The 72,089-nt window shown below is 39.6% G+C and overlaps 1 pseudogene; it reads right to left on the reverse strand.

The window, feature by feature from the left end:
* Positions 1–7,597: 7,597 nt before the first annotated feature.
* Positions 7,598–8,427, reverse strand: LOC110591190 (annotated as a pseudogene).
* Positions 8,428–72,089: the final 63,662 nt, after the last annotated feature.

The raw sequence follows: 72,089 nt of genomic DNA on the forward strand, positions 1-72,089 counted from the left end.
TTTGTGTTAATGGATAAGAACCACTAACTCAATGACATCATGGAACATGGAAATGTACCAGGTAAATTTCAACAAAACCTTTCTATTATTAGATATGAAAAAAATTATAATTTCACAAGTGGAGTCAAGTTTGCACTTCATCCATATGAATCTACTTATCTTTATTAGATATCTTTTTCAGCTTTGTTTTCATTAAAACCAAGTGTGAAATTAAACTGGACTTACGAGCCAACATTGCATCACGATAAAAGAAATATTTTCAAAACAAAAGCACACTCACTCAATTTTCTAAATAGTAATTATAAATAACAATATGACAAAGATGTATTCCATTAATATTAAAACTTAAATACTTAAAAAATAATTGTTGCAGAAGTCTCTGTATTTCTATTTTTGTATATTCTATAATAAATATATTAACAGAACACCACATGCACAGGTTTTTTTTTAGAGATTACTTTTTTAATCTATGTAAGACCATTTGAACACAAGTCCGTTTCTGGAAGAATGGAAGTAATTGACTGAGTTTAGGATTATTGCCACCCTCGTGTGAGGGGGCTCTGGGTCAGATTTAATCGGATTTAGAGAGTTTTGGAGGAAATTCACATACTTTAATCTGTTACCTCTGCTCCGAATAGTTTTCCTTTAACTGTTGGAACCGAAATCCACAAATCAAATCCATTCATATTTTAATAACAGAAAGTCCTGTCTTCCACAAACCCAGATTAAACCCAGCATATTTTTAATACTATTCTCCCCAACTCCTCATTTAAAACACCCGAACTGGCCATCTTGCTGAACATGGGGAAGAAGGACTCTCAAAAACGGTTCGACGCCTCTAAGATGGAATAAATACAATCTGTATCTTAAAGAGATGTTTTCATTTAAAATAAACTTATGAAGAAATTAAAACTCAACAGTCAAAGGAATGGACTTCTCAAAGAGGAGGACAAACATTGTGAAGTCAGCCTCCTCTGCAGTATCTCCAAGGGGTCCTTTTGCTCTGAGTAAAGTTTCCGATCACTCCATCACTTGCCTAGTTCACTGCCCACGGCCACCAACATGTGATAATATCAAAGAAGAGCTTCCCCACCCATCCACCACCGAACGTTAGCCAAATGCGTCACACAGTTACTCACCCACAGTGTCGTTAACAGAGAAAATTGGGGAAAGAAGAATTTCCTCCCTCTCATCTGCAGATAATCATCTTCTGTCCTAAAGCATAAATTTTGATTACCCAGATTATTTTAGCTTTCAGAGTCACACGGGTTATTAGTGGTAATAAAATCATTCAGCCTTATAAAAAATTTTTTAAAAATTTCCAACCACAGTGTTTAAGAATCTGACCTCACAGCACATTATCCACCCACTATGGTAAAGTAATTTTCTCTTTGCTGTCAGTGTGATCCTTTTTTCATTTCTCTAGCTACAATTCAAAAAGAAAACAAAGTGATGTGACTGAACTCATGAGGGCACACATGTTTGCAGCCAAGGAATGGGGTTTTTTTGTTTGGGTTTGTTTCATTTGTTTTTCCATAGAAATCTAACTAGCCTACATGGATGCCAAAATCAAGAGCTTATGCACACTGTCCTTAAACCCAATGGAGGTGATCACCTAGTGGAGAGGTGAAATCCTTCCAGCTCAGCTAACTTTGTCCTTACCACCCCGATGACTATGGCTTTGAGACATAGCTCAAGGACTCTGCCCTGACTGTCCTAACGAAACTTCTAGAAACTTTCCTTCCCTCAACTATCCCTGCTAAAATGTGCATTAAAGTTTATGTTTATTTTTAATACTTGTTCATTTTTAATACCTAAGCCTTCACAAACCAGTAGGCAAAAATTACTATTTTCAACAAGTGTCTCACATTTCAAGGAAAATGCATGTTGGCAAAGCTATGAAACAGCAGTATTCTTTGTGGATCCATGTCTATCTCTGGAGCGAGGAATCAAGTTTTCAAAGAGCCCAGTGAGGCATGCAGGAATCCAAGCAGGCACTTGGAAAAGCACTGTGTTCTAAAAAGCTACAGAAGTGTATATATAATATGATTCTGGTTTTTTTTTTTTTAATTCCACATACTGAGACTGGGAAGCAGGAAACAAAATACTTCTAAATGTTACGAGTAGTAGAATCACATTTTTTTCTTTTTTTCCTATACGTCCCTATGTTTTCCAAAATATCTGCCATAAACTTCTATTTTTATAACCACATTTTTTTAAAGCATATGAAGTAGAGGAGAAGAATTTTCTTTCCATTACTGCTGGTCTGAAGCATATATTATCTGAATTTTAGAGCATTTGGTTATGAGAAAGATTCCTCCCAAATATATTTGTGCTATATCCAAGAGACAAATTATGTCTGCTTTATATAAAGATTTCTTTTAATAAACCATATTGCAAATTGTTTGCTTTTACAGTCACTAAATCACCACTCTGTTTGAATTCCTCTTGGTCATACCTAGTCGAGTATTTAACAAAACGGGAATGCTTAACAAAGAATTACCATATAGCAATTGCTTTGGAGATCTTGTTCAATAGTTTTTAGGGATCGTGACTCTATTTTTCATAATTAAATAACTCTCTACTTACTACACACTTTCACCGGATAATACATCCTTCTGCTGCTGAGAACAAGTAGGTAATGCTAATATGTTTTCTTCAAGTAAATATGTTAGGAATTTTGCAGCGTTGAGTAGAGTGGGAACCAAAAGAAGACAGAGAGAGCTAATCATTGGTTATATATAGCACATACATCAAGGACGAAGGTATGAAAAATGTTGGCTTGGATAAGAAAACCAAGAAGAAGAAATTTTCAGAAGTATTTTGTTTTAAAAAAAAATAGTCTATTCAACAGCTGAATTTGAAACGGAGTTTACCAGTTGTTACAGTAAATATATTCAAAGTGAATCATATAACCACTAATTAGGTTTGAATCACTCAAGTGTACATTTGCTGTGACAACAGTTTTCCCTTTACAGATCATCCCTCTATTTATAAAAGAGCTGAAAATTAACATTTCCTGCTTTTGTCAAACTGAAGCATCTTTCAATGTTCCCAGCAAACATCTGAAGGATTCTTGCATCCTGAGATCATCTGGCCATTATGTTTTCAAGTGTTGTCTCTTTTCAAGAACTGGGTGAGACACACAGAATAAGCGATTGCAGATTCTCTGTAAAATAGCAACAAGAAGACAACAAAAATACCTGGTGTAGGAAAGATCATGGGTTACCATTCATGGCAGATGGGAAGCAACATAAATTGACAGTGGACGTTTTCCTTCTGTTTTGCACATGACTGACCACATGTGAAGCCTGAACCCCAGAGAAATAAAAAAAAAAACAAGATTGTGTAGCTGTGTTTTTAATACTGTGATTAGTAGTATATCCGGATTTAAACAGATTTTTTTTTCCTCCTAATTGAAATCGTTTCTTAAATAACATCGTTTCAAGAGCATGTGCTGGTTCCAATACCAAATACAGCCTAATGCCCACTCATTTTCACAAGTATTCATCTCAAAGGGGGACAGTTTTCTAGGTAATTTTAATATAGCATCCCCTAATCAAATCAGCCACACTGAGACACTGCTGTCAGGAAGGAAGCAGTGTTTTTCTCCAGGCCTGACAGCTGCAAGTGCTAAATAGAGGAAGAATATTCTCATTCTACTGTGGACTGGGTGCTCTCTAATCTCTGAAAAATAAAAGTGCTGTTCAGGCCCTGAAATTCACTGCACATTAGGGGACATCTTAAGATCTGTAGCATAGTCTCAGGTCTTAAAGGAGTGAATAAAGTCATGCTTTGTCATGGGATTTACCCAATTCCCCAAGTGGCACACCCACAGTCAATTGCATAAAGGTCAATTATCTAGAAGATGTTTCCAACTTATTTTTCTGAGCACATTCTTATCTTCAACATCTTTCTCATATCTTACTCTTTTAAGTTTTCTTTCCATTTCTTTTTTTTCTTAAAATCTCTACACTTCCTCATGCTCCCTATAAGCTTTTTGTGATTAAGTAATTCCCCAAGTTGAATTCTTGGCAACACATTATTCTGAAATCCACTCAAAACGGATATACTGAGGTCACTTTTTAAGAGATGAATGATCCCACTCTTTTGAATCTACTGCTATAGTCATGCCCTGTCATTCCCTAATAATTTTGCCTTCTGCAATACCCTTTGTATTTTACCATCAAGCCCATGCTGTTTCTCATCTATGAAATGCCTTTCACATACCCATGTTCATCCTTCACTGTCAAAATGGCACTCATCTTTCAAGGACTCATACGAAGAACACCTTTTCCCTGTAGCTTTCCCCTGAGTGTTTTATTTATAATTACACTATGCTTTGGCTAATAAATAGCCCTTTCTCACCTGGAAAGTTTTCCTCTTTGACAAGATCCTACAGACACATGGACAGAGAGGTAAAGAAGAAAGAGATATGCACCTAGCTAGCCAAGTCAACTAAACCAAACTTACTAATCAATAAGATGGTCGGTGTCAGAGCTAAAGAACCCTCACAATCAATACCTCTCCCCAGGCACCCATTAATCAGCATTATACTTCTGTAGTTCCGGGGCTGCTCTCTTATCACCAGAAACATCTTGAAGGCTTATTTATATTTGTAACTCAGCATCTGGTCACTATCTACTGCTACTCAAGGCTTAACAAATGTATGTTGAAACTGGCTGAATTTTTCAACTCTAGTTTTTCTTGTTTGTTTCTTTCGGGGTTTTTCGTTTGCTTGTTTTTGGTTCTGGTTTTGGTTTTTTTGGTACACATAGGAACATTTCACTGCAAGAATGATTACAAACAGTAAAACAGGCTTTCAAGAGGGTAGACGAACCCCCTCAATGGAAATTATTTTCAGTGGCATTGACCATCAATCATTCCTACAGAATTTAAGTAACAGCACTGCTGATAAAGGAATTTAATTATGGAAGATTCCTTTTTGACTTCCAAAGCAACAGAAGAATAAGAATGAAGTTTAAGATGCTATACAGACAAAAATGGTGAGTTTACAAAGGCAAAAGTAATTTGGTCTAAAAATTAAAGAACAAGCTCTCACAGACTGTGATTCTAAACATCTCCCCCCGCCAAGACTTAACATTTCATTTAAGAGATGAGTGTCATGACATTCAGCTTTCCTGGACTGAGGTTCAGAGTTGTACTCAATTGAAAAGCAGTCTGTTTAGGAAATGGTCCTCATTCTGATGTTGCTCTTGGAATGATCAGTTTGATCTCATGTTTCACACAGTAGCAACATGAACACAACCAATATTTCTGAGTTTTTTAACCACATGAATTTGAGAAAAGAATCTTTCAAATGACAACTTCTTGATATGTCTTTAATTAAGCAATCAAACAGACCACCCAAGAAAACGTAGTTTTGTGTAATAAAACCTGCCCTTCAGAGTTATATTTTTGAATCAAAGCAACTCGAGCACATGGGGAAAAAAAGAATTATTTTTCTACAGAAACTATGCATATGATTTTCCTATTCAATTACCCCTCTGTCTAGTACAGTTGCATAAACAATACCATTCATTCATTCGAAAACTAGTTATTGCCCTTATGGGCACTGTGAGTACATACAACTCAAGATAGTCAACCACACAAAATAACCAAGTTTTGCTCTGGCCTCATGTAAAGAGTTAAGTGTTACTGTTTTATGATTAAAAAAAGAGGCAGATGAGGAATAGGAGAGAAGGAAGAGGAAGAGGAAAAATTAGGAGGAAAAGAAGTAAGGAAGAGAAGGAAGGGGACACCGGGTTAGCTCAGTCAGAGGAACATGAGACTCTTGATCTCGAGGTCATGAGTTCAAGCCCCACATAGGAGGTAGAGTAAAATAAAAAACAGGGGCACCTGGGTGGCTCAGTTGTTAAGTGTCTGCCTTCAGCTCGGGTCATGATCCTGGGGTCCTGGGATCGAGCCCCGCGTTGGGCTCCCTGCTCAGCGGGAGGCCTGCTTCTCCCTCTCCTGCTGCTTGTCTTCCCTCTCTCACTGTGTCTCTCTCTGTCAAATAAATAAATAAAATCTTTAAAAAAAATAAATAAAAATAAAAACAAAAAACAACAAAACAAAAAGTAAAAAAAGATACTTAAAAAAAGGGAGGAGAAGAAATAATAATATTTCAAAGAAGTTATCCATAAAAAAGAAGTTATCTGTCTTGCTGTTGAGCATCACTGATAATTTGTTTTAGAATTGATTAAAGCAATACACACACACACACAGACACACACACACACATCTTTTCCCGCAGCTTTGTTAAAAGTTACATAAAACTACAGAAAATCAAAAATAAAGGAAAAAAACCTCAAAGAAGCCAAAGGGAAAAAAAAATACCACACCTATAGAAGAACAAAGATAAGAATTACATCCGACATGTCCTCAAAAACCATGCAAGCAAGGAGAGTAGAGTGAAATAGCGAAAGTGTTGACAGAAAAAACCACCAACCTAGAATTCTATACCCTACAAAAAAATCCTTCAAAAATAAAAAAGAAATAGAGACTTTCTTAGACAAACAAAAACTGAAGGAATTCGTTGCCTGCCTTGTAAGAAATGTTAAAAGAAGTTATTTAGAGTGAAGGGAAGTGATATAGGTCTGGGAAACTCAGATCTACATAAAACGAGCAAGAGCATCAAAGGAGGAATAAGTGAAGATAAAATGAAATATTGAAGATGTTGGTTTTTGCCAGTATGGATGATCTGAGACAATACTCTTCTAGACATATGGCATAAAGTACAAATGAAAAAGAAATACATGCATATATGAAAGTAAAATCATGCTATAGAAATAAAGGGATGGGTTTTTTTTATTTTTTATTTTTATTTTTATTTTTTTAAAGATTTTATTTATTTGAGAGAGAATGAGAGAGAGCACATGAGAGGGGGGAGGGTCAGAGGGAGAAGCAGACTCCCTGCCGAGCAGGGAGCCCGATGCAGGACTCGATCCAGGGACTCCAGGATCATGACCTGAGCCGAAGGCAGTCACTTAACCAACTGAGCCACCCAGGCGCCCGGGATGGGTTTTTTTTAATAGGATGTTTACCTATGGCTTTCCATTAGACTGAATATAGAAGTGGAAAGAAGTTTTAAATGTCTCTCAAGAGTTAAATTTCCATTAATATGTGAATAATCAGAAAGCATTATGATTACTTGAAAGAGACAGAAAAAGACATCAGGGACCTACTTCCCCAACATGCATCTTGGATTTTTTATTTTGTTTTGTTGTTGTTGTTATTGTTTGGCTGGGTACAGTATACTTTACTGATGGTACATGACAAGGTAGGGCTCCCCAAAATCTTCCCTTTTTCATGGGGTCTGGGATGGAAACTGTGTTGAGGTTGGGAGATTCTCAGTGTGTTGGGGGATGGATCGGGGTGAGGTCTCCCCAGCAGCTGAGGGCCTCTCTCTTCATCTTGCTCTCACTGGACCCGGTGGTCCAGAGGGCTCTTACTCCTTGGAGGCCATCTGGACCATAAGGCCAAATTCATTGTCATACCAGGAAATGAGCTTGACAAAGCAGCCATTGAGGGCACTGCCAGGCCCATCATCAAAGGTGGAAGAATGGGTGTCACTGCTAAAGTCACAGGAGATGACCTAGTCCTCAGTGTGCCCCAGGATGCCCTTGAGGGGGACCTCTGATGCCTGTTTCACAACACTCTTGATGTCATGTATTTGGCAGCTTTCTCTAGGCAGCAGGTCAGATCCATGACTGACATGCTGAGGGTGGGGACACAGAAGGCTATACCAGTGAGCTTCCCACTCAGCTCAGGGATTACCTTGCCTACAGCCTTGGTGACACCAGAAGAAGCAGGAATGATGTTCTGGGCAGCCTCTTGGCCATCACACCATAGCTTCCCAGAAGGGCTATCCATGGTCTTCTGGGCGACAATGATGGTGTGGACTGTTGTGATGAGTCCCTTCATGATGCCAGTTGTCATGGATGACCTTGGCCAGAGGGGCCAAGCAATTGGTGGTGCAGGAGGCATTGCTGACAATCTTGAGGGAGTTGTCATACTTCTCATGATCCACACCCATCACAAACATGGGGGCATTAGCAGAAGGGGGAGAGATGATGACCCTCTTGGCCCCACCCTTCAAGTAAGCCCCAGCCTTCTCCATGGTGGCGAAGACCCTAGTGGACTCTACAACATACTCAGCACCAGCATTACGCCATTTGATGTTGGTGGGATGTCACTCCTAGAAGATGGAAATGGCTATCAATTGATAACAAGTTTCCCATTCTCAGCCTTGACTATGCTGTTGAATTTATCATAGGTGGAATCACACTGGAACATGTTGACCATGTAGCTGAGGTCAATGAAGGGGTCATTGATGGTGACAATATCCACTTTGCCAGAGTTAAAAGCAGCCCTGGTGACCAGGCGCCCAGTATGGCCAAATCCATTTACTCTGACCTTCACCATCATGTCTTGGGGACACCAGCTGAGACTGCACCAGAAGATGCATCTGTCTGTCAAATGGGGAGGAGCAGAGACCCCAATTTTGTTGCTTATGGTTATACTCAGTGGTGCGCAGTTTAGTATTTAACAACCCCTTCTGTGGGCCAATATGAGCTGTTCCCACACACTTTCCCCCACTTTAAGACAAAGGTATTCAACTTTCATTGTTATCATTTTGCCTATTGTTACCGACAAAGCCGAAGTTTTTCCAACAACATTTTCACCAAGAAAATTTCCAGCTTTGATGAACCCCCTTACCAAGTGTAATTTAATTAGAAATTAGAAAGTAAGTCAATGATGTTACTCTACTAAAACAACGGGTAAGTCCTTGGCATTTTAGACACTCAGACTGAAATCTGATCAACTCTTAGAAGACATGATTTTGAGCTTGCCAAGTAACCTCTGTAAACCTTTTTTCCACATCTCTAAATTGAATATAATACCAAGCCTGCCTTACTGTTGCATAAAAATTAAACTAAATAATCCATGTAACAAATATCCAGTAATGATTATATGTGGGATAACACATAGGCCAAAAATATCACTCAAATTCCATCAGCTACCCTTATTCTTTGAGAAGAACAAGAGTATTTACAGTTATAAACTTCCAAACTAATAGTCTCTCTCGTGTAAAGTTATTTATAGTGGCACTTTAAATTTATTTTCAAAAATGAACAAGTACATTTAATTTAAAATTAATAAGACCATTATTGTGTATTCATTAAAATTTCATGTGATTATTGGAAGCATTTATAAGGTATGCAGTGGACTCATTACATAGAGAGATAGTAATTAAGCCTCAATAAATGGAATTTGAAATAATCATTTATAAAAAGATATTATTGAATTTGAGACTTCTTATTTTAAAATCTATCTATAATATCTATTTTCTAGAGGTAAAGTAAGAAATTATATGTTTTGTGAATATTTAAACAAATAGAATTAATTTATGAACAGATGACAAAGGGTAACTCTTCCAGTCAGAAACAATCTGTTGCCTGCTAGAAAACCATAATGCAATCAGAAGATTCTTCTGACTTGCTTCTCTGCATCTCCTCCTTTTTCAATAATCAAGGTCATTACTTAATGATGTCAACAGAGCCTCCCCTTGCTTCTTGCAAACACAATAAATGGCAGGCTTGTTCATGTGTTGTCACAAAGGTCAGTGTGTAATTGGCATCACTAATAATACCTGTGTGATTTAATTTGATCTGTAGATAATTTCTCTGGTTTTCTTTTTTTTCCCTTGTGGTTTTGCAAGGGAAATGGCAATGTTTAATCCCACTTCTTTAAAACATTTGGTCACTTCCATAGCTAAATCATAAATTTCAAGAAGGCATCATGAGTATTTCATTTACAATTTTTTCCCCAGCTGCTATGTTAGCACAGTGCCCAGAATATAACTAGGGTAGATTTAATAAAGTTTTCTCAAGTGAATGAATGAGTGAGTGAATAAATGAATAAAGGAAATAGTGCAAAAATGTCTTCAGAAATTACTAGAATTGTTCAGAGCTGTGCTTTCTGATCTCACATGTGGGCTCCTTTAATTTTTCTTCATACTACTTCTTATAGTTTGAAAATACATGTACATATGTATTTAATTAATTTGTTTAATTAATTGATGACTGCATCCCCCACTAGATTATTCTACTTACAGTAATACTCCCAACTTCTAGGATAGGACCAAGCACATAGTAGCATTCAGTAAACACTGATCAAGGAATAAATGCTTCCTGTTTTGGTAGCTCTGTGCATTAGTAGACACCAAAGCTCTATTTTAAGATTCTATGTCCCACTTTATATGAGAAAACTCTGCAATAAAAAAGCAGTTTATTTGATAATATTTATTACATGATGGCATATGCCCCAAGATTTTCAGTTGGCCTTTATATATGGGAAATCTTTAGAGATGGAGTTTCATCTCATTTTCTCCAAATAACCATGACGTGCAGACCAGCATTTGCATCCAAAAACACTATTAAAATATGTAATATATATTCTAAAATATACAACATATTTTAAATTATATTTTAAATGCTCTATTTCTCTCCAGCCAAATGAGTTCCAGTTATTGGTCCAACTGTTTTATCTTACTTTTGAAGGTGGGACTAGTAACGTTATAAAAACAAACAAACAAACATGTATCTGGTCAGGTCTCAGTGAGCACCACAAAGTTGTCTGCATTTGTGGTCCATATTAAGCTAAAATATATTCAATATATAGCCCTACATACTGTCAATGTAACCTTTGGGTCTCTTTTTCTGCTCCAAGGGAAAATGCTGTGGAAAACTCCCCATACACGAGTTAATAGGCTTTTTCACCTTTTCCCCTCTCTCTTCTCAAAGGCGAGATGATTTCAATTTCAACATTAAGGAGTCTCTTATAAATATGTAAATTAATACAATACAAAGCAACAGTAGCAATAATAATAGCTACCAATTATTAAGGGTCTATTACATTCCTAGCACTACACTAAACTAAACATAAGGCTCATTTTAATATTTTTCTCAAGATCACATAGGTAACAGGGGACACAGCTAATATTTGAACCCACATCCATAAGAATACAGCAGAGATTCTCAGCCTTGACATTGTTGACATTTTAGGCGAAATAATTCTTTGGTGTGAGTGGGCTGTCCTATGCCCCTACCCAATGAATGCTAGTGAAACCCCCTCCCAGTTGTGACAACCAGAAATTACTCCAGATATTGTCAGATGTCCCATAGGAGGGTAAAATCTCCCCCACTCCTTGCCCTTTAATGCCCCATATGTCTCAACCCATCATCCCCACCCCCATCGAGAAACACTGGAACACAACGCCCAGCTTCTTTACTATCATTCACTTCCTCCATGAAGGAGAAGACTAAGAGTCCAGCATTCAAATTTAACCTATTTTAGTATTATTAAAATTGTAAAAACCAGTTAAACACTCATATGTCAATTTAATCAAGCAGACTTCTACCTTAACAAGATATTCTAGGCAAACCAAACTTCACAAAGGAAGGTATTAAGTTATTGTGAAACTTATTTTCCTGGGCATTGTTTGGAAATACTTCAATTTTAGAAAACCAAAGGAAAAAAAAATGGACAAAAGCCAGAGTAGAGTGAACTTTTCATTTGCAAGCTGCATATCTTTAAGGAATTCAAGTAGTTTCCTAGAATTAAATCTATGAATTAGAATAGGATTCCATTTGTTGTTTATTTTCCAGTGATCTTTTCTGAAGTGGGGTTTACCTGAAATAAGAGTCAGAAATGTTGTTTCTTTTTTTCTTTTTTTTTTTTGAGTTTTAATTTTTTTTTATTCTTATGTTAATCCCCATACATTACATCATTAGTTTTAGATGAAGTGTTCCATGATTCATTGTTTGTGCATAACACCCAGTGCTCCATGCAGAACGTGCCCTCCTCAGTACCCACCACCAGGCTAACCCATCCTCCCACCCCCCTCCCCTCTAGAACCCTGTTTGTTTTTCAGAGTCCATCGTCTCTCATGGTTCGTCTACCCCTCCGATTTCCCCCGCTTCATTCTTCCCCTCCCGCTACCTTCTTCTTCTTCTTCTTTTTTTTTCTTAACATATATTGCATTATTTGTTTCAGAGGTACAGATCTGAGATTCAACAGTCTTGCACAATTCACAGTGCTTACCAGAGCACATACCCTCCCCAGTGTCTATCACCCAGTCACCCCATCCCTCCCACCCCACCCCCCACTCCAGCAACCCTCAGTTTGTTTCCTGCAATTAAGAATTCCTGATATCAGTGAGATCATATGATACATGTCTCAGAAATGTTGTTTCTTTAAGTCACATACTGATGAAAGATAATTAGAAGGCAGTCAGGCAGGGACAAGGGGCCCCCGCCTTAAGAGGAAACCACCCTTGGGGCGCCTGGATGGCTCTGTCAGTTAAGCGTCTGCCGTCAGTTCAGGTCATGATCTCCAGGTCCTGGGATCAAGTCCCACATCAGGCTCCCTGCTCAGCGGGGAGCCTGCTTCTCCCTCTCCCTCTGTTGCTTCCCCTGCTTGTGCTCTCTCACTCTCTCTCTGTCAAATAAATTAATAAAATCTAAAAAAAAAAAAAAAAAAGAGGAAACCACCCTTAAAAAGACTTCACACTACCCTGGAAGGAGCCCACCACCCTTTCCCACGTGATAGATAGATAACAAAAGCCTGATTGGATGACAGGTGCAGGGAGGGTTAATCAGATTAAAAGAGCACCGCCAACAAGCCCATAAAACCGCCTACACTTAGAAACTCTGGTAGCAACTCTCTCGGGTCTCTGCCCTCTTCGGGATCTTTGTACTATCACTCAATAAACCTTGCTTTGCTGCTTACCACTTCTATCTCTTCATTCTTCGAAGTGGCATGACCAAGAACCATGGGCATGGAAGAAAAAAAATCCTTTAACAATATCTTCTATCACTTTTACCTAAAATCAGAGGATCAAAATTCCAAATGATTTTTCTAATTGAAGAAATCAATTAAAATGACATCTTGGAATTTTCAATAGTAATTCCTCCATCTTTAATTAAAAAAATTAACTTTGTTTTTCACACACAGAATTACACTGCTGTGTTTTGTTTTTGCTTTTTTTTTGGCACTCTTCATTCCAAGTTTCACTGTAGGTATAAAGATGGATAGTACTGCATAGTCATTTGCTTTAAACCACAATTCAATCACTCGGTATCAGAGACGAACTAAATTTACCTGCTAACAGTAGTCACTGTAGTCACTTTGTTCCTAAAGACAGTTTATTTATTCTCCTGCTCAATAAAACAAGTTATATGTAAACATCTTCTATCTTCACAACACCAAGACTGATAAAACATTCCTCTAGAGTAAATGAACTTTAAAAATTAAATATCAATAACAGTGAGACTTTTGCTTCCAACCATGATGACGTAACTGGTATCAATTAACCCTTCTGGGAAAACAACTCCAAAACTGGACAGCGTATCTGAGACAACTGTTTTTGAGAATTGAACATGTTGAGAAAAGGAGGACACGTGAAACTGGTTCCATGTTTGTTGTAGCTTTCTGCCTACAGACACTTTTTGGATGATGCACAGAAAAGTAGCCCCCAAGCACAGAGTGGTGAGCAAGACAATCTGAGTGGAGGAGAAAAGGTCAGAGTCTGGGTCTGCAGAAACAGCTGACTTTATAAGGCAGAGGAGCAAAAAAAGAGAAGGAAGCACACATCCAAGGACCCAGATGTCAGTATGATAGTTCACCTCAGGCCCTTGGCCAAGAGCAGGGCTGTGCGTGTAAACAGTGACATGTCACAGGTGGAAGGTGCAGGGAGACACTGGAAGAGGCAGTCTCCAAACCAGAGGCAGGAATGTCACCATGCACATTGGCCATTCTGCAGAGATCCCAAAAGGTCATGCCTTACAACTCAGGACTATGCCCTAGATGGAAGGCCATGACCAAGGTCTAAGGACAAAATGGAAATAAGTCTAAAACCAAGCTCAACAAGTACAAGAGGATTCACTAATAACTGCCTGCCAAGAGAAGAAAAAGAAAGAAAAAAACACCAATGCTCCAAGGAAGACAACATAATCTACTGGCAGGAGGGTAAGGAATTCGGAATGTGTATAAACCTACCAACAAAGCTCAAAAACACAAAAAGAAAAAATGGACAGAATCAAATCCAAAACATTGATGGACATGTTTCAAATAATTAAAGTATAATAAAATACAGAGTTTAGGCATTCATTTGAATTTTGATAATTATGTATACCTACCCCCATTACTGCTACACATATACACACAAAAAACAAGATACAGCACATTTTCATCACCCTAAAAATTTCCTAATACCCTTTTCCAGTCAAACAGCTACCTCAGTCCAAAGCAACCACTCTGATGTCTACCATTGTTTAGTTTTGTCTCTGGAGTTTGTGTAAATAGAATCATGTAGCATGTACTCTTTCCGTGTTCAGTTTTGTTTGCTTAATGTAATGATTAAACATTAAGATTCAAACACCTTGTTGCATATATCCATCGCTTTATTGCTGTATATACTTTTCCATGGGTGAACATATCACAGTTTATCCATATTCCTTTTGAAAGACATTTGGGTTGTATCCAGTTTTTGCCTATCATGAACAAGGTCACTATAAACATTCTTCTACAAGTCTTTTATTTCTCTTAAAAAATACCTAAGAATGAAATTGCTGGGTCATAGATTTATGTTTAACTTTATAAGAAACTGACAAATACTGTTCCAAAGTTGTATTGCTTTAATCTGCCAATAAAAAAATGTAGGAGAATTTCAGGAGCTCCACATGTTCACCAATATTGGGCATTTTTAGATAAAGATACAGTTATAGACATAGATACAGGTTTAAATATACGTTGTTGTTAGATATATAGGTATCTTTTTTTGCTATTCTAATTAATGTGAAACAGTATCTCACTGTGGTTTGAGTTTTTTATTTCCTTGGTGAGAAATGATGATAAACATTATGTGTTTAATGAATGTTCATGTATCATCTTTTGTGAAATGTCTATTCAAGCAATTTGCTCATTTTTAAAATCTGGGACATTCATGTTCCTATTATTGAATGTGAAGTGTTCCTTGTACTTTTTTATGCAAGTCAAATGTATGTGTTCTGTTTTTCCCAGTTTCTGGCTTTTATATTAGATTTTTCTTAATACTAGTTTTACATTTTATAATTATTTATTTCATGAGATCTTTTGATGAAACCCACTTTATCAATAATTTCATTGAAGGTTTGTGCTTTTTATGCATCAAGCAAGAAATCTTTGACTCCACCAAACTCACAAAGATGTTCTCTCTTATTTTCTTTTTCTAGCATAAGCTTTATGATTCAATAAATTTAATTTCAATAAATTTCCATCACAAATTATTTTATTATTTTACTGAAATATAGTTAACATATTACATTAGTTTCGTATACAATATAATGATTCAACAATTCTACACATTGCCCAGTGTTCATCCAGATAAGTAAGTGTATGCTTAATCTCCTTTATCTGTTTCAGTCTTCCCCCCACCCACCTCCTCTCTGGCAACCACCAGTTTGTTCTCTTTATTTCAGAATCTGTTTCTTTGTTTGTCTCTTTTTTTCTTTGTTTGTTCATTTGAAAGTTTCTTAAATTCCATGTGAGTGAAATCATATGGCATTTGTCTTTCTCTGACTGACTTATTTTGCTTACCTTTATACTCTCTAGCTCTGTCCATGTTGTTACAAATGCCAAGATTTCATTCTTTTCTATGGTTGAGCAATATTCCACTGTGTATATATACACATCTTCTTTATCCATTCACCTATGAATGGACACCTAGGTTACTTCCACAGCTTGGCTTTTATAAATATGCTACTATAAACATAGGGGTGCACATATTATTTTGAATTGCTGTTTTTGTTGTCTTTGGGTAAATACCCAATAGTGGAATTACTAGATCATATGGTTATTCTACTTTTAGTTTTTTGAGGAACCTCCATACTGTTTTCCACATTAACTGCACCAATTTACATTCCCAACTGTGCACAGGGTTTTCTCCACATCCTTGCCAACACTTGTTATTTCTTGTTCTTTGATTCAAGCCATTCTGACAAATGTAATGTGATATCTCACTGTGGTTTTGATTTGCCTTTCTCTGATGATTAGAGATGCTGAATATCTTTTCATGTGTGTGTTGGTCATCTGTATGTCTTTTTGGAAAAATGTCTATTCAGATCCTTTGCCCATTTTTTTAAACATTTTTTAAAAATTTTATTTATTTATTTGAGAGAGAGAAAGCACATGCACATGGTGGGGGGAGGGGCAGTGGGAGAGGAAGAGAGAGAATCTCAAGCGGACTCCCCACCGAGGGGGGATCCCCATGTGAGTCTCAATCCCACAACCCATGAGATCACAACCTGAGCCAAGATCATGAGTCAGCACCCAACAAACTGAGCCACCCAAGAGCCCAAGTTGTATAAGTTCTTTATATATTTTGAATACTAACCCCTTATCAGATAAATCATTTTCAAATATCTTCTCCCATTCAGTAGATTGTCTTGTCGTTTTGTTAATGGTTTCCTTTGTTGTGCAAAAGATTTTTCTTTTTGTGTAGTCCTAATAGCTTGTTTTTGCTTTTATTTCCCTTGCCTGCCTGAGGAGACATATCTAGAAAAATGTTGTTAAAGTTGATGTCAAAGAAATTACTGCCTATGTCTTCTAGGAGTTTTATGGTTTCAGGTCTCACATATGGGTCTTTAATCTATTTTGACTTTATTTTTATGTATGGTGTCAGAAAGCGGTCCAATTTTATTCTTTTGCATGTAGCTCTCCCACAGATTATTTTTGTGTAAAAATTTGAGATAGAGGTAAAGGCTTCTTTTTCTCATTGATATCCAGGCGTTCCAGTGATGTTTTTGACAAAGACTTTGCTTTTTCACTGATTTAACTAAACACTTTGATCAAATATCAATTGGCAATGCATGTACTTGCACACACACTCATATTGTTCTATTTCTAGATCTACTCTTCTGTTTCATTGCCTTAATGTATTCTATCCTCATTTATATAGAAATGTGTATTTCTATACTTTATTAAACATATATGTGAATATGTGTATACATCACATACATATATTTTCTGGACTCTCTATTCTCTTCTGTTAATTTATTCATCTGAACACACTAATCACGCATTGTCTTATCTCCTGTAGATTTATAGTAAATCTTGAGGCCAAGTACAGTTAAGTCCTCCAACTTTGTTCTTTTTTGAGATTGTTTGGGCTATTCTAAGTTGTTTGCATTTCCATACATATTTTGGAATCACCTTATTATTTCTTCAAAATAGCCTGTTGGGATTTTGATAGAAATTGGATCTATAAATCAGTTTAAGTACAACAGAGAACTTAGCAATATAACTCCTCCAATTCATGAACATGATATTATATATTTATTTAGGACTTCTGTAATTTCTCTCAGCTGCATATCATAGTTTTCCATCTGGAGATCTAACATATCTTTCATTAGATCTACTCCTTGGCATCTGATGTTTTTAAATACTATTATGATGGTATTGGTTTTTAACTTAATTTTCAAATGGTTTGTTGAATGTATATAGAAATGTAATTGATTTATATGTTAATGTTATATTCTCGATCTTTCAAAATACACTTTTGAATTTAATCATTTTTCTTATAAATATCACAGTTTTCTAAGACCACAATCATGTCATCCACAAATAATGACAGTTTTACTTCTTGTTTTTCAATCCATATTTTGCTTATCTTGTTTTTCTGTACTATTTGAATTGGTGTGGATTTCTAGCAAAAGTTGAATAGAAATAGTGAGAATAGATATTTTTGCTTTTTCCAAAATTTAAGGGAAAAGGGAAAACATTATGTATGATAGTAGCCATAGATTTCTCATAGATGAATGTTTGATATTCAAATGACAAATCAACATCATTGATTCCTGGGATGAACTCATTGGTCATGTTGTATTATCCTTTTTATGTGTCAGTAGATTTGATTTGCTAATTTTTTTTTAAAGATTTTATTTATTTATTTGCGAGAGAGAGAATGAGAGAGAGCACATGAGAGGGGGAGGGTCAGAGGGAGAAGCAGACTCCCTGCCAAGCAGGGAGCCCGATGTGGGACTCGATCCAGGGACTCCAGGATCATGGCCTGAGCCGAAGGCAGTCGCTTAACCAACTGAGCCACCCAGGCGCCCCTGATTTGCTAATTTTTAAAGAGAATTTTGTGTCTATATTCATAACAGATATTTGTCTGAAATTTTATTGTTTTTTTTTTTTGTCTATTAAAAGTTTTAGTATTTAGGTTATGCTGGCCAAAAAAAAAAAAAAAAACCCAAAGAGAATTATGAAGTCTGCCTCTGCTGCTATTTTTCTGAAAGAGCTTACATATATTGTAATTATATATAAATTAAAAATATTTGTTAGAATGCTTGGGGAAAGACATCAAGGATGGAGAGTGACCTATAGCGAAGAGAGGGATTTAGTCTTCAAGAATTCAGCTCCTTGAGTGAGTAAATATAGCACTATTAATATTTTTTATTTCTTTTTATGTTAATTTTGGCAATATCTGTCTTTCAAGAAACTTGCCCATTCATCCAAATTGTGGAATTTATTGGCAGAGAGCTATCCATAATATCTTATTGTTTTCATTTTGGCATCTATAGTCTATATACCTATTGATGCCCTCTTTCTGATTCCTGATGTTGATAATTTGTGTGCCTCCTTTTTTTTCCCCCTTGACGAATCTTGCTAGGGATTTAAAATTTTTTTAATCTTTTTTTAAAACCAACTTTTTATTTTGTTAGAAACACAAGACTAAATTAAACTTGAAATAAGTAGAATGAAGTAAACAGCAAAGACAACAAATGGAAATCATTGACAAAGAAAAGACCATATAGAAAACCCTAATAAAGCCAAATATTAATACTTTGAAAATTTTTTAAAAATTAAAAAGTATCTAGTAAGACTGAAGAAGGAAAAAGGACAAAAATTCAAATCACCAGTATCAGGATTATCACCACGTAGACTACATATGTTAAAAAGTACCTTTATATCAATAAAACGGACAACTAAGGTAAAATGGACAATTCTGCAAAATACACAAATTACCAAAGTGACACAAGAACAAAGAAAATTTTTAAATAGCCATATACCCATTAAAAATTGAGTGTTCACGTACAACCTTTCCAGGTTCAAATGTTTTCATTTGTGAATACTATCAGATATTTAAGGAGAAAAAAAGTTAATTTAAGTGGTTTCTCTAATGAATTCTGTCAAATATTTGAAAAAAAATAATTTTTATACATACTTGAAAAAAATATAGGTGGACATAACATTTCCTAACATTTTTGTGAGGTTGAGATAACCCTGACACCAAACCTAATGGTTATAAGAAAAATAATTACAGATCAACATCTCTCATGAATGCAAAAATCCTCAACAAAATATCAGCAAATCATATCTGGAAATATATAAAAAGAATAACATAACAAGACCAAGTGAGATTTATCCCAGGGATGCAAAATTAATTTACCATTTGTATAAATTGATGTCATTCACCACATTAACTGAATGAAAGGGAATACATGAGTACCTCAATATATACAGACCATTTTTTAGCAAAATTTGGCACCCTGTTATGATAAAACAAAAATCCTTTATCAAACCAGAAAATAAAGGAACTGTCATAATCTCATAGAGGGCACCTTTTTCTTAAAAACATCTACAGCTACCATTATACTTAATGGTGAAACAGTGAATTCTTTCTTCCTTAATATTGTGAATAACGCCAGGATATTAACTTTTAACAAGTCTATGTGGCATTGTACTAGAGGTCTTCGACAACAATTAAGGCAAGAAACATAAATGAAAGTTATAAAGATTGAAAAAGAAGAAGAAAACTATACTTTATCCAAATTTTTGTTGTGGGATGTTGGAGTAATATATTTATACTGGGAAATACTTACTATCCATCAACAGAAAAACCAAACTGATTATACAAACAACATAAATAAATCTCAAAAAACATTATGATGAGCAAAGAGAAGCCAGATACAAGAGTATGTACTATACGATTGCATCTGTGTGAATTTTAAGAAGAAGCAATGTATAGCAAAAGATTTCAGAGAAGTGGTTGCTTTCAGGAAAAGGGTTGCTTTCTCTTTTTGGCTGGAGAAACAATAAGGAAATCTGGGGTGATGGGAATGTTTTCTATTTTGATAGAGTTATTGGTTATGTGGTTGTGTGCATATCCCAGAACTCATTAAACTGTACCATTTAAGATTTATTTCACTGAATGTAAGTTACACCTCCACAAAAAAATATAAAGAAAATGCACAAAAAGTCAATAAATCAGGCAAAATGAATCTGTTGAGATGGAAGTCCAGATAGTGGTTACACAGTGTATGGAACTGGGATGTGAGAGAGAAACGAAGCAGCCTCTCCAGGATTAATAATGTTCTGAGTCTCGATGTGGGTACTGCTCATGCCGATCTGTTTACTTTGTAGAATTTCGAGGACACTGATGATACTGGCATTTTTTAGTAAGTTCAATATAATCAGCATTTCAAATTTTTGCCGCTAGACATCACAAAAGGCCTCTCCATCAATTCCTAGTTAGAAATGCACATACTGTGTCAGTGGTACAATCGCAATGTAAAGAGGTTGCTAGCTGTACCAGCCTATTGTGCATAACAACCTCCTAGTGGAAACACTTTAACCTGTTACTATGACAGCATGCTTTAACTATGGCATTCGCAGAGAATAAATCTTTTCAATTTAATCTGTCCAGTCGCTTTGTTATTAAAGATGACAAGGAGGAAACAGCGAGCATCACTAGAGAAATCACAGCAATATACATCTGTCACATTATAATACAGTGGGATCGGAGAGCATTCAGGAGTGTCATAATTGTAATTTCAGAAAACCAAATACTATTTACGTGATAACATTCACCTGTATCTCTTTAACTTGTATTTTCAATTTGCTGCCTGTTTACATCTATTCAAAACTTGAAGTGCTGCCTGTCATTAAATGCTATGTAAATAAGTTAGGCCTAACTGTGAAGCTAACAGGGAAACTTCAGCATCTGGGGCCAGAAGATTCTATTTTAACAACACGCATATGGTCCTTGAAGCATAGCTCAAGCATTTTGATAGACATGCCAAGATTCAGCGAAGGAGACAGACTTTTGCCGCAGATGAAACTATCTTGCAGTGAAAGAGAACAGATTAATGGAAGTGTCAGGGTTCTTTGGTTGCAATCTACAGAAACTTGTTCTGGCTAACACATACAAAAAAAAAGGGAGAATTCATCATAAGTAGATTTGGGAATTGCTCATCGGATTAAGGTGAGGAAGGACAACAAGGAATCTGTGAGGCCTTGAGAAAGGGCACTGAGGGAAATGTACATTAGACACCGCTTGGTCCCACCTCATATCCTCTTGGGTCAACTTTTAATTCCAGCCATTGCTACAGAATATAGCTACACACATATAATGTAACAGCCCCTTCTGTATGGGGGTTTCTCTGCTCCATAGTATGTGTGTGAGAACTCACTCAGGCACATACACAAAAATAAGGAGATGTGAAGGAGTAGCAACTCATGTGGCAATTAGTGGGACATGAGCTGCTGGAAAAATATTACCCTCCTCCATCCCCCAACTGGGTAATTTTGAGCCACTTTCCACATGGCTCCACATATGGTCCCTGGCAAGATTAAATCTCAATCGCCTAGGGCAGTGATCAGCTAGAAGATGCAGCCCTGACTGAATTCTCCTTCCTTCCCTGTTTTACCCTCTGTCCTCTGCAACTTTTGCTTGGAATCACCTCCCAAGACATACTTCCTGTCCACAAGCCCTGTGCTAGACTCTACTCTTTCAGGGAAATCTCAGCTAAAACAAGTCATATGCAGGGCCCTGTGGCTATCACAGGAGATAAATTTCTAAATCTCTTCAGTCATTTTTGCTTCTCTGCTCATGATTCAAATTCTGAGAGAGAGCACAGCTTGGGCCCCATGTCTACCCCATACCTATGATGGCTAAGGCACAACAGATAGTCCCTCAGGAAAGCAAGAGGTAATTTGTCGAAAGAGAAAGAGAGAGAGAAAGGAAGCGAAACAAAGAAAGAAGAGAAAAAATTGCCCTTCCTGTATCTTTCTGTGTGTCCAAAACATTGCATTAAAAACATGAGAAGCAAAATCAGGAGAGTGAAATTATTTAAATTATTTTCCTAAATTAACAGCACATATAATATCATACTTACAATGAATTTACTTCACTAAGTGTTTGAAATCACAGGTCACGTACACTTATGGTTATTGATTAAACATTCATCAAGAATCTGAAGATCAGGCACCTGGGTGGCTCAGTTGGTTAAGCGACTGCCTTCGGCTCAGGACATGATCCTGGAGTCCCGGGATCGAGTCCCACATCAGGCTCCCTACTTGGCAGGGAGTCTGCTTCTCCCTCTGACCCTCCTCCCTCTCATGCTCTCTGTCTCTCATTCTCTCTCTCTCTCAAATAAATAAATAAAATCTTTAAAAAAAAAAAAAAGAATCTGAAGATGTTTGGTTAGACCTCATATCCTGCTCACTCTTACAAAGTTGCCACCAGAAAGGAACCAAGCTTTCTACACAAGATGGAGTAAGCACATTCCACCATACTGATCTCACTAATTACAACTAAACATTCTAAACCGAATATATAGAGCAACTATTAGAAGACCGTGAGGGGAAGATGAGGCAGACTGGCTAAGGACCTGCACCTTCAAGGAACAATATGGTGGTTAAATGCCCTGGTTTGGTTTGGTTTTGTCTCCTCTATTTCTTGGCCTTGACACTAGAGCAAGCAGTCTACTACCTGAAACACAAAGCAACAAAAGATGCAAAAATTAAATAAGAGACTGCCTTGCTAGCCAAAGCATGGGAAAGAAGGCACCCCCCTCAGGACAGACCCATTGAACTCCACCTCTCCTACTGCAGGCAAACACCTCAAAAGAAACTGCCAGTCCCTCTTCCCATCAGGCATTGCAGAGACTGGGGAGCAGCACCAAGTCAAACACCCCACATTGCACTAATCAAGCAGAGGCTGCAGTGTGCCTCCTCCTCCCTGCCCCTCCCTGGGTGCTGGGGATGCTACGGGGTAGAATCCTGTCAACAAGCCCCACTATGCAGTAACTACAGAAGAGGCGGAGCCTTGTCTCTTACCCTATCCCATAGCCCATCTTACTCTATATGAATATAAACAGGGGCAGCATCCCTCCTTTTTCATCAGGCACTATGAAGACTGTGGAAGGAACCCCATCTACAGTCCCTGCCCTGCACCAAGGAAACATCAGCCAAGACGAGGCACTCCACTTCTACCCGATCAGAATGGGGAGATGGGGAGATCCGATTAAGGAGAGCAGTGGGCTGGGAAAAGAGATTCTTCTAGCTCAGCACAAACTCACAGTCACACCCCTAAGCAGCCCATGTGTGAAACTGATTAGCATCAATCCAGCAAAAGCTTTGAGAAGTGAACTGTGGGGGAGGATGGCACTCAGGGGTCAACCTGGCCTCAGCAGCACACACAAACAGGGTAATCTAAGTAACACTGCAAAAGTTTCAAAACCAAATTGACACTGCAACTACAATCCATCTACAAACTTAGGCCAAGTCATGCTTTCTGAACCTAAACAGGCCTGTTGCCTGGTAAAATAGATTTAAATAGCATCCAGAGTATCACAGCCTAATACTTTAAAAGCCCGGAACGCAATCCAAAATTACGTGTCATACCAAGAACCAATAAATTCTCAATTCAAACAAGAAAAGATTATCAACAGATGCCAACATTGAGATAATCCAAATGCTGGAATTACCTGACAAGAATTTTAAAGCAGTTCATAAAAATGCTCCAACAAGAAATTACAAATACTCTTGAAACAAATGGAAAAATAGAAAGCTCCAGCAAAGAAACAGAAGATAGAACAAAGAACCAAATAAAAATTTCAGAACTAAAAATCAAGTAACTGAAATTGAAAAATTCCCTAGATTGGCTCAGCAGCAGAATGGAGCTAGCAGAGGGGGGAAAAAGGCAGTAAATATAAAGATAGATCAAGAGAAATTATTCCAAAGAGAAAATGGAATAAAAATATAAAGTACAGAGCCTCAGGAATAGTGGGGCAATAATAAAAGATCTATCACTTGTGTCACTGAGGTCCCGGAAGGAAACAAGGAAGAGGTTGGGGCTAAAAAAAGTACTTGAAGAAATAGTAGCTGAAATATTCCCAAATTTGAAAAATGACATAAATCTATATAAAAAAAAAAAAGAACAACCATAAACAGGATAAATGCAAAGAAATACATTCTCTGATATGTCATAATCAAAATTCTGAAAACAAAAAAAAAAGGAGAAAAAAATGTGAAAACAGCAAGAGAAACAGTATGTTACCTATAAGAAAGCAACAATTCAAATCCCCAAATATTTTTAACCAGAAGAAACAGAAGCTAAAAAGGAGGCGCCCAACATTTTTTAAGTGCTGAAGTGAAAGAACTATCAACCTAGAATCCTACATCCAGTGAAAATATACAGGGAGTTTCACAAAGAAGGAGAGGAGGAGAGGAAGGAGGAGGGGGAGGGAGGGGCACGGGGGGGGTGCAGAGAATAAGGAAGGAAGGAAGGATGGAGGGAGGGAGGAGGGAGGGAGGGAGGGAGGGTCATATATTTGGCTTTGCTTGAAAAATCTCAATACCTGGCCATCAGGGCCTGAATTCTCACAGTGCAAAACAATGGTCTTGAGGCAGAGAGAGCTGCTGTCTTTAGATGACACATGCATTCCCTATATTCTCTATTTACCAGAACGGCCCTGGGTACTATTTCCACCATCTATCCTACTTGCCTGGCTGTTGCAGGCTTTAGGTTTATGAAATCCAGATTATTAGCTCTAAAGTTTTCTAGAGACTCTATTAAAAGCTATTTATCCCCAGAAAGGAACTCATACAAGTAATTTTGCATTTACTTTCAAGGTCATCAACCCTCATGTTCCTAAGATTCTCCAGACTCCACTTTCAGAACCGATTTCAAACAGCTAGTGTACTATTCTCTTTGCATGCATATTGAGATTAGTTCTGCATTAGTGTTATTTAGAAATGTCTCTTATATTGTCATATGTGTTTGCTGCATTATGTAGGAATATTCAGTTCTGCCATAGAGAATAAGACAAACAAGGAAGATAAATGAAACTAAATATAAAAGCAAGTACCTTGTAAAACGTATTAGACATAGACAAAATAGGTAGAGCCTACATAGAAAGAGTAGAAGGACCAAGTAGCTACCTAAATATTCATGAGGCACCCAACAGTTTCTGGCACATAATTTATAGAATGAATGAATGAATGAATGCAAGGCTCAGTTTCTCTAGTACATTATATCTCTCCTTCTATCTCTAATATATTACTATTTTTTTCCTTATTCATTAGTGCATCTCTACTCGGTAATAAATTTATTGGAGATAAGAGCCATAAATTACGTGCACATGGCAGAAGTTAATAAGTATCTGAAAGCAGTGTCACACATAAAGCAGTGATTCTCAGAGTCAAGGGCATAAGACTTAGAAACTTGTTTAAAACGCAGATATCGAGGAGCTACTCCCAGAAGTTTTGATTCAGTAATTTACAGATGTGATATAAAAATGTGCATTTTTACCCAAACTCCCACTGCTCTTGATGTAGGGGCTCCATCCACAACATATTGAAAACTACTGAATAGGGAATGTGGGAAGGCTAGGGTAAGTGGTAATCTCTACTTTCTCACTTATTATGAATATTATAAAATAGATTAAAATAAACATCAGAGCAGCCTGAAAGACATTGAGGGAAAGGTGGACCCAGCCCCTTCCCCTTAGGTGCTATGATTTGAGGGGGTAGGGAGGTAGGGATGGAGAATTTACTGCTATCTGTATATGAAAGAGAAAGAGAGCAACCACTACAGAGTACAAGGGTATTTTTCTCCTTCTCCTTATTTTTTTACCAGTTGGCAGAGCTCCTGCCCAGTCAGCTGCCTCCTTGTTATCATTGTCCCTGGCCAGAAGATGAGGAGAAGCAAGACCCATAGCTTAGTTCCTGGGGCAACTGTTCTATTTTGTCACCCCAAGGGTTAAATGGTTCTGCTTCTTGTTTGATTTCATAATACTCATTCTTTCAACAGGCATTTACTGCAGGTTTAATTAAACTTAAGAGCCAATGTAAAATTTTAAATTAGTATTTAGATTTTTTCTTTTAAGAATTACCTTTAGACAGCCACAGACTGAGGACATACATTAAGATCATCAGAGGATGAAGGCTTGAAAAAGTAGGAAGACTTCTCAAGTTGAGCAATTATTTTATGTGTGGGCTTATAGTAGTTGAAACAAGTAGGCTGTTGGATTGTCTTCCCTTCTGTTTTACTTTATGAAAATCTTGCATAGTGCTTTTCAAGCCTGTGACCACCTAACAATGAGTTCAAATTCACTTATATATTCTAGTCCCCAACTTTCTCAAAAGTTGCCAATCTAAATACTCAAGTTTTAATTTCTGGAACACGTAATGGTTAATTTGGAATTCTGGATAATATATGTAATAATGCAATGTATCAGTCCTAGGAAGAACCTTTTACATATCTGGAAAAATGTGTATTTACTGTTCTGTTGAATCTGCATGAAGTTGGATTAGAACTCCAAGCTTTTTGAAATGCAAAGAAATCCACAACAAATCAAAAGTACCACAAACACTTGTATGCTAAGTAAAGGCAACAGTCTTCTTGCCCAAACTCTTGTTTTTCCCAATTTAAAACAGCAGTTTGCAAAGAAACGAATAGCTAACCTTATGATAAAACAGATGGAGCATTTACTGCCTCCTTCCATGACATGATATGACCAAGGAAATAAGAGGTGAGTTCAGGACTAAGGGTCATTAAAATAGCAATAGGAATATATAATAGGTATAATTCTCTATTAACTGGCTGGACCTTACTTACTTGAATAACATAGGTGATGACTCCAATATTTGATTTTCCACCCAATAAGAGAGTATACACGAAGAAAGAGAGGTAAAAATTATAGTATTATTTAATGCTGTACTGAGCCAGACCCAGGCAGCCATACAAAAAACAAACAAATAAACCACTGATCTAATACAATAAATCAGCTCTGGGCTATACTGGGTAATGCAAAGGAAGCTCGCCCCCACCAGGAAATACTAACCTCCTATCTTATAGGAATCATTCAAAGATAATTACACACTGACATAACCCCTTCAAGGTTTAGTCAATGTTTTTACCTTGGCTTCGTACTACTTTTCTTCTTTCATATTTAGATAAAAGCTAGGGAAAAAAAATACCAAGTTTCTTTCAAGTTTGCTACTAAAATATGACATGAGAAGCATTTTCCTGATTTCACTGTTGATTGCTTAATGAATTTACTATCATCCTCATTGTGTGACAGTTTTATCCCATGAGAAGGGGTATTTGTCTTTTCAAATGTCTAAAGGCCACAATTCAGAATCTTTATTAAAGAATTTTTTACTTTGTAAGACATTTTCAGATTATTTTATATTAAAAGAATTTATATATATACCTTCAGTCACGAGGTCTCTCTGACCCTGAGTTGTGTAACATCTGACCAAAACTTTAACAGCTCTTTTTTTAAAATGTTGTTCTTCAGAAGGAAATAAAGAGCCTAATGAGAAGACTGGATATTGTAGGATTCTTATCTAGAGAAAGTTAATCCTGTTAGACAAAAGACCTCCAGAAAAATATATTTTAGTGTCCTCAACAAGACAGCTAGCCACCCCATCATCCTACAGTGAAACAGACCCAACCACACCCATGGGACTTTTAGTCTCTCAAGATTAAGAACTCATGGAAAAGATCACTACACATGTGAAGGAAACTCCCTCATGAAAGTAAGCAAAACAACAAAAAGAACTAAGAGAAAACAGACAAGGTAGGAAGTGATAAGGTTCATTCTGTGTCAAGACTACAATGTGGAGGCAGCCCAGCCCACATCACAAAATCTATACTTAAATCAGGCTGCACTTACGGGAAAACTCTGTCAAGAAAACCTAACATACACCAAGCACAGTCCTCTGACTCAGGTCTTGCTAGCTTTTTTTTTTTTAAGATTTTATTTATTTATTTGAGAGAGAGAGAACGAGCAGTGGGGAGGGGCAGAAGGAGAGAGAGAGAGAGAGAAGCAGACTCCCCGCTGAGCAGGGAGCCCAATGCGGGACTCAATCCCAAGATCCGAAGATCACAACCTGAGCCAAAGGCAGACACTTAACCTACTGAGCCACCCAGGCGCCCAGGTCTTGCTAGCTTACCTTACCCTGGAAAATAAGACCTGCTAGGCTTATCAGGAAATCCTCGATCTCCTAGCCAATCAAGCCATGTTTCTACATTGCTTCTTCCGACATCCTAGAAAACTCACTCTTGCCCCAAATCTCTTGGGAACAGTGTTCCTCTGCTTCCAAGGGACTATAGTCCCCCAATCCATGGACGATTTTCCCTCAAATAAAGGGCATCAAACTCGTTACTAAATAGTTTTAGTTTTGTCATTGGCAGTTTTGGCAGCCCAAATGGGACCAAAGACAGCTGCTGAAGATTCCAGGGATGGGCTCCTAAATGCAGGTAAAGGTGCCCCCAGAGCCTTGTTGGTTGGCTGACTCTTCTGACACTCTCCCAGATATTTGGTAAGCTTCTCTCACATGGAGCTCAGCTTATTTTGCTTTCTTCAAGTTTGCTTGTTCTGATCCTTCCAGGTGGAAAACTGGGGTATAAGAGGGTCAAGATTTTTCTGGGTGAGACTTAGTAGGCTGCAACATGTGGATCTGTGGCCAACCTCATCTATAAAGTAAACACCTTTGGGCAGTCCTGACAGGCCTCAAGAGCTGTGCACAGGCATCTAGAACAGTAAGTCTGGTTGAATTAGGGAGGACTATTTCAACAAGGGAAAATAATGGGTATACTTCAGTCTAAGAAAACAAGATGGCAGCACTTGGGACTTACAAAGCCTCAAGGTAAGTCCATGGCATAAACTGCTAGGGGACTTGGGGAAATAAATTAAGACAAGAAATTTGGACTATTTTGATCAATGGCACATCAAAATCTAAGTAGGCACAATTCAGACTAGTAAAAGCCATTAGAGCGCTGTGAATTGTGTAAGATTGATGAATCACAGACCTGTACCTCTGAAACAAATAATACATTATATGTTAAAAAAAAAAAAAAAAAAAGAAGATAGGAGGAAGGGAAAAATGAAGGAGGGGAAATCGGAGGGGGAGACGAACCATGAGAGACTATGGACTCTGAGAAACAAACTGAGGGTTTTAGAGGGGAGGGGGTGGGGGTTTGGGTTAGCCTGGTGATGGGTATTAAGGAGGGCACGTATTGCATGGAGCACTGGGTGTTATACGCAAACAATGAGTCATGGAACACTGCATCAAAAACTAATGATGTAATGTATGGTGATTAACATAACACAATAAAATAAAATTTTAAAAAAAAACAAATAAAAGCCATTAGGGCATCCACCACAATAAAGAAACCTTCTCACAAAAGGAATAATAGATCTATTGCTTATGAGACTCTCAGAAACCAAAGCCACAAAATTAGTGGGACCAATTGAGCACTTAAAAGCAGTTAAAGTACTGACCACCTAACTCCAAGACACCCATGCTAGGCTAAGTTGGTCATGGAATAGGTTAGATTAATAATAGGTCACCCACCAATCTCAAGAAAATATTTGTGCGATGAGGTACACTGTAAAACACAAAATCCTCAACTTACTGGCACATCCCTCTTAGGTATTAATTTGATTCCAAGAGACCCATGGCTTAGCTAAAGAAATGGAATCCTCAGGTCTCAAAGAATTAAGCGTGCCACCTTCCCAGCATCTTTTTTATGTCTAAGAACTGTGATCCTGGAGGATGTAGATATTTACAAAAACGGCAAAATCTTATGAAGAAAACCTAGAATTACAGTGACCATTATGGGGAATGTTCCAGTTTGATAAGCTTGGTCGCTTAGGAAGTGTACCTGAAAGCAAGTGCTCCCAAATCAAACACACAGAATAGGGTATCTATTTTCATTGGCATGCAGGACCCTCCGAAAGGCCACAAAATGTGAAAACATTTTCATTGAAAGATTCTCCACATCAGGCTAATGAAAAATTAAAGACCTAGAGGTACCTAAAATAAAAGACTCTAAGGCTGATGTGATTCCTTTTACTGCCGTCTGTTCCCCTCTACTCCTACTAAGAGTACTTAGTCTACTGATCTTCTGTTCGAACTTTCCACTCTGAAGAGATCACAAGACCATAAACAAAAGGCCACCAAGTTAGTGGACTTATACACCCTTATATGAGCCCCTCCCAGGATTGCCAAGACTCTGAAGGACTCTCCAGTAAACTGCTACCATTATTCCCTTAAACAGCCAAGGTGAAATTAAAATTAATGGAAACCCTAGGCAAATTCTGGGAGCTACACTCTACTTGAAAGCTCACTTGCTCAGGGCCCTGCGGATGGGATCCTGGAAAAATGGGCAGAAGCCAGCAAAGGGTGAGGATTCTTAACAGAGTCAGCTCTCCCAGATCACTGTCTGTAGTGCCCAACTGAGAGAGGAAGATAAAATGCCACATGGTCCTTTCCTTTCCAAACCCAGGGCCATAGGTTTTTTTCCCATTCTTTTTCTTCCAGGGATAGCAACTGCCTTCTTTTTTGTCTCATTTTGTGTCCTGAGAACTTGGCTTGGCAATTGTCGGTTTGGAGACCCCCAAAATATGACTGGACAGAAATGTGGATTGAACCCCATTTGTGGCTACTACATGTGGCCAGACTATGTGAGTTCACATCATAAAAATGGAGCAGTTGGATTAATTAATTTTAAGTGTCCCTTTCATCTTTAAAATTATTTAATCAGATGAATTGAGTGATTTCCCATAGTCCAATTATTAAGATCAATCCAGAAGCAGCCTAAACTGTTGAATTGGACAGAAACTCTAGTTCAAACAAGCTTAAGAAGAAAAAAAAATTATTGATTCACTTAATTGAGAAGGCCAGAAATAATGCTGGCTCCATACATGATTGGATTCAGAGGTCCAGTGATGTCATTAGAACTTGGTTTCTCTCCAGCTCTTGACATTATCTTCCACTGAGTTGGCTTCTTTCTCTGGCTTTACATAATGATCCCTGATAGCTCCAGGATCATAATCTCCTAGGATTATCTCCAACTGGGCTATTTTGGCTGCCACATATAACCCTGAATCACTGAAGCCTGAGGCTGATGCTCAGCCCTGATGAATTGTGGCTTGCACGCCCACTGCAAAATTTCTGTATTTTCAGCTGAGAGCATTTTAACTAACATAGATCTTGATACTAGGAAATGAGGCACTACAGAAAACATACTAGTTTAATAGACGATGAAGGGTAAAGAACAGAGAATACCCTACTATTTACTCTACGATTACTTTCTGGCAATTTTATCATACCATTTTGAACGTGTCAGTTAAACTATGGTCTCTATTGTGTTGAAACTCAGACAATGCACCTATCAAATCTATAGCAATGAGGGACTCGGTAAGAAATGTGTTTAGAGTATTTTTAACATTTCTTGAGGAAATCAATGAAGTCTTACAGGAAAGGGACCAACAGGCTGAATGTGGCCCACTATAAACACAGAAGGAAGAAAAAGAAATAGCTTCATTAAGAAGGGCATGTTGTGTATTCCAAAATCATGGAATTTTGTAGGTTGGAAAAACTGAATTAACTACCTTAAATATAAATGCTGGTAAAGACTGGGAGGTAGGTGATTTGGAAGAATGTAAGATTGAAGCACAAGAAAAATATGAGATTCCAACAACTCCTATTGAGTAACTGTGCCTGAAAAAGAATGCAACATATTGGTGTCCATTGATCTAAGGCTATGGCCTCAAATCTCTTCCAAGGACAAGCCAAACGTAGACTGGAGGCATTAAAATAAGATTCTAGGAAACAGAGACTTGTTGCTAGGAGTCCAAAGTCCCACACTCAAAAACCACGACCATGGGGTGCCTCGGGGGCTCAGATGGTTAAGTGTCTGCCTTTGGCTCAGGTCACGATCTCCAGGTCCTGGGATCAAGTCCTGCATCAGGCTCCTGGCTGGCTCAGCAGGGAGTCTGCTTCTCTCTCTCCCTCTGCCTCTCCACCTGCTTGTGCGCTCTCTCTCTCTCTCTCTCTCTCTCTCAAATGAATAAATAAAATCTTAAAAAAAAAAACAAACACACTCACACTAAAATCTCCTGATATGGCGTCGCAGAGTGAGAATTACTGAGTTTGCCCATCAAGAGCTACGACTTAAATCTTATACAGGGCATCACCTAAAGTTGTGCAGCCCCACAAAGAGCATCATACCCAATGTTTACCTCATATGAAAGACAATGAAAAGAGTGATCTTCCTGGGGCACAACAAGGAGTGATAGAAGAGGACTGACAAGTGAGTTTATTGAGGAGAGAAGAATAAGAGGCTGCTGTATGTAACAACAGAAGTCACTACATTCCCATGTCAGAAAGCTCTCACCGTTCCCAATCAGCAGGCTATGGTTTATGCTGGGCACCAGTGAGCTGTGTGTGTTGCTGCCCTTTTCCAAATAGAATTTTCATTGTGTTTATCCTGTTCTTTCTCCACTGCTTTATACTAAATGTGCTGAAGATTGGTAGTAACTGTGTTTTAGCACTAATCCAATGAGAAGCTACATTGGCTAAGACCAAGTGTAGATGTGATGGGAGAAACAGCAACTCAACCACAGCCCTGGAATCAAAACACTGGAGACTTCGAGCTGTCCCATTTTGGGGAAGGCTGAATGTAGTCCATGCTGGTGTGAGCATTTTTATGGTGCATATTTATTTGAGAAGGAGCTAAGTTTGAATGTTGAGCAGTTAAAGGGGAACTATATTTAACATTTGCTGAAATCCTCCACATCCATCCCAATCCTTCCCCATTATATGATAGCAATAGAGTTTGATTATTGACCCTGTTTCAGAAATAATTCCTGAATTGTCCAAGTCAATGAGGGTAATCTCTTCTCCCTTGCTGGTGATTAGTTCAAAACGCAGGGTCAAGCCAATCAGCAAATTCCTCTTATGCCATTGATTTGGGATGAGAGTGAAACCTAAATTGTCTCCATGGAGCGAAGGTACGGATTTATGTTGACTTTTTCATGGAAAGTTGTTTACTCTCCCACTGAACACAAATATGAAGTCAATGGGATGAAACCAAAACAAAAGATGATAGAGTAAGAATAGGAAAAGTACACCTGTTTCTGATACCCTCATTGAGTCCTAGAACAACTAATCTTGGAACCTCTTAGAACTGGAAATCTGGGATTTCCGGTTATACAAGATTAAAAATGTTATTGTTTAAGTCATATTTCTCTTACTTACAGCCCCAAACACCCTGACTAATATGCTGTCTCTATGCTAATGACACCCTGTATCAGTTAATAATTGCAGCCAGCTGCAAGGGACACAAACCTGACTAATGCTAGCTTAAACATGTGAGAGGTTTGGCTTCTCTCCTGGGGATACATAGTCCTGGGTTGATACAGTAACTATATTCCAGTCTTGCTCAATCATTTTGTTCAGCCTTCTTTAACAAGTACTTGCCGCCTTATTATCAGAAGTTAGCTGTGTTAGTATTTCAATCAGGAAGAAAGGGAAAGGCAAATAATAAAAGGCCAATGAATCCGCTGCTCTTTTAAATAGTTTTCATCTAACTACCTCACAACAATTGCCACATACATTTTATTGGCCAGAACTGCCACGTGACCATCCTCTGTGCAAGGGAAAGTGGGTAATACAGTTTTCACAGCTGGACCTATTTCCACCACCAAACAAGTAAGAATTGTATTCATAAGGTAGAAGGGAAAAATGTTATTAGGTAGGCAAATTAACCATCACCATCACATTGCCAAATTTATGTCTCCAGCTCAGACCTCACCTCCAATCTCGACTCATATATCAAACATGTAATTTAAAATCTCCATACTTGTGGATTCTAGACACCTCAAGCTGAATATATATATAAACAAAGCTAGGAATGTCCACACACAATCTGTCCCTCTACGAAGGTTATATTTTTGTTTGTTTCTTTTATTTTTTTCTGTTTTTCGTGGGGGAGGCTGGCCAGGTTGGTTTTGATCTGATAAATGCATGCATCTCAAACCTCCCCCACCCCTCCGCTTTGAGGGATATCAGCACCTGTCAGCCTGCATTACCTCTTATGATGGTTAATTTTATGTGTCAGCTTGACTGGGCAATAAGGTGCTCAGACATTTGGTCAAACATTGTTCTGAGTGCTTCTGTGAGAGTATTTCTGGATGAGATTAACATGTGAATTGACAGACTAAATAAAGCAGGCTGTCCCCCCTAATGAGGGTGGGACTTGTCCAAATCAATTTGAGATCTGAATAGAACAGAAAGTCGGAGTAAGAAGGAATTCCTCTTGCTGGCTGCTTGGCTGGGACCTCAGTCTTCTGCCCTTAGACTAGAACTTTTACACCATCAGCTCTCCTCGGTCTCTGGCTTGCTGACTCTGGGACTTGGTACTTCTCAGCTTCCATAGTTAAATGAGCCCATTCTTTAAAATCAATCTCTCCTTCCCCTCCCACTGCCCTCGCTCTCCGTATATATGGTTCTCTGGAGAACCCTCCTCAAGTCATTGCCATCTCAATGAATGGTACCACCCCTTAGTCGCTGAATGGCCCTACCATTTACCTAAGTGTACCTGTAGAAACCTAGAAATCATTCTTCATTCAATTTTTACGTATCCCCTCCATGCACTGAATTTATCACCAGATTGAGTCGGTACTTCCTTCCGGTGTATTTCGAATCACTCTGCTTCGCTCCTTCTCCAACACCACCACTTTAGCAAAGTCACTGGACTCTGGAAATTTATAACTGGCTCCCCTGTTTCCACTTGGTCCTTTCCAATACAATTTGTATGTAGCTTTCAGAATGATCTTTAAAACCATAAATCAGATGTCACTCTCCAGCTCAAAACCCTCCAACCACTTATCGTTGCAATTTATCGTACCATGGTCCAGGGGGTCTCATAAAGTGGTTCACCCTACACCTCTGCAACTTCATCGCTTTCCCTCCTTGCTTACTTGGAGTCCTATCAGTCTTCTCTCTGTTCCTCAGATATACCAAGCCCTTTCCCCTCTGCAATTTTGTACTATCTGAATGATCGACCTTTCTCTTTCTGTATGGCTAGTTTATTCTCATCACTTAGATCTCCCCAATTTGGCTTTGCCATCCAGGTAATTTTTCATCATTTAATCAAATAGCCCTTCATAATGGTCAATCATAATCTATAATCCCAGTGTGTAATTATTTTTCATTTACTGTGTCTCACGCCCCAACTAAAATATATGCTCTCTCACGACAAGGAATTAGTCTTTAGAGTTAGTTGATACTTCCAGGTGCAAGCACAATACTAGTTCTTAATGCTCAAAATATTTACTGAGTGATTTCATTAATTCATTCAACAAATATTTATTGAGGTCTTAGAAGGAATTGTTCCAGGTACTAGGGATACAGCAGTAAATGAAAGGACCAGAGTTACCACCTTCATGGCACTCACCCTCTGTGGGGGGGAAGCCAGAGACTAAACAAATAGTATGTCAGAAGGAGAATATTTTTCATGAAAAGCCCATTGGGCATTTGTTCAGAATATTTTCTCTTTCTTAGGACTTAGACAAGAACTAGATGCCAAGAAGACACTAGGAAGTTTGGTATACACCAGCCTTTCCAAATAAGCCCTTAGAACATGCAAACGCTGTTATAGACATCCTGGGAAACTGACTTTTGTGTCAGTTACCCTGACATATATACAAGAGGCTAATGGGATCCATGGACTACGTGGCGGGGGCAGGGGGTGGGGTGGGGGGGCGGGGAGTGCTAATCACTTATTGACGGAGATAGTGATCAGACATGCAAATAGACACTAGCCAAACTCACTGTGAAGATTTGCAATCTTAATTATTCCAAGGCCATAAAGTCAACAAGATGGAATGTGATGTCCTGAATACAAGTGCCAAAATGCTAAGCCAAAGGGAAGGTGAAGAGAGAAAGAGAATAAATGGGATAGCAGATTAGATTACTGCCTGTCAGCAACGCTCATGACAGCTGTGGACACGCTGTAAACGAATGGCATACCATCCCAAACCATCACGCCCGGTCCTTGCCAAGGCTCCTGTCAACACACAGCTGGGCCTCTCTTGGCACAGTGGCTGATGTTCTCTCTCAATTTATTAACAATTGCTTCACTTTCGTGGATTCTAAGGACGAGATAATTCTCACATTTTTCACAGATGATGAAATTAATTGCTGAATTCAGATGTTGGGGATTATTTTGCCAATAATTTCTTGCCCAGATTGAAGATAATATCCATTTCCAATGTGACTGTTCCCAGATTCTAATGATGACTGGGAGTCACACATTTCGGCCTCAGTGTGTTACATGCTCTAAGAGGTACTACTTCGCACTGAGTGAGTGGAAGCCAAAGCAAATGGAGGAAAAGCATAGCAAATGTTACAAGTAAACAATAACAATAATGATAACAATGTTTAAAAAACTAACAGTGATTAAGCCAGGAACTTTAGTAAGCTCTTTACTATGTCTTATCGCAGGCAGCCCTCACAACAGTCTTGCGATAGGTAACAATTATTTTCCCTATTGTACAAAAACAGGAAAGAGGCAAGGAGGAGACACGGCTCTCTGAAGTGTGTACCTGTTGTTGTTTTGTAGAAGGCAGCAAAGCCAAGTGTTCCCATGTTCACAGCATCCTTATTTGAAATTGCGAAAAACTGGAGATCATCCACATGCCCATCAACAGGAGAACATATATCCCGCTGTGCTATCTACATACAATGGAATACTAGTCAGCAGTAAAACGTTCAGAATGACTGATGTTACAGACAACATGAGTGAATCACACTAAACACGCGGGATGAAAGGAGACAAACAAAAAAAAAGAGTACATAAAACATAATTCTGTTTCTATAAAATTTTAGGAAATTCCGACTAAAGTCTCCTGACAAAAAAACAGATCAGGTGCTGCTCGTGAATGGGAGAAGGATTGCCAAGGACACAAAGAAAATTTTGAAAGTGGTGAGTATGTTCATTGTCTTGATTGTAGTGGTGGTTTTGCAGGTAGATTCACATATTAAAACATCAAATTGTGCACTAGAATGTGAGTAGTTTACTGTAGGTCTATTATACATCAGTAAAACTGTTTCTTTTTTTTTTTTAAGATTTTATTTATTTATTTGACAGAAAGAGACACAGCGAGAGAGGGAACACAAGCAGGGGGAGTGGGAGAGGGAGAAGCAGGCTTCCTGCCGAACAGGGAGACCCACGCGGGGCTCGATCCCAGGACCCTGGGATCACGACCTGAGCCAAAGGCAAATGCTCAACGACTGAGCCACCCAGGCATGCTGGTAAAACTGTTTCTTAAAAATAAGCAAAAACTGCCATGAGATGTTCCCGTGCTTTGTGCTTCACATTTCCCTTTGGCTTTGGATGACTCAAGACAAAAGACATGACCCTGTTCTAATATGGCTGGCGCCTAGTGACTCTCCAAGAAATTCTGGCAGAGCCACTGAAAGGCACGGCGTCTCAGCATCAGATTTCACCCGGGAGAGCCATAGGAAGAGACTAATGGCACAGAGTACTGATGCTAAGCCGAATTGTTCTAAGAGATGCTTTGCTGGGATAATCTGGGTAATTTGCTTTGCTCCTTGCTTTCCTTGGATGGTAGACGTGTGTCTTCATTGATTCTCACTGAATGCACAGTTCCCGATTCATCCCATACCAGAAAACCACATGCATCTCAATTAAGTGCAAGTTCCTTCATGAGATATGTGGAAAGTCAAATTTTAAGAGTCCTAAAATCATCATCTTCTAACGTTATCACACTATATAGCTCCCTTGATTGCCACTGAATGTGTAAAAAGAAAATCAGGAGATCTACGTCTCGTACCAATTTGCAGTGCATTTCCAAAATGGCATATGCTGTGTCACTCTGACACCAAAGAGAAAAGAGGGAGGAATGAGCCACAGAGAGGGACCTGCACAGCATTCGGTTTGCTGAGTCAGGGGCTGTTGAACAGCAAGTGTTCTGGGACCCATCTGAACACACTACAGGGATCTGGAGTGGGGTTAGCTTGGAGGCATTTTACAGTAACCAAGTACCTGCTTGTTTAAACCCTGTTCATTACTGCTCTGCTTTTTTCCTAGGCAATGCAGCATAATGAGCCTGAAAGTCAGTCCTTAGAGCCTGGAGGAGCACAGGAGATGCACAGAAATGTTGAAATAAGACAGGATTCCTCCAAAGGAGCTGGAAAAAGGGGGTAGCCCTCCCCCACTCCTCTCCACAAAGGAAAGCTCACGCAAAGGTTACTTTCCTTGTGATTAAGAGTCTACACAATTAAAATTTTTAAGTGGCTGATTGAAGGATAATGTAGCAGATTTTATTCAGCCAAGTGTACCTCAAGGGAAATTCAGCTTTCCTTTATTACTTTTACTGCATGCACACATTTTCCCTTAGAAATAAAAATTAAACCTTTGCACAATTGCTTCCAAATGCATTTTCTCTTTACTCTAATAATGGTTTTCATGAGACATCTGTAGCAAATTTAAATGCTCCTTTTAAAAAATGCATAGAGTTATCAAGAAACTGATGTAAAATATGAATATATGTAAGGCTGAATAAACATCTGTTGCTAACCCTCCAGCCTCTAAGTACCAAAGTGTGCCCACTCCTCCTTGCTATTTGTTTACCTTTCAGGTGATTACCATTGTCAAAAGCATTCCAGGATATTCAGAGGGAGGGGGTATAACAACCTCCAAAAGAAATTTATTCTCTCTCTTTTCCACATTTTCAGCTCTTTACAGCACTGAGGATAATGAGAAATTAAGATGATTTGCTGAAATCCTTAACTTCCTATCTTTCGAGGAGCTTCATTTCTTTTCGGAGGCTTTGAAATGTAAACTAGGTAGGAGTAAGCGGAGGACTGAACGGCTGCTGGGAGGTGTGGTTAGACGTAGGGACAATGACCAGAATGGCTAAAATTAACAAGTCAGGAAATGACAGATGTTGGCAGGGATGCGGAGAAAGGGGAACCCTCCTACACTGTTGATGGGAATGCAAGCTGGTGCAGCCACTCTGGAAAATAGTATGGAGGTTCCTCAAAAAGTTGAAAATAGAGCTACCCTACAACCCAGCAATTGCACTACTGGGTATTTACCCCAAAGATACAAAAGTAGGGATCCGAAAGGGTACATGCACCCCGATATTTATAGCAGCAATGTCCACAATAGCCAAACTGTGGAAAGAGCCAAGATGTCCATCGACAGATGAATGGATAAAGAAGAGGTGGTATATATATACAATGGAATATTATGCAGCCATCAAAAGGAATGAGATCTTGCCATTTGCAACGACGTGGATGGAACTGGAGGGTATTATGCTGAGCAAAATAAGTCAAACAGAGAAAGACATGTATCATATGATCTCACTGATATGAGGAATTCTTAATCGCAGGAAACAAACTGAGGGTTGCTGGAGTGGAGTTGTTGGGTGGGAGGGATGGGGTGACTGGGTGATAGACACTGGGGAGGGTATGTGCTCTGGTAAGCACTGTGAATTGTGCAAGACTGTTGACTCTCAGATCTGTACCTATGAAACAAATAATGCAATATATGTTAAGAAAAAAAAAAAAGAAGAAGAAGAAGGTAGCAGGAGGGGGAGAAGGAAGCGGGGGAAATCGGAGGGGTAGACGAACCATGAGAGACAGTGGACTCTGAAAAACAAACTGAGGGTTCTAGAGGGGAGGGGGGTGGGAGGATGGGTTAGCCTGGTGGTGGGTATTGAGGAGGGCACATTCTGCATGGAGCACTGGGTGTTATGCACAAACAATGAATCATGGAACACTACATCTAAAACTAATGATGTAATGTATGGGGATTAACATAAGAATTAAAAAAAAAAAGAAAAGAAAAAGACGTAGGGACAATGACAAGGGGACAATGACAAGAGCTAAAGTTTGGCACCAGCCTCCTGCTTCCCAGGGAGTCCACCCTTTTAATACTGCCCTCCCCTTGCAGCTGGCATTTGATTCTTGCCATTTCACAGATACCAAAATTGGGGTTCAGCAAGGGCAAGCTGCTTGCCCACAGCCCGACTATTAGTAAGTGACTGAGTCACGAACCAAAGCCAGGTCTTCCCGAAAGAAGCTCAGGTTATTTTCTAAGTGAGAGAAAAAAAAAGTAAATTACAGAATATTGAACTGAAGCATTCAAACACATTGTCCACTTGTAGAGAGAAAAATAAGCTTGATTTATCTCAGTGAGTCCAACTTCAAAAAAAACATGGCTCTCTAAGAATATTTCTATGCCTCAGTTACATCTAAATTCTGCCAATCTACGTAGGGACAGCTTGTCTTTTTCACAGTTGATGAGGAGCCTACTTGTCACTCTCCTTGCCATTGTATCCCTGGAAATGGAATTTGAGAATTTGATTTTAGTCTTTTATTCTGTCTCCTCTTCCACTGTGGATCTGAAAACAATATGTGGGATATTCAGATTTTGAATAGGAATATGGAGATCTAAGAAGATGTCAGCAAGAAAAAGGCTACAACAGTGTACTTAATGACATACAAAACCTCTTCAATAAAGTTCTAATCCCAAGTCATTAGCCTTTTGGGTGGACTTCCTTATCCACCTACACACATTTAATTTCATATCCTCACTGCATAATATATTCATTTATTACACATTACCCACTGCACATTTTCCCATTCAATGAAAAATACAGTACTTTATTGTTTGGCTCTTCTTCAAATTGGATTACTGAAGGATGTTTCAAAGTTAATAACTCTAACTATCTGAAATAAAACCTGCTTACTAACACCCAGAAGAAGAAAAAATCATACATGCATGCACAAACACATTCACTCATATATTCCCCAACTTTTGGACCCAAATCCTGATAGTATCATGAAGAAGAAAAAAGTTACAAGGTTAGAAAATTTAAAAGCCCAAAAACTATCACCAACATACAGGAATAATACCGCTAATATTATGTCAACTATAGGCTTACCATTCTTCCAGGTGCTTCAACCTGTATTTAATCCTCACAAAAATCCAACAACATAATTCTTATTATTTTCCCTATTTTGCTGATGACGGAACAGAAGTGCAGTAATTAGCACAAGACCATATGTAGAAAATACAGAAACCAGATCCAAACTGAAAGGGACTAGTTCGAGAGTACTAGGGTGTTTTGGGGGTTTTTGGTTTTTTTTGTTGTTGTTTGTTTTTGCTGTTCCTGTAACTTTCTTCCTTTCTCACCCACTGGTACAAATATAATCTAAAACTAGTGAGGGCCGCCAATTTTTATAATAACTAACATTTTTGATGAAGTGGTCTGTGGCATTCGAAATTACCACAACCAACTTAGCTTTCAATTACCAGCAGTACCCTCTGGAGTGGAATAGTGAATTAAGACCTCTTCCCAACAGCATAAAAAGTATTAAAGACAAAAAGATACAAAAATCTGTCTCCTTTATGTCTCTGTCTACTCAGTAGATTTCATTTTATTCTTTGGAAAGGCACACACCTACTGGACCCAGATAGAAAAGATAGAAAAATTCTGCTGTGCATTGAAAGGAAATGTGAATATGAAAACATTGTTACTACGGAAGTGTTACTTTAGCAGGAGAAAAAAAAGAACTTCCTCGGGTCAGTCCACCTGTGTTTCAATCCACCTCAGAAAGGTGGTGAACAACTTGAGCATTTACTTGCTCTGGATAAGCTGAATTCTTTCAGAGGTTAAGTATTGCCCATAGATCTTGATGAGATCTGTATATTCTGAGCAAAACCCAATGGATCCTTTGTGCTCCAGAAAAGAAACTGGTCATCAGACTTGAGAACACACGTGGCAATGTTGTCTTCCTGGACCGTCGTTCCCCTGAGAAACTATGGCTGTGAAATGTTCCATTTGTCATGTTTTTTTGCCTGTAATATTTTGCCTCATTGAAAGCTGTCCCATCTGAAAAGCTTTATTTTCAAAAAGGTTGTTTCTGTCTTGGCCCTCCCACCATTCATTCAATAAAAATTCTGAGAACTCACTAGGTGCAAGGTATTACATTACACACTTAGAAATAATAAATAACAAGAATATAGCAATAAACCAAACACAGCTTCTATTGAAGAACCCTAAAATGACATAATTCAGGATAAGAGGAACATTTACGTATTAAATATACAAGCTGGGAGTGATTTTTAAAATTTAATTATCATAGATAAAGAAGTAAGTTTAGGGGCGCCTGGGTGGCTCAGTTGTTAAGCGTCTGCCTTTGGCTCAGGTCATGATCTCAGGGTCCTGGGATCGAGCTCCACATCGGGCTCCCTGCTCGGAGGGAAGCCTGCTTCTCCCTCTCCCACTCCCCCTGCTTGTGTTCCCTCTCTCGCTGTGTCTCTCTCTGGCAAATAAATAAAATCTTTAAAAAAAAGAAGTAAGTTTAACCTGATAGGGAAAAAAAAGAAACTTGACCTAACAGTCTGCCCACTTCTGCCCGACATGGTGCTAGCCACTGTCCTGAGTCACTGCATTTATTCCTAACAACACACATATGAACTAACTCTTGTTATTTCCATCTTACAAAGACAAAGTTACATGAGCTGCCCCAGGTTGCAGGCTGATCACAACATTAAAGTTGGTGGTCGGTCTCCCAGCCCCCAGGTCATGCGACTTTTCACATCCCCTACATGAAGAAATCTCTGGGACTGGGAAATGGGAAAAGAGACACCTAGGCTTGAGCATGATACCCAGCAAGACCCAGCGTCCCACAGATAGGGGCTGGTGATCATGACAACGGCGGCAGCAGCTCCAGAAGTAGATCGAGCCAGCATCTGATTCCTCCGCTGCACAAAAAGCCACCGCTAGGAAACATCAGCCAACCTCTCTACACCACACGTCTACTCCCTTTGCCGCCCAAATGCTGGAGGTCAGACTTCCCACTGCCACCTGCCTTTTCTTCATTCGTCCCTCTCTTCCTTACCGCGTTATTTGCATACCATGATTCTCATTCCTTTCTTCTTTCTGCTTCATCTCCTCCCAACCCACCTGATAACTTCTGCCAGGAACAACCGAGATACCCTTCCCGAGTATGACAAATGGAGAGTTTCACAATTACCTAGGGCTCAACAGAGCTGGGGCTGTTCTGGGACTTGCCTCCACCTAAATTATTTTCCAAATTCAGCTCCTGAACACAGGACTAAGTTTTAACAGCACTGGGCCCACCTTGAGGTTATTTATTCAGTCATACAGAAATTACTGTTCACAAGACAGAGAAGTAAAATAATTTATTTTTTTATGACGTCTTCCTGATAGCTTGGCTGCTAGAAAAAGCAAACAATTTTCCTAACAAAGTCTAGCTGTTGTACATATGAAATATCCCCTACAAAATAACTCCTCTTCCCCAGGATGCTAAAACACAGATTTTATACCTGAATAGTAACTACTGACTTCAAGAAAGGGATTCTTTCCTGCTTTAGCTTTCATATTCTCTCAAGGTCTGTAATCCAAGAAGACAGTATTCTATCTATTCAAAATGTAATCTGGACCTCTGATGACCATGAACTTTTACCTCCTTGTATAAACAGGGGATTCAGATCCAGGAAGTCAATACATAAAGCAGCGTTCGACCATGGCAGTCCGTGGCAATCACTCAATTCATTGAATGAAGCAATTTGTGTCAGATTCATATGGCTTCGATGTATTTACACAGATTGAACCATTGAGGGTCATTTGATGTTCAAGCCTTATTCTGAGGATGGCACATAATTCAGGAATGCTGAATCAAAAGAGCTATCCCCAGGGACTAATTCTCAAGAACCAGGATAACATGTATCTGCTTTGTCGATTTCCATTTAAGCAGAATTAAAGGTTACCCTACCAGATGCTCTAGATACTAGTCACGAACATGCATTTCCCCCTGTGAGTATTATAATAAATTCAGAAAAGGTCCAGTTCTGACACCCAAAAGGCAGCAACATTATATCGCTGACAACATGCTATTAGCAGTCATTTTCACTTATTACTGTTCTTCAGGCTTATACTGGGCTGGATTATGTTTTGTTCTATTGTGTCTTCATAGCATTTTCCAACTGCAGCTAGAGAGCTGCATTTTTTTTGTGTACACAGTGTAATTTTTAACGCAAAGTATAATAATAACTTCTCATGGATTCTGTGCATTAAGGGACTCAAAATCACACTGGAGTTTTGTCTCCCCAACCAGTTTCTAGACAGAACAACAATATTCTTAGAGTCTAATGGAACTGAATGTAACCTTCACCCTCTTTTTCAAAGAGCTTGCCAACACACCCCCTCATCCCCATGTCACTCACATTCACAATCCTAACCAATGTACACCTGGACAATTTTTTCCAATATTCCCTTGTCTAAGCCTTCCATTCCCACTTCTGAATCTTCTGCCTGTGGTATTTGTAATAAATAACATTTTCTTAAATCAACATAGATGCCTGAGTACTCTCTTATGCAGGTAATTCACAGATACCATGTTTTGATTTAAGGCTTAAACGTTACAAGTCAGTTGGCAGTTGGCCAAGGAGAAATAATTATCTGATTTGTTTATCCCAAAGAGTAGTGAAGAAGAAAAAAGAAGGATAGATAGGAGGGAGGGCTAGAGGGAAGGAGGGAAAGAGGAGAGAAAAAGAGATTGTTTGGGTAGAAATTAGAGGTAAGTGGGGCGGAGCAAGATGGCGGAGGAGTAGGAGACCTGGATTTCGTCTGGTCTCAGGAATTCAGCTGGATAGGGATCAAACCATTCTGAACACCTACAAACTCAACAGGAGATCGAAGAAAAGAAGAGCAACAACTCTCTCATCAGAAAAGCGACCACTTTCTGGAAGGTAGGACATGCGGAGAAGTGAATCCGAGGCGATATTCGGGAGGATAGACGGCGGGGGAGGGGCCTCCGTTGGGCGCTTCTGGCAAGTGATAGAGCCGCGGAGCACAAAATCGGAACTTTTAGAGTCTGCTCTGCTGAGGGACGTCACTCTGGTGGCTAAGCGGGGGATGGAACCCTCCGGGACAGTGTGGTCTCAGGACCCACAGGTCACAGAAAAACCGGGGGTGCCTGAGTGCGGCAGAGCTCCCAGGTATCGGAGCAGGGAAGCCGGCTGCAGAGGCGGAGCCCAGGCGCGGGCTCTCAGCTCGGGGTGGCCATAAACCGTGATCCGCGGCACAGTCGGGCCCCTGCTCCTCCAGCAGGGACCCAACAAGGGCAGATCCAGGGAGACTCACCTTCCTCCCCGGGGGAGGAGCCGCACGGGAGTGCACCGCAGGGATCTGCTGGGTTTGGAGACTCCACCCGGGGTCGGGTGCCAGAGATAGAAACGCTCAGTCACAGGCCGGGTGAGCAAGGAGTGCGGCCGGAGACCGGGGAGACGGGAGTGACTGACGGCTTTTCTCTGGGGGCTCACTGAGGAGCGGGCCCCGAGTTCTCGGCTCCTCCGGGGCGGAGATTGGGAGGCCGCCATCTCACTCTTGGCCTCCAAAATTTTGAGATAGTTCCTTCTAACAGATCAAAATATACCCTAAATCTCTAGTGTATGGTTTTTTTCTACTCCCCTGCCTGATCACATTCTCTCCCTTTTTTTTCTTTTTTTTTAAATCCTCTTCTTTCTTTTTTCTTTTTTTTTTTTTTTAAAGATTTTATTTATTTATTTGAGAGAGAGAATGAGAGAGAGAGAGAGCGCGCACATGAGAGGGGGGAGGGTCAGAGGGAGAAGCAGGCTCCTCGCTGAGCAGGGAGCCCGATGCGGGACTCGATCCCGGGACTCCAGGATCATGACCTGAGCCGAAGGCAGTTGCTTAACCAACTGAGCCACCCAGGCGCCCACTTCTTTCTTTTTTCAAACAACTTCTTATCCATTCCTTTTATAAAATTTTTTATAATTTCCATCTTTACAGTCATATTCCATCCCTTCATCATATCAACCCTTATTTTTGTACATATATAAGTTTTTCTTTCTTTAAAATTTTGGGAGGCACTTTCTTCTAATAGACCAAAATACACCCAAAATCTAGTGTGTGACACTGATCTATATACCAGCCTGATCATATTTGATCATATTCTGTTTTTTTTTTGTTTTGTTCTGTTTTTGTTTGTTTTTATCTTTATCTTTTTTTTTCTTTTTCTTTTTTCTCTCTTTCCCTTTCTTTTCCCACTGCTTCAGGTTTTTTCTGATTTGTTTAGAGTATATTTCCTGGGAACGTTGTTACTCTGCTAGTATTTTGTTCTCTCATTAATCTATTCTCCTCTGGGCAAAATGACAAGACAGAAAAAATCACCTCAACAAAAGAACAAGAGATAGTACCAACTGCCAGGGACCTACTCAATACAGACATTAGCACAATGTCAGATCTAGAGTTCAGAATCATCACTTTAAAGATACTAGCTGGGCTTGGAAAAAATATGGAAGTTATTAGAGAAACCTTTCTGGAGAAGTAAAAGAACTAAAATCTAACCAAGTCGAAATAAAAAAGGCTATTAATGAGGTGCAATCGAATATGGGGGCGCTAACTGCTAGGATAAATGAGGCAGAAGAGAGAATCAGTGAGATAGAAGACCAAATGATGGAAAATAAAGAAACTGAGAAAAAGAGAGATAAACAACTACTGGATCATGAGGGCAGAATTCGAGAGATAAGCGATACCATAAGACAAAACAACATCAGAATAATTGGGATCCCAGAAGAAGAAGAAAGAGAGAGAGGGGCAGAAGGTATAATGGAGCAAATTATAGCAGAGAACTTCCCTAATTTGGGGAAGGAAACAGGCATCAAAATCCAGGAAGCACAGAGAACCCCTCTCAAAATCAATAAAAATAGGTCAACACCCCGACATCTAATAGTAAAACTTATGAGTCTCAGAGACAAAGAGAAAATCCTGAAAGCAGCTCGGGAGAAGAGATCTGTAACCTACAATGGTAGAAACATTAGATTGGCAACACACCTATCCACAGAGACCTGGCAGGCCAGAAAGAGCTGGCATGATATATTCAGAGCACTAAATAAGAAAAATATGCAGCCAAGAATACTACATCCAGCTAAGCTGTCATTGAAAATAGAAGGAGAGATAAAAAGCTTCCAGGACAAACAAAAACTAAAGGAATTTGCAAACACAAAACCAGCCCTACAAGAAATCTTGAAAGGGGTCCTCTAAGCAAAGAGAGAGTCTGAAAGCAACATAGACCAGAAAAGAACACAGACAATATACAGTAACAGTCACCTTACAGGCAATACAATGGCACTAAATTCCTATCTTTCAATAGTTACCCTGAAGGTAAATGGGCTAAATGCCCCAATCAAAAGACACAGGCTATCAGACTGGATTAAAAAACAAGCCCATCGATATGCTGTCTGCAAGAGACTCATTTTAGACCCAAAGACACCCCCAGATGGAAAGTGAGGGGGTGGAAAACCATTTACCATGCTAATGGACACCAAAAGAAAGCTGGGGTGGCAATCCTTATATCAGACAAATTAGATTTTAAACCAAAGACTGTAATAAGAGTGAGGAAGGACACTATATCCTACTTAAAGGGTCTATCCAACAAGAAGATCTAACAATTGTAAATATCTATGCCCCTAACATGGGAGCAGCCAATTATATAAGGCAATTAATAACAAAAGCAAAGAAACACATCGACAACAATACAATAATAGTGGGGGACTTTAACACCCCCCTCACTGAAATGGACAGATCATCTAAGCAAAAGATCAACAAGGAAATAAAGGCTTTAAATGACACACTGGACCAAAGGGACTTCACAGACATATTCAGAACATTCCATCCCAAAGCAATGGAATACACATTCTTCTCTAGTGCCCATGGGACATTCTCCAGAATAGATCACATCCTAGGTCATATATCAGGTCTCAACAGGTACCAAAAGATTGGGATCATTCCCTGCCCATTTTCAGACCACAATGCTTTGAAACTAGAACTCAATCACAAAAGGAAAGTCGGAAAGAACTCAAATACATGGAGGCTAAAGAGCATCCTACTGAAGAATGAATGGGTCAACCAGGAAATTAAAGAAGAATTAAAAAAATTCATGGAAACCAATGAAAATGAAAACACAACTATTCAAAATCTTTGGGATGCAGCAAAGGCAGTCCTAAGAGGAAAGTATATAGCAATACAAGCCTTTCTCAAGAAACAAGAAAGGTCTCAAGTACACAACCTAACCCTACACCTAAAGGAGCTGGAGAAAGAACAGCAAATAAAGCCTAAACCCAGCAGGAGAAGAGAAATCATAAAGATCAGAGCAGAAATCAATGAAATAGAAACTCAAAGAACAGTAGAACAGATCAACAAAACTAGGAGCTGGTTCTTTGAAAGAATTAACAAGATTGATAAACCCCTGGCCAGACCTTTCAAAAAGAAAAATGACCCAAATCAACAAAATCATGAATGAAAGAGGAGAGATCACAACCAACACCAAAGAAATACAAACAATTATAAGAACATATTATGAACAACTCTATGCCAGCAAATTAGATAACCTGGAAGAAATGGATGCATTCCTAGAGATGTATCAACTACCAAAACTGAACCAGGAAGAAACAGAAAACCTGAACAGACCTATAACCACTAAGGAAATTGAAGCAGTCATCAAAAATCTCCCAAAAAACAAAAGCCCAGGGCCAGATGGCTTCCCAGGGGAATTCTACCAAACATTTCAAGAAGAATTAATACCTATTCTTCTGAAACTGTTCCAAAAAATAGAAATGGAAGGAAAACTCCCAAACTCGTTTTATGAGGCCACCATTACCTGATCCCCAAACCAGACAAAGACCCCATCAAAAAGGAGAATTACAGACCAATATCCCTGATGAACATGGATGCAAAAATTCTCACCAACATACTAGCCAATAGGATCCAACAGTACATTAAAAGGATTATTCACCACGACCAAGTGGGATTTATCCCTGGGCTGCAAGGTTGGTTCAACATCCGCAAATCAATCAACGTGATACAATTCATTAACAAAAGAAAGAACAAGAATCATATGATCCTCTCAGTAGATGCAGAAAAAGCTTTTGACAAAGTACAGCATCCTTTCTTGATCAAAACTCTTCAGAGTATAGGCATAGAGGGTACCTACCTCAATATCATAAAAGCCATCTATGAAAAACCTACAGCGAATATCATTCTCAATGGGGAACAACTGAGAGCTTTCCCCCTAAGGTCAGGAACGCGGCAGGGATGTCCACTATCACCACTGCTATTCAACATAGTATTAGAAGTCCTAGCCACAGCAATCAGACAACAAAAAGAAATCAAAGACATCCAAATTGGCAAAGAAGAAGTCAAACTCTCACTCTTTGCAGATGATATGATACTTTATGTGGAAAACCCCAAAGACTCCACCCCAAAACTGCTAGAACTCATACAGGAATTCAGTAAAGTGGCAGGCTATAAAATCAATGCACAGAAGTCAGTGGCATTCCTATACACCAACAACAAGACAGAAGAAAGAGAAATTAAGGAGTCGATCCCATTTACAAGTGCACCCAAAACCATAAGATACCTAGGAATAAATCTAACCAAAGAGGCAAAGGATCTGTACTCAGAAAACTACAAAATACTCATGAAAGAAATTGAGGAAGACACAAAGAAATGGAAAAATGTTCCATGCTCATGGATTGGAAGAACAAATATTGTGAAGATGTCAATGCTACCTAGAGCAATCTACACATTCAATGCAATCCCCATCAAAATACCATCCACTTTTTTCAAAGAAATGGAACAAATAATCCTAAAATTTGTATGGAACCAGAAAAGACCCCGCATAGCCAGAGGAATGTTGAAAAAGAAAAGAAAAGCTGGCAGCATCACAATTCCGGACTTCTAGCTCTATTACAAAGCTGTCATCATCAAGACAGCATGGTACCTGCACAAAAACAGACACATAGATCAATGGAATGGAATAGAGAGCCCAGAAATGGACCCTCAACTCTATGGTCAACTAATCTTTGACAAAGCAGGAAAGAATGTCCAATGGAAAAAAGACTCTTCAACAAATGGTGTTGGGAAAACTGGACAGCCACATGCAGAAGAATGAAACTGGACCATTTCCTTACACCACACACAAAAATAGACTCCAAATGGTTGAAAGACCTCAATGTGAGACAGGAGTCCATCAAAATCCTAAAGGAGAACACAGGCAGCAACCTCTTCGACCTCAGCCGAAGCAACTTCTTCCTAGAAACATCGCCAAAGGCAAGGGAAGCAAGGGCAAAAATGAACTATTGGGACTTCATCAAGATAAAAAGATTTTGCACAGCAAAAGAAACAGTCAACAAAACCAAAAGACAACCGACAGAATGGGAGAAGATATTTGCAAATGACATATCAGATAAAGGGCTAGTATCCAAAATCTATATAACTCATCAAACTCAACATCCAAAGAACAAAGAATCCAATCAAGAAATGGGCAGAAGACATGAACAGACATTTTTCCAAAGAAGACATCCAAATGGCCAACAGACACATGAAAAAGTGCTCAACATCGCTTGGCATCAGGGAAATCCAAATCAAAACCTCAATGAGATACCACCTCACACCAGTCAGAATGGCTAAAATTAACAAGTCAGGAAATGACAGATGTTGGCGGGGATGAGGAGAAAGGGGAACCCTCCTACACTGTTGGTGGGAATGCAAGCTGGTGCAGCCACTCTGGAAAACAGTATGGAGGTTCCTCAAAAAGTTGAAAATAGAGCTACCATACGATCCAGCAATTGCACTACTGGGTATTTACCCCAAAGATACAAAAGTAGGGATCCGAAAGGGTACGTGCACCCCGATGTTTATAGCAGCAATGTCCACAATAGCCACACTGTGGAAAGAGCCAAGATGTCCATCGACAGAAGAATGGATAAAGAAGAAGTGGTATATATATACAATGGAATATTATGCAGCCATCAAAAAGAATGAGATCTTGCCATTTGCAATGATGTGGATGGAACTGGAGGGTATTATGCTAAGCGAAATAAGTCAAACAGAGAAAGACATGTATCGTATGACCTCACTGATATGAGGAATTCTTAATCTCAGGAAACAAACTGAGGGTTGCTGGAGTGGGGGGTGGGGTGGGAGGGATGGGGTGACTGGGTGATAGACACTGGGGAGGGTATGTGCTCTGGTAAGCACTGTGAATTGTGCAGGACTGTTGACTCTCAGATCTGTACCTCTGAAACAAATAATGCAATATATGTTAAGAAAAAAAAAAAGAAGAGGATAGCAGGAGGGGAAGAATGAAGGGGGGCAAATTGGAGGGGTAGACGAACCATGAGAGATGATGGACTCTGAAAAACAAACTGAGGGTTCTAGAGGGGAGGGGGGTGGGGGGATGGGTTAGCCTGGTGATGGGTATTAAAGAGGGCACGTTCTGCATGGAGCACTGGGTGTTATGCACAAACAATGAATCATGGAACACTACATCTAAAACTAATGATGTAATGTATGGGGATTAACATAACAATAAAAAATTAAAAAAAAAAAAGAAATTAGAGATAAGAAGAGAGAAATGGCTTTAATCGCCTGGGAAGGAGGAAGGCAATATTAACAAGGAAGAGATACACAGACTTCTGAGAGTGCTTTAACCTGGGACAGGCTGAATTCCTGCACTTCAACAGAGAAATTCTCCAACTTAGAATAGAGTTTTTGTCTACTAAACTGCATAAAGATGGTACGGCAGATACTTGCCAATTTTCAGAATCCTTGCTTACATTTGGGGAATTCCCCATATTATAAGTCCCCATAGGAGACAGGAGCAAATTCCAGACAGATGCTGAAAATTCTAGAAACTCACTGCTTGGGGCTTCTCCAGCAGGTAGGGTATGGGCATGTGCCCTGGGCCACAGCCTTTACATTGGAAGGCAGCGTGCAAAGATGCAGAGACTGTGGGGAATTCCCACTGGTGGAGAAGGGGCGTGAATGGACCAGCTCCTCAGGCAACAGCAGCAGGGGGACACACTGCGGGTTTAACGTAGAGGTAGTGGCGCCCATGTTCTTCCACAATCTTCTCACCACGCCGGCTCTGTGACACCATCTTGGGCATTTTTTTCCCTAGCTACAGAGCCCCAAACTGGTTTTCAAGCCCTCCTATTGATTCTGTAACCTACCCAATATTCTTTTATGAAATTACTTTTCTGCCTAAAACAGTCAAACTGAGGGAATATATAACCTCACACATGATGTATATGAAATATACATATGAAACTATAATAGGAAATATATACGTACATATGAAATTCCCTGCTCCAGTGCAACAGATTTCTGTCAAATTCCCATAATCTTACAACTCGATAGAAGGGAATAACACCATTACCTCTATTCAAACCCACTATTTGACAGATGGGTTTCCTCTGTCGAGGGTTTAAGAGATCACCAAGGGTCAACCAGCTCAGAGAGCAGAGTGAGGATGAGAATGATTTCTAGTTAAATGCCCTTCCCACCACACCATGTTGATAGCAACCTTGGTTATTGGGTGCAGTATTTCAGTTATAGATTGCTTTTGTATTGATTGGATTTCATTTTGTCTTAAGAAAGATCATTCTAGGTTTGTATTTGATTGAGTTATCTATATTTGGTTATCTATTAATTTATCAGTATTAAGACAGACAAGACCATGATGGGGACCTCAGAAAAAGGTAGTTAACTAAGAGAAAGGACTCAATGGAGTAAGAATAGGAGGGATGAGGATATGGCAAGCAAGTTTGTGCTGTAACTCTCCCTGGTTTGGAAAAAATACTTAATTAAAGCAGCATCCTTTTGTGAGGTGCTGCTTAGTTGGTTTTGCTGCTCTGGAGCCCAGAATATGAATGGAACCCAGTTCACAGATACATAAAACAGAATATTTCCTCAACTCTGGACCACGTGAGGAAAACAAAAGGATTGGTGCAAAGAAATGAACTCAGTATACAATGAGAATTATCTACATGTACAACTAACTTAAACACAACAATACATAGTAAACAAAGTTTTCCATCATGTTCAAGTGTCAATTTCTGATTCCTTGATGCTTTGCAACAACTTATAGTTTAGCCTCTAGCTTAGATCAGTTGGAAAACTTTCACTTCTTGAATTGTCCAGTGCTGTAGATATTCATCTATATGTGAATGCATTTTTGTCCCATGCTACCTTGGCTTTATGTTACCTTCATATATCAGGGCCATAACTTTTTTGTGAAATGAACTGTTCCTCTCTACAGCCAGTAATTGCTGAAATTCTTTGTAAAATACTGATATCCCAACAGGATTCCTCGGGAGAACTGCTTCTCTCCAACACACTTTGCAAAATGCCTGGCACTAATATACCACCTACTTTCCCCGGAATGGCTTCACTGACCTGAGCATTTTGTGCTCTAACTAATCTACACCTTACATTTTTTATTTTTCATTTTCTGGCATGACAGGAAAATGGAAAGTCTTGCTTTTAATCATTCTTTGACAAGTAGCCTGCCTTTCTTGTTAGGATCCAAGTTGAAATCAGATTCACCATTGTGTAGAAATGTGGACTTCACACACTCACACACACACACACACACACACACACACCGCACACACCACACACACCAGTTCACATCCAAGATTAAGAGGCTTGCAAAGCCCAAAGAGGGAGCCTACGGGATTGCCATATCCTTTATCCCAAGACACTCCTGAAACTCAAATCTTTTCCCTAAGCAGAAGGTATTTAGTCCTATCTCCTTGAGAAATCCAATTTTAATAACTTCCCCTTCTCTTCCAAAATGAAGCTGAACCGACAGCTCGCTTCTAACATCCTTTAAAAGTACTGCAAATTATCTACAGGATAGAGGATCCATTGTATGGGTTATCCAAACTATAATTAATCTAAAAATGACACATCCTGGGATGTATAATGCATTACCTTTCTGAAACCAAATTACAGCATTAATTATATTTGGCTTCAGCAAATATTAACATTTCTTTACATGCCCTAAGCCCAAACATCTAATGAAGAGACTAGAGTATAAGCTGGAATCACACTGTTCCCCAGAGAAAGCCAAACTTACCATTTAAACCACTAACAATAACCTACAGAGCAGTTCATCCCCACAGGACAGGTCAGCTTTAAGCCAACATTTGTTCTGTCCTCTAGAAACGGCGGGTCTGTCCCTTCCACCTGGACTTAGATTATCTTAGCTAGCCTTGCTGGTGGCAGAGTCCTTGATACACAGGGGCACCTAAACTGTTTTTAATGATATATTTGCAGCTCTCAAAGTGGATAATCGAGGTCCGGAAATGCTATTATTGTAACAGCTCCCACAGTAACCCTCTATGAGTTCACTTGCTATCTGCCTGGAGTCTAAGGGTCCAAATGTTTCAAGTCTGGAAGGTGGGAGTGGGGGTCGAAGGGAGGCAAAATGACGTTCACAGCAGGATTCCTGAAAACATCAAAACACTGTCTGTTCTTGCCTTTTGTGAAGTCAGCCCTTGAGCTATTTGTTCAGGTTTCCCTACCAACTTCATGACGAATGAGGTTTTTCCAAGGGCTTTTCCACACAGCGCTGTTATTTCACTGGGCTTCGGTGAGTACTTTAAACAGATGAAGACAAAGAAAGCCAGCCATATAATTCAGTGTCTGATTGCTTTTCCACATGTCAGTAGTGAGAAGTACAACTCTGCCTTGAGCAGCTCTGAGTGGCTGCCTGATTGAATCCAGTAAAGGCTGATAAATTTTGGAATGCTCTTTCAGCACAAGAAAAATAGCATCTCTATGGAATATGGTACTGCAGTACTTTGTGCCTTGCAAGAGACACCTCAAAATCGGGGCTTTTCATCATGGGGCATGACGAAGGAGAAGCAAAAGGGCATTTTCCAACCCCCACCCCCATCACATCATCAACATCTGGAGGATGAGAGCTGACCCACATTTTTTTTTTAACTTCAAATGATTTTTTTTTTTTTTTTGGAAGCACTAAGTGCAATTACAGTACATAAGCGATGGGTTACTAATTTAGAAGCTAATTAATTTCAATAGTGAGTGTTTCCAGAAACAAAATCTTGAAAGATACAGGGAGGAATAAACAGAGAGTTTATTCTACTTATATAACACATTTTCTACCATCTGGGGAATGAAAAGGGTTTTCTCCAACAACTTTCCCGGGATGGGATGAGAAAAGAGACCCAGTACTGAGATCCATATGGGCTAGACCTTTGGAGCCTAAGTAGCCTCTCTGTCTCTACAAAGAAGAAAATCTGATCATACTGGAGCGAGTCGACCAAAAACAAGGGATAAAGAACAGGATCAAACTTTGGGGTACAAGTTAGTGCAAGGGGGAAGCAGGAAGCCCTGAGTTAAGCACCAAGTCACCTCCATGACTCAGCTGCAGAAACATCACCACTTGGTGCCTCAAAACCTTCCCTTGAGGGTAATTTTTGCTCATATATGCCTTTGAAAGAGTTGATGTAAAAGGCTCTAAGTAACACATCCATGAGGAGAAGCGTTCCCTGGGACTCCGGGCACAGTATATTCTGCACAGCGACATAACAACAGCTCTCAGTAAAATTACACATAATCAATAGTCTGTCCACTGATCCAAATGCCCCAGGGGCCCATCTCAGAAGATTTTATAGTATATATATTCCAGGCGTGCGTATAGTGGAGCCTACTGATTCCCACACAGCTGTTTTTCTCCTGTTAGTGCATGATGATTTTCAAGTGTTTTACTAGAACAGATGTTTTAAGAGCATGCTGAGTACACGTCTTTCTTCAACTTTTTTATTTACATATACAGCAGATTGCCATGCTGCTGTCCTTTTGATACTGTGGGGTTAGGGGTGCGACCAGCCAACAATGTCAGTTTTCTTCAACATTCTTAAGCAGAGGCACTTCTGACTCGTTCCCTCCCCACGGTCATTGCTCACAGAGACCCTCTCAGTCTCTGTCCCTCTGTCACTTGCTCTTCCTCTGATCCTTTCTCCCAACACACTGTTTGAACTCGGTTTCTGCACATGGAGACTTTTTAAGCTGGAGCAAACTGAATACACCCATGTCCTATATAGAATGCAATTTTCTCTGTTGGGTTTGTACCTGCTCCAAATAGTTGAATTTAGATAACAGCTTATTTCCTGAGAGTCAACACGTACTTCTGCTTGAACCTACTGCAAAGTCAATCCCCTATTCGTGCCACAAAAATCTGTTACCATGGAAAATAATATTCTGCCACACGTTCATCAAAAGAGGCTGCCAAACTTGTCGATTTTGCATCAGCAGAATGTACACAGCCCTAAATGGAAAACTTTTCCCACCTAAAGAACATGACTTCAGGTCTTTAAAGCAGGGACTACAGATGGATTTGTGCCTTCAACGGTATGTTAAGTGATTCTCCGAAGTATCTTAGTAGGTAAGTAAAGGTATTTTCCCGGCCCTCACTCCTTGCCAGTTTATAAACTGCTTCTTTCAGGATTAACACAATTGTCCAAGGGACTTTAGAATTTTTCTAAATTTAGAAGATTTGAGGAAGCGAACTAGAGGTGGGGAGAGAGTGATTATCCTTTTGAATTCCTCTCTGCCCATAGAGACAGGGCCTTCCTCTTCACAGTACTTAAATTCAGGACAGCTTTATTCTTCCCACAAATGCATCTTCAATTCAGAGCTTTAGGAATTGTCAAATTCAAATGGTCATTTCATGTCAAGCTCCCCTTCACAGCAAACCAATCAGCTCACAGTCAATTGTTCAACCAACATTAACAGAGTCCCAGTTATAATTTATGTTCTCTGCTACGTGCTGGGGATCTTGGTGGGAGGAGACATGGCCATTTTCTGGTAGAGAAGAAACACACTATACACAGTAAATAGCCTCTTGAGCCACCAGAGCCTTGTGCAGAGGACAGCACCAAGGACACTAGGGAAATACTTCACACGAATGAATGAACTCACTTTGAGGTAGAATTTCTATAGAAGGGAACTTCTCTTTCCCCCCTTCCATTCCATTGACTACTTCTGACTGAGAAAGAAGGACTAGCGTTGGTGAAAACAAATGTTAATGATCAAAGCGGTGTAACAAGATGCTAAATGGGACTTTTTTCCCTGCAATTGTGCCATGTTGGCTGAAGCATCAGATCTGAAGACACTAGAAGAGGAGAAAGTGCTCTTTCTAAGGAGAGATGTTAGAGTATTCTCATAAGACTTATTAAAGGTGGCAGAACTTGCCTATCAGTGTCCATCTCCCACTTCCAGCCCACATAAGAGAAGGCTAGAGATTCATGAAGGAGTTTATTTAAAGGGAATTTATAGAAGTGGAGAAGGTGGTGACATAATGCTCCCCCCCTCTACCTCCCATAGGTCCTTGGCCCGTGGGAAGCGAAGTGGCTTCTCGCCAGCAGATGGCTTCCTGGTGAGTATATCAGAGACCAGGCTTATGCCATCACTGAAGCTGAGTGCAAGAAAATTCTTGGCAGAAATTAGCACTAATTCCTAGATTTGGGGGAAATTCAACAGGCAGCCTCATGCCTGTTGAGGGACATGCCATGAGGGACATGCCATGGCAGGGACAATCATTACAGGGCAAGAAGGGAGCACGGCATTTGTTCAGACTTGAGTAGAAATAAATTTGAAATTTCTGTGGCCAGGCAACACCTTGGGGAGTAGTAACCAGGCATGAAATGCCTGAAGGGGCCTCACCTGAGAAAACTGACTGTAACCAAGTGCTCCCAGCAGGAAGCACCTACAGTATACACTGTTGGGGTCCGGGGTATCTGAGGAAAGGGCCACAATGCTCATTAACCCGCATGAGGGAAGAGTAGAGGGTGGAAGAGGGGAGTGGAAGGCACTAGTTAGTCAATGTCTATGCAACAGAAGGGAATAGAGATGTAGAAAACAACTGAGAACCCTGGCAGGGTCTGTGTTGGTCAGCGTGGGCCATCATAACAAAACGCCATACCCTGGGTGGCTTAAATAAGAGAAATTTATTTCTCACCGTTCTGGAGGCTAGGAAGTCCAAGATCAAGGTGCCAACCAGTTTGGTTACTGGGAAAAGCTCTCTTCCTGGTTTGCAAATGACCATCTGGTCACAGTGTCCTCACATGGTAGAAAGGGAGAGGGAGCTCTCCGATGTCTCTTCTTATGCAGGCACGAATCCTCTCATATCAGGGCCCCACCCTTACGACTTCATTTAACCTTAATGACTTCTGCAAAGGCACTGGCTCCAAATACAGTCACACTGAGGGGTAGGCCTTCCACCTTTGAGTTCTGGGAGGAAACAGTTCCGTCCACAGCAGTGGCATTTAAAAACAAACAAACAAGCAAACAAACAAAACAAATAAATGGACTGTAGGAAGGCATCTGATGAAAATAAAATCATAGGTGCACTCTCTATCCACACACATGTCTTAAAGATAAGAGGTTGGGAGAAAAAGTGATTTTCCGCTTAACTCTTCTCTGAGGAAAAGAAATGGGAAATGATCTGTAAGTACAAAAACATGCCAGAAGGGAAGTTCATTAGAAAAGCAAATCACGATGAGGAAAAGAAGAAAAGGAAACAGGGAGCATGAGCCTATTGTGTTCATAAGAAACTATATAACTAATTGAATGCATATGGAGTCTATGGTAGATTTATGGTGGGAAATAAATTTAAATACAAATGCCATGTTAAAAATGATGTAGGATCTTAAACTTCAAAACTCTGAGTTTATAGAATATATAAGCATGTAGAAAAGTTTAAAATAAAACTGACTTGAAGAAAGAGAAATTATAGAAAGGAAAAATTCAACTGTGCATTTACTGCATTTATAAGAACCTGATTTATAACCAAATCTTTGAGGAAAATTTGTTGGCCTGCTTGAAAGAATAAAAGAAAATGTAAATATGCCAGATAAATGGGTGGGTTATTTATTATAAACTCTAAAATAGTCCGTGCTTCTTAAAGGAAAGAAAAAACTACAGTGAGATATGAATTTAAAGTAATAAAGTTCAAGATGGTAGACTCTGCATATGCCTTTGCCTCTTCTCCTCTGAAACTCATTAAAATGGCAGTTAAAAAAGACACAAGGAAGTAAATTCATAAAAGTGCTGAGAACATATGGGACATCAATGGACCAGATATTTTTGCAGATTTCTGGATGACAGAGTAGGGAATGAATGGTTCTACGTATACATGGAAGCAGAGGGAGCCATCACTCAAACCATGATCAGAAGGGAGGGCTGAAGCAGGAAGTTAATAGTGGAATTCTCCAGAAAGCACAAGTAAAAAGAGCAGGAGGACCAATTGCCAAAATTTTTAAATGCCATAAAATGGATAGAAAATAAAGTTGAGACATCCTTTGGACGATAGAGCAGAAAGGACGAAGACACTGAAAATGGGAGCAAAAAGATAAGGGACATATAAAATCAATCCAGGTTGGCCAGAGTCTGATTAACAGAAATCCTATAAAAAGACACAGAGATACAAAGGAAGATTCCATTTTACCCTGATGAGGGGCCTGGGGGCATGTAATAGAATCCAGAAGAAAAGAAATGGAATCCTAGCACACTACATGTCTTGGCAGTAAAAAATAATTATATACTTATAGTAATATAAGAGATTGATTATTTTTAGCCTCCAAGGCAACAAACATAGTCAGAGAGCACAGAAAGTACGGTTGTAATTGCAGGACAGAATGTAAATGTTATCAACCTTGACAATATAAAAGCCAAAATTAAATTGAAGGAACGTGGGAAGAAAAAAAAAATGTAAAGAAGAGGCAGGCGAGAGAGTGAAAGGACTTAACGTTTCCATCCCAGAGCAAAATCAAGTCAATTGACTAACGTAGAGGGAACAAGAGATAGGATTATTGATACATTTTCTAAAGTTATGAAAAGAACCAAAAGGAAAACTGAGAATACTAATGTAACCACCGAAGTTAAGGAAAAGGGTGAGGGAGTCAAAGCATCATCTCTCACAGCAGGGAGTAAGGGGAAATTGTCCAAGGTCATTAAATTAAGAAATAGAGGTGGGTGGATTTTTTTCAGTAACTACCAGAATTTCTTTTTAAGGATTCAAAGAGATGCTGGTGGAAATGAGCCTGGGAATGTGAGGAAGAAGGCAGGACGGTTTCCCTCCTCATCATAAGCTCGTCTGTATTCCTGATTTCTTACCTTGGGTCTATATTACTTGGACAAAAACAAATACATAAGAACAAATTCACCAAAACTTAAATATTAAGCCAAGCCAACTGTCTCCTTTTTCCAAATGCTGAGTGAAGTCAGGGCCATAATCAGGAGCGGGAAGCAGATTTAAATCTTGCAAGAAACCGACTGAAGAGTAAAACAGCCAATGTAAATAACTCAAAAGAAATGTATAGGAACTGAAACAAACAAACAAAAAACATCTTTTATCCTGTCTCCTTTCTCTCTCTCTCTCTCTCTCACACACACACCCCACAGAACTTGCACATATGATTATACCCCTGTATCTGTTGAGAAATGCAACACATTGTAATGACTATTTCTTCATAGATTCAAATAATAAATCCTTGGATAAAAATTAACTCATTCTAAAAATAAATTGTGTGTTCCAAGACACAAAATGTGGAGCAAATGGTAAACATCTTTTCACCAGCTTTCCCAAATAAATGATCAAAAGAGGCAAATACCCCAGCCAGGCTACTACACCCCGAAGATGCTTGATTCAATCCAAGCGTGGGTTAGCGAACTTTCTCTATAAAGGACCGGAGGGTAAATATTTTCGGCTGTGTGGATCATACTCCCCTCTGCCATTGTAGCATGAAAACTACCAGAGACAATACACAAATGAATGGGTGTGGGTGTGTTCCAATAAAACGTATCTACAAAACAGGCTGTGGGCAGTATTTGGCCCAGGGGATACAGTTTGCCCACCCCTGAACGAAAGTATCCAGAACATTAAGGCAATTGCTAATTAGTAAAAGGAAAGCACATACTCCACAACCTAAATCACTTTTGGCTAATATTACAATAACAAACAATATCCCATCGAGTAGTGTTCTATGTAATTCCTGATGTTCAAGTGCCTTTTGAATAAGCTCTGGTCAAAAAAGAGCTAAAACATATCCATTCCATTCCCCTTCCCTTCCCATCAGTCACACAACAATAAAAGAAAAACAATGATCAAGTCAGCTGCCTCTGGTTAAGGGCCCCTTTTAGACAGCTAACATATTCGATCTCCTATTTGTCCATCAAAATGAGAAGCCCAAGGGCTTCAACTTTAGTTACATTTGAAAATATCGTTAAAGGAAAAACCGTGCCCCTCTCTCAATGACATCTAGCTTTAAATGGCTCACAAAGGATGTTTAGTGCTTGAAACAGCCGACATTGGGTAAACATAGAGATGAGCACCTGACCAGGACAGAGAGGGCTCGCTGAATCTGTAACCTTAATCACAATCAAATCACATTAGTGAAGCAAGTTGGTGTTCCAGGGGCCTAACTGAATACTAAGTTTGTTTGTTTGTTTAATGAATGGGCAGTGTGGATAAAAAGCGAGATTCAAATATCCAATCAGCTTCCACATGAAAATCCTGATTATATTTGTGATGGCTGTGAGCGAAATAGGGTCCTAAATAGAATTTTAGATAGCATTAATGATATGACCAAAAAGGATGAAAAATCACAAGTGACAAGAAAAAGCACATTTGTTATGTGACAAAAAAAAAAAAAAAAGAGTAACAAGGGATATCAGGATATCCTCTAACCACACAAAGGAATCCTCAAAACTGACTTGGGCAGCTCCTGTCAGATACTACATGATTATAATTACAATGCCCAAGTGCAAAGGGGAAAGACGCCCAAATCTTACAAATCACAGTGTATCCAAGCTTGAAGGAGACGGACAACAATAACTCTTGGCACGTGTACAAAAGATTTAATTCTAACTAAAATGAATGTTGTATAACAGTAGAAGACAGGTTTGGGGAAAGCGTATTTTGTTTTGTGTTTTGTTTGGTTTTGTGTTGGTAGCTTTAAAGAAAAATAAGCTCATGAACATACCCAGTGAATACACTCCTGGGTACACACTAGCATGGATAAGAACAAAGCTGGGGAGGCAATTTGAGATTCAGTAAGATTTTTTAAATGATCAATTCTCTCTGCAACTACTCCAAATCCTTCACAGACAAAGGATATTTCCCAATTCTTACCAGAAGAAAAATATATGACCTACACACAAAGCTTATTTGCTCAAATCCCGCCCCAATCTTCACAGATACTTTTTAATCAACATGCAAATGAGGCATGCTTCCCTGCAAAATTACTGGTTCCTTATTTAATTTTAGCATTAAAATAATAATTGTCACCTAAAGACTCTTCCTTAGCCCAAAAGCTTTCAACATTTGAAAACTGTATGAGCACTACTCAGCCGAACATACACATTCATTAAAAGAAATAGGAGAGTCCACCATTATAAATGAAGGCTTCTTTTCCCTAGGAAAAAAAACTGCAAAATAAAAGTAGGTCTAGAGGAACACCCAGTCCCCTTTCTTGTCAGTCCTGCCTTTGCTCACTGTGTTCAGGTACACACAGTGTCCTATGAAATGACCCACATTCTTGACATTTCTTGGTCCCTATTTTGTCAAAACTGCCCATTACCCCAAGTCTGGGGTGACCAGCTAAAGATCTGAGAAAGTATTTCAACCAAAGCGATCGCTGACTGGAAAGGAGAGTTTAGCCCTTCCCAAATAGCAGATGCATTTAACAGGAACCCTCCATGCTGTGGGCATCCCTGGGTCCTGTGACTGAGTCAATGGGACAAACAGCTCAGGGCCAAGGGGCCTTAAGCACCTCTGGAGTCACACCATCTGTTCCGTCACCGAGCTGACCTACACATACACCAGCAATGTCCAGTGGACTAATCGATGTGGACTGTGTTTGGTAACTTGGGAGTTCATGATAAAAGCCAGAGAGAAGAGTTCTCCATGACAGAGGGAGATGTGAAGCAGATAAACCCAGTCTGTGGACAGAGTGGTCGAGATCACTGGTGAACCGGCATCTTTAAGCAAGACATCTCTTATCTCTTACACAGTGTCAGTTTGAAGTTCATTTTTAAATCTCCATGAGGCTATAAGCTTGTATTTTCTTTTTTTTTTTTAAGATTTTTTTTTTATTTATTTATTTGAGACAGAGAGAATGAGAGACAGAGAGCATGAGAGGGAGGAGGGTCAGAGGGAGAAGCAGACTCCCTGCCAAGCAGGGAGCCCGATGCGGGACTCAATCCCAGGACCCCAGGATCATGACCTGAGCCGAAGGCAGTCGCTTAACCAACTGAGCCACCCAGGCGCCCTATTTTCTAAAACATATTAAATGAATGTTTAAAAGTTAATATGTTTGGAGCACCTGGGTGGCACAATCAGTTAAGTGTGCGACTCTTGGTTTCAGCTCAGGTCATGGTCTCAGGGCTGTGTGATCGAGCCCCATGTCGGGCCCCACACTCAGTGTGGAGTCTGCTTCAGATTCTCTCTCTTCCTCTGCCTGTGCCCCTACCCCCCACGCGCTCTCTTTCTCTCTCTAAAATAAATAAATGAATCTTTTTTTTTTTAAAGATTTTATTTATTTATTTGAGAGAGAGAATGAGAGAGAGAGAGCATGAGAGGGAGGAGGGTCAGAGAGAGAAGCAGACTCCCTGCCGAGCAGGGAGCCCAATGCGGGACTCGATCCCGGGACTCCAGGATCATGACCTGAGCCGAAGGCAGTCGCTTAACCAACTGAGCCACCCAGGTGCCCCCGAATCTTTTTTTTTAAACAAAGTTAATATGTTCGACATAGATTGGTGATGGACAGATGATGGATACATTTCATACACTTATGTATTTATCCCATTATATTATAGAGAACAGAATTAATATTTCTCAAAATGGATCCAAGAACCACATGTATCGGAATCACTGGCTATTTCTTTTAAAACACATATTCCTGGGCCCCACCATAAAGTTTCTGATACAGAATGTCTGGGCGAGCCAAAAGATCTGCACTTTTAGTAGATTCCCTAAATGATTGTAATGACAGTATTTCCAGGGAATGCTATGTTATACTGCTTCCAGGTCATATTTTGTTTATTGATGCCCAACATCATCGCAACATGCAAAATGTCTTAAGAAATAAGATAAGAGTTTCAAAACCAACAATCTGAAAACAGTAGTCATCCCCTCCTAAGGCCACCAGGACGCTTGTCTTGGTAACAATGACAGCACAAGAAACAAATGAAAACATCCAGTCCTCTTGATTGCCTAGACTGGAATCTGGTATACGGTCATTTCTCCCTCATCTTAGTGGTTAAAGCAGCCACAGGGCCAAACCCAAAGTCACACACAGAGCCCTATCTATTTGATAAGGATGGATACCTGAAGACACATGTCAAATATGATCAAGTAAGTGTTGACAGGGTAGGCAGAAATGGGGTGGGGCTCTGAGATGAGGAGTAATTAAATGAGTAATTAAAACAAGAAGGAGCCTTATAAAGCCCAATGAAAATAATGTTCAATAAATCAAGTAATGTAACTCAATATTCAATCAAGTAACTTAATATTCTGCAAATGAATTTTGCATGTACTCCCCAAAAAAAGGGAAAAAAGAAAAAGAAAACCAACATCTTCAGACTGTTGCAGTAACTTACTCAGGTGACTGACTTCTCTAGGTGAAATTACTGACCTACTAATGACGTCTGAGCTCAGGCCAGAAATCATTCCTCTCCCAGCTCTGCCCTGTGGGTTCTCCTCTCTGAAATAACATCCACCAGTCCTGCAACTAACACTGAAATTATTATAGTCTATTTTTAAAACAAGTTAATTTTTTTAACAAGAAATTAAGTGAGTGCTTAAAATATATCCCATCTTTGAGTCTGATTTGATGAGCCTTCAAGAAACTTATGATAGGAACTTAAATAGGCAAGATAAACCAACTATGTAAAATAGAGAAAGAACACATCATTCATATTTCGTGTAATTCATCAACTATCCTTTTCTTTCAGCCTGGGTACTAGGCTCTGCAAAGGCAGGGGAAGGGGTCACACGGCAAGGACCCAGAAGAGATACAAAGTATAAACGATTTCAAAGAAAGGAAAAATCACCTAAAGGAAATCAGAAAAGCTTTTGTAGAGTAAACAGCACAGATGAGCCTTGAAAGATAGGTAAAATTTCAACTGGTTCTGATCTAGAGAATAAAAAGGGGGAGAAATCCAGGCGGTAAGAACACCATGAACAAGATATACAAGTAGAGATTAGAAATAAATTGTGCACATCACAGCATAGAGGTTGAAACAATCAATATATCAAACATCCCATATGAGTTAACCACCGCATCAGAGGCTAGAAATACAAAAATTAATAGAACCTGAGCCCGCCTCTTGAAGAACTCACAGTATGAAGAGAAGCACGTTGAGTTCTTGATGGATGAGCTCAGAGGATAATCAGCAATGTGACAGCAGAGCCATGAAACAAGGCTGCACATTGGAAGGAGAAGAAGGAAAAGCCAAGGGGAGAAGGTTACACAGGAAGGACCTGGGAAAAAACACTTGCAACTTTCAATTACACCACACTCAAAGATCAAACAGTCCTCATAAAGTTAAAACTACACCAAGATGCTATTTCTCACTGGTTAGGCTGACAGAAAACCCCATGCCTGGCAGTGAGAGTACTGTTTGCAAGGCTCTAAGGAAATCAGGGCTCTCACATGTTGCTGGGGGAAATGCAAAAATGATACAATCCCTTGGAGCGGGAGGATTTAGCAATATCTAAAATACATTTTTTTTTTAAGATTTATTTATTCGTTTTAGAGAGAGAGCGAGAGAGCGAGAATGGGGGCAGGGACAGAGGGAGAGGGAGAGAGAGAATCTCAAGCAGACTCTTGGCTGAGCACAGAGCCTGACTCAGGGCTCGATCCCATGACCCTGAGATCATGACCTGAGCCAAAATCAAGAGTCAGATGCTTAACTGACTGAGCCACCCAGGAGCCCTAGAATACCTTAAATTACATCTGTGGTTTGCATTGTACTCCAGGGCAGAGTGCTCCTCTATATCTAATTTGGAGGAGAGAAGGAAGGACATATTGAAAACACCCAAGGATACAATTAGCCAGATTCAGTATGAGTAAAATTCTAACATACAAATGATTCCTATTCCAAAATAGACGGCATGAACAGGGGAACTGAATTCAGACTGATTCCTGAGTAATTCTAAGGAATTATCATTAATGCTTAGATGTGCTAAAGCCATCAGGGGTTTTTTTTTTGTTTTGTTTTTTTTTTTAGGTTTTTTACATTAGAGATACACACTGAATTATTTATAATTCAAATAACATGCAGTCTGAGATTTGCTTTAATCCCCTTAAAAATAAAGTATGGGGAGATAAGAAAATCAAAGCAGCAAAGTGTTGACCATTATTGAAACTGGCTGATAGGTAAACAGGGATTTATTATACCATTTTTGCTTCTCCTGTAGATATTTGAAATGTTTTATAGTTGAAAAGTTTTTTTTAAAAAGGAATTACTGAAATATAACAGTATCATCTGGAGAGTGCCATGTCTTTGATGCTACCAGAAGGGAAAAGTGAACATCAGCTTCTAGGACTGCAGAAAGATCCAGGAAGAGAGCTCTCAGGAAAACCACTGGGCTTATCCATTTCTAGGACAATTACAGTCTGACAAAAGGTGATAGAAAAGCCAGATTGCAAAAGCCTGGAAGAAGAGGTCAAGGGGATGAAATGGCAAAAATATAGAGAGACAATTCTTATAAGTTTCCCAGCCATTATTGAAAAGAGAGAAATTGGATATAGAATACAATCAAGTGTCAGGATGACTAACAATTAAATACCACATTATCACTGAGTCAGTTGCATATTTCTGAAAGTCACTAAATCTTCAAAAGTATTATAATATGGAAATGGCACTAGGTTAGGAATCAGAATATCTAGATTCTTTTTTTTTTTTAAGATTTCATTTATTTATTTGAAAGAGATAGAGAGAGAGAGCACAAGTAGGCAGAGAGGCAGGCAGAGGGAGAGGGAGAAGCAGGCTCTCCGCCGAGCAGGGAGCCCGATGCGGGACTCAATCCCAGGACCCTGGGATCATGACCTGAGCTGAAGGCAGCCGCTTAACCAACTGAGCCACCCACGCACCCCAGAATATCTAGATTCTAATTGCAAACATTAACTGGAAGAGCATATCCATCAGTGGGAAAAAAAAAAAAAAAAAAAGGAGTAGTTTTGAAGATGTAAAACTCTAGGAATGTGGTTTGGGATCATCCTTCCTTCAAGGTACCTAAGAAGTGGGGAGGTTGTGGGCCATAACAAAGAGCCAAGAGAGTGAAATTCAATGTCTTGTTCAACCAGCGGGCTCAACCACCATCTCTGCTTTGTACGTGAGCAGAGATGGAGGGATCCCTCAAACAAGAAACAGAAACAAGGAACCAGGCCCAGACTGGAGTATGAGTCTGCCTCTGGTTACCGCAAGGAAGTAATTTATTACCACCAGGCTATGGGGAAAGTTGGCTCTGACTTGGATCACATGTCCCCTACCGTGAACTATCTCCAGATGTTAGCTAGAACTGCTACGCATCATCAAAAAGTTAAACAAGTCTGAAACATCTCGTGAATAAGCTCCAGGCAAGTTTGAGGGAAAAGGTCAAGTGTGAGGACAGGAATTCCTGGGGCCCACAGCTCTAACCTGTTAGCTCTTTCATCTGACTCCAAATAAATACCTTGTATATCGTCAATTCATTTATTCAACAAACATTTCTTGAGGCCCTAATATGCGTGAGACGCCACGCTAGGTGTTAGAGATGGAAAAGTAAATGTTCTTCACCGTAATAGCACTAACACTCATGACAGTATCAATACAGTTTTGAATGCAAGGGAGCTTTACTTACAGGTGAGGAGGACCAGGAGAAGAATCATGATGAGCCAACATGAAAATATCTTCCTGACTCAGAAGGAGCTGATCTGTTTACCCACACCTTGGGAGAAAACCAGGAAGCACGTTCTAGCAGAAAGCGATTACAAACAAAGCAACCGCAACCTATAAAGGAATACAGAGGAAATAATTAATTTCATAGAAAACTGAAAGAATTGGTGGGGGAGGGGGGATGCCCACAGAGAAATACAAAGGAAAACAACTGCACAAAAGATAATGCACTTTATCAACACTTCCCATTTTGAGTAGATAACGACTTCCCCTGGTCCTGGCAAGAGACTTCGCATAGGATTTAGAATGTGGAAGTAGTTAAAACACCCATCTACTTCAGGCTAGAAGGAGCATTGCCAAATTTCATCTGTAACTAGACAGAGCAGAGTGTGGATCAGAAATTACAAATGTGCTCAAGTCTAGGCTCTTGTAAGTTCTAGGACACTTTCCCTTGGCTTTTTTCAGAAAATACACTACACTTTATCTTGAACAATACCACTTTATCTTGAACACTACCACTTTATCTTGATTAGACGGGGCAAGTATGTTCTCACCTTGGTCAAAATCGCAAAAGGAACATAGGATGGGGCTTCCTACCTCTTCTCCAAAGTAAGGTCCTGGAACGGGACTAGCTCAGAAACTGGCAAGAGTGACGTATTTTATGTAGCAGAAGAGTTAAATCAAAGATGGATAAAGTTGGATTCTGCTTGCAAAGTAGGCAATTTCCATAGAAATTCACCGTATAATCAACTTGAGGAAGAAGATCCTTGCTCAACTGCTCCTTGATCTCCACTTCACAGAACAACTCCATCACACAGGTACATAACTCTTGCATCCTTCACTAGGTACTCACCCAGGTTCCACCTTATTTGACGTGATTGGTTTGATGAGCAACTCCCCTCTCTGACAGAAGAGGGCAATGTGGGGCTCTTGGCTTGCACAGGTTCAGCCCCCTGTTAAGCTCAGCGTTAACAATTCTGAGCATAAACACACAAATGTATGTTCTATCACCCAGAAGTGCAAAATCAGAAAAACGTTTGGCATATAAAGAAGACAAAGATGGGGAGCACTCATGTAAAAAAGAAATAAGAAAGGGAAAAAAAAAAAAAGCATCGGAAAGGGTTATAAGTCGGGGGGTGGGAGTGTGAATGACCAGACCCATGCAGATAATATTCTGTCTCAGTTAATCACATGCTCATGTGCTTCCTTCTTCGAACTCGCTATGACAATGTCATTTGTCCATCTTTTGTTTATTTCACTTCATGAGCTCCTTGTCATTTAATTAATGCTTTTAAATGAAACATGAAATTTCTTTATCAATTCATTTGAAAATATATTCTGACTTGTTAATCTCTCTCTTCTTTAAGATTTCTATAGCTTACATTACAAGAAATGACAAGGGCAATTATCATTAAAAACCGAGCAGAACAAAGCTATGGTAATGAGGAGTGCTACAATTCATTCACCAAGATGTTAGGTGATAAAAGGATAAAATGAACCTACCTCTGTCTTTCTGATAACAAAGCAATTACAACTTGTAAAGTAATACAGAGAAAATAATAATTTAATAGAAAACTGAAAGAATGGTAGGCACAGAAAAATACAAAGGAAAACAACTCTGCACAAAAGATAATTCATTTTATCAAAACTTTCCATTAGGAGTCGAAAAAGACTTGCCAAAAATGTCAGGATGCACGGCAATATTTTTCCCAGGAAAAATAATTTTCTCTTATTAGTATTCAGAAGGGTGCTAGCAGAATGATACAGTGAAAAAAGTTCAATCTGTCTTTGGAAGTAGTAAGCAGTAAAGCATAAGGAGAGGTAAAGCAAGGATAGTATAATACACACACACACACACGCACGCAGATGCACACACACATACAGACATACACAGATTTATACACACATACACATAACATCAACATACGAAGGCTTAAGTTAGCATTCTAAGAATCACAGACCAGAGACCCCAGGATTAACATTCTGAGCAAACAAATGATATTTGGACAAAGTGAGAGACGGCGGCCCTTATGACCTTCAAAGATGCATGGGAGTCCTCCAGCTGCCCGGATGGGATCAGCAGTCCCAGCGCGGGGCCAGACACACCCCGTTGGCAGAGCGCCCCTCTGGGGACCAGTGCCACTTAAGACCTGCTGCTTGAAAAGTGCTAATCAAGGAACTTCAGCATCAAACCGACAACCAAGGCATCCAAGCTTCTGGTTGTAGCCCTGAAACTCCCGGAGTCTTCAATCACCCCCATTGTTTTGTGTCTAAATTGGGGGTGGCACAGCTTACCTGTCAGGGAGGCCGTGCAGATCGGGTAATGATTACAAAGTACTCTGGAGCTCGGTATTAAATGTTACAGAACACAACACAGGCCAGACTCTGGCCTACCCATCTGACGCGGGCTCCATCCCTCTCCCGTCACAAATCATGTCACTCTCCCAGGTGTTCTGATTGCCAAAGAGGAAGCCTGGCAATCAGGCTTTCCTTCCCACATTTAGGGAAGGTTGTGTCTTCCCACAATAGCTGCGAGAGCGGTGCTAAAGCGGATACAAAGAATGTACGTCCTTTATGAATGAAGAACGAAAGCAGAAAGCTGAAGTGTTTTTCTGTTCCCTGCATGAAGAATGCATTTCTCTCTTCCTCTCTCTCTCTCTCTCTCTCTGTCTCTCTCTCTACCTCCTCTCCACTCCCTTTCCCATGCTCTCTTTTTCTCATTCCTGCTTTTTCAGGCTCTTTCACGCATACACTTATCCTTAACGGTAGCTTCTCAACTTTACTATGAAATAAAGTTCATGTCCCATGTATGCATAGCATAACATGTCAGCCCTTCCCAAAGCCCCCACAGTCCGGGAATGGCCCATCACTATGACAACCTGTAAACTTACACATGATGAACATGCGGTAATTCAATGTGGTCCCTCATCAGATGCTTGAATCCCCTCCGTGACACGCTTACATGCCTCCAGTGATGATGAACTCTACTCGCAGCCTGTCCCACTGACAAAATTCTTACTTGACAGTTGTTTTGTATATTGGTATAAAATCTGGTTCCCGATCGTTTTCATCCTTGTTTTAGTTCTGCACTTTGGAGTCACACAAATAGCTAATCCCTTGTCTCTTTAAATATCTAATAGCAATTACCTGCCCCGTCAAAACTCTACAAAGCCTGGCTCGGAATTCTTCAAAGCTTTGCCATTACCAGCACAGATATAGCTTACTTGATCTTCGCAAAGGACAGCCCTGTTTGACAGCCACAGAGTCATTTTTTTTTTAAAGATTGATTGATTTTAGAGAGAGAAAGAGCGAGCTGGTCAAGGGGCAGAGGCAGAGGAAGAGAGAGAATCCACAAGCAGACTCTCCGCCCTACACAGACTCCGCATCGAGTCCGGAGCCAGACCTGGGGCTCGATCCAAGACCATGACCTGAGCTGAAACCGACTCAACCAACTAAGCCACCCAGGGGCCCCCCAGGATCATTTTTAATGGATCTTCAATATTAAGGGCTTTAGCAATGCGTGCTTCTTTCTGGGGGCACAGCCAGGTAAGTGAGGAGAGCAGAAGTGGGCAGGAGTTTCCAGAGGTGTCATGGACAGGTGGGGATGCATTGGTGTGGCCACATAGCTAGCCAGCAAGTTTGCTTGGCTTGAGAAGAGGGTCTGCTCTCTGGGAAAAGAGCTGCAGGCTGGTGGGCAGGAGGCGGATACACGTCAAGGAGAATGCAAAGCTCAAGAATGGTTTGAAATTGATGACATGAGCAATAAAAGTTGCAAATGTCTGCTGTATTTGGTTATCGCTAATTTTCTAAGGTTTGGGGAGACTATAAAAGTCATTATTTTACCAAATATTTAAGGAGTATTTGTTAAGCACCTATTGCTGCACGGGCACTTTTCCAGGCACTGGGAACTCCGTGGTGAAAAAGATAGACCTTCAAGGTCCTTGCCCTCATGGAATTTACATTCTAGTGAAGGACACGGACAGCATACAAGCAAATACACACAGATTACCGTAGAGTGCACTCTAGAAAAAGAAAGCCATTTCTTTTTAGCCTCTTTTATCTTTATGCTTCTTATCCCTAAAATGAGCATAACCATCCTTAAAACATAATGCTATT

The sequence above is a fragment of the Neomonachus schauinslandi genome, chromosome 7, assembly GCF_002201575.2.
Source record: "Neomonachus schauinslandi chromosome 7, ASM220157v2, whole genome shotgun sequence".
Lineage (NCBI taxonomy): Eukaryota > Metazoa > Chordata > Mammalia > Carnivora > Phocidae > Neomonachus > Neomonachus schauinslandi.